Here is a 72089-nt window from a genome sequence, read left to right on the forward strand (position 1 = left end):
CTCCCGCCAAGATTAGATGCTGTTTGGTCGGCATAAAGAATCAGTCAGGGGAAGCCCCGACCAGCAGCCGGCCGGCCGACTGCTGCAATAATATATCAGAACAGACAGCTACACAGGCTAATGTTACACTGAGAGGAGGAGGGGGGGCTTGAAAACTGTAAAGGAGACCAGTTTGTTCTGAAGATTACAGTTCACTCCCCCTCCCCTCCCCTGTAATTTTTCAAATGATGAAATTGTTCAACAGGTTCCTTTCAGCTCTGTGTTTGCCCTAATTTATTCAAACAGCAGAGAGGAACGGTGGCTCGGTGGTTAATGCGGCGTCTCTGACTGCTAACCCTGGGCAGTTTGGGGCCTGGCGTTAGTGGGTGTGGCTTTAGAAACCAGAATAGGAAGTTCTTTGTTTCCTCAAAGAACCACAGCTTGAAATTGAAACCAGTGCAGAAGTCCCTTAAAGTGTAATAGCGCTAAGTGCTAGCTCCAGTAGACTCCCATTTAAAAACTTCTCTCATGAAATATTAAGGCATTCATTCTGTCAATGAGTCATCATGGTCTTAATTGCTAAATTGAGGCCCTGTGATGGTAGAAATTATTGCTCCATTAACAAGATATAAAGAATTATAGTAGCTTTGATGTCTGCTGTGTGGGTGTTGATTGACAGTTTAATGTTACTTGATAGCGATGCCTGCTGTGTTAGTTAGCTAACCGCTCGGTGTTCCCAGTAAGCTAGCGTTAGCTTCGATCCAAGGTGGCTGAGTTTGTTTCCAGAGTGTGAAAAGCTCGCACTCCTTATTTGGAAGGTTCTGGCTCCAAACTGAAAAGATGGCACCAACCGTAAGCAACAACTCTGGGCTTCAGACCAGCTTCAATGAAACCAACGGGTGACGTCACACCTCGCTACGTCCATCTTCATATACAGTCTATGGTTTCCTCAGGTAAAGGGTACAGGAGGAGATAAGTTCAGGAGGTCGAGTAGGTTGAGTGCCTAGTATGGTACCTACTGTGTACTGCCATTGGTGTGTGGAACGGGTGAATAAGAAGAAGAAAAGTACACTCACAGTTTTTAAAAATTCTGTCAAAGTGGAGGGAACGAGGTACGAAAGGAGGGTTTCAGAGAGAAAAAGAAGGGGTAGGGAGGTTAAACAGGTTGTAGGAAAGAAAAAGGAGGAGGAAGTGGGATAAAGATGAAGGTACAGAAGGAAAGGGATGGCGAAAAAGACTAGAAAGACAACGAGAGAGGAAAGAAGGATATGGGGGAAAAAAAGGAAAAGAAGGTTTCAAAGGTTTCAAAGTTCCAAAGTTGTGAGTTCGAGGGGAGTCGGAGGCCTGGAGGAAGTCAGTGAGAGGCCGAGCTGTTCAGTCTCACAGCCTCGGGGAAAAACAAACAAACAAAGTGTTCCTTAGCTCAGTGGTTCTGGTGTTGATGCTGCATAGCTTCTGTCCTGATGGGAGGAGGACAAACTGTCCATTAGCAGGTTGGGTGGAGTCCTTCATAATGCAGGAGGCCATTTTCCTGCACCTGCAACACCACTTATATGCAATACCGCACTTTCGCACCAATGTGCAATATTGTAATGTATATTTGTATATATATATATTTTCCCATCTCTCTTTTCTATCTTTCTATTCTCTTTCTCCTCTCTCTCTCCTCTTTTTTATAATTGTAAATATTCTCTGGAACTAGGCTTCAAGGAAGCCAAATTTCACTGCCTTCAATGTTGCCAACCACTTTGTTGCTGTGCATATGACAATAAAAGTTCTTGAATCTCTTGCTGTTGTAAATGTCACTGATGACTCACTTGTTTATTGGCAGCGGAGCAGTTGCTATACCACACAGGATGCTCTCCACCACCCGCCTGTAGAAGGAAGCGAGGACTGGAGTGCTAGGTCCGGCCTTCTTCAGCCTCCTTCACTGTACTGGCTGTGTTTGTGCTCCGTCGTGAGGTTGTCTGAGATGTGCATCCCCAGGAAGCTACAGGTGCTCCTCTGACGTAGAGAAGAGGAGGGGGAGTGATGTGGATCCTTGAGGTTGTTTTTCTTTTGCACCAGGCTTCCAATCTCCAATCTCCACCTGCTGCCTGTATGCTAGACTGACTGCTGTGAATATCGTCACTGTTGTGTCATCTGCAAACTTCCCAATATGATTGCTCTGATGTTTGGCTGAGCAGTTTTAAATCAGCAGTGTGTACAGTAGACTGAAAGGATAAATCAACATAGGAAAAGAGAGTAAGGAATTTTTAAAAAAAAAAAGGTCTATTGGAAAGGAAATGATGAGGTTAGTAAAGGCTATGGAAGTAAAGGAGGAGCAAAATCTAAAAAGGTGGCGGGAAAGGAAAGAAAGAGGAAGGCAGAGGTAGCGAAGATGATGGTGGGGAAGTAAAGAAAGAGGTAAAAAATAAAAGGATAGAAAGGAGGAGAGAGGGAGAGAAAAATACATCACCAAAAAAATATGGAGGGATGAAGCTATTTTTCCTTCCTCTGAATTAAATTATTGTAATTAAATTTCTTCTTGTGACTGGGGAGAAAACTCCTGAAATGGTGTGTTTAGAAATGACAGATGGTGATCAGATCCACGGTAACCTCCATTATATTAGACTGAGACAGAGTGCTCGAGGGTCATAGAAACTCTGGAGGTTATTTATTTAACTCAGCTTAACTCAACTTATTGTTTTTTAATGACCGTCCGATAGGTAAGAAGAGCAAAATCTGAAAAACATCAGACCAGAGTGGACAAATAAAAGCGAGTTTTGTTGTGTTTTGAAATAGTCCAAATAAAAAGCTGCATCCACAGACTGTTGAAGTGGAGGCGTCTGAGCTGAGATTGGTATCGATGAAAACCGTCATCACAACCTGCAGAGAGACACAGAGAGAGAGAGAGAGCAGGAAATATGAAAGGCAGCTTTTTAAAAAATCTACTTCCTCCTTGTTCCTGTGGTGTGATGGAGAGCTGAAGGCGACAAAGGATGAGATGGATTACACTCTCGGCTCTGATTGGACCGGCGGCTGCATCTTGAAAAACACAACCGCTGCGTGGAAAGAGCTCGGAGAGGAAAAAAGACGAGGGACGTCTTTCGAGATGGAGGGAGGAAGAGAGGAAGCATGAAAGAAAGATGGAGAGAATGTAAGAAATAGTATAAAGGAAAGGAAACAGGTTGGGTTAGGAAAAGAAAAAGAGGAGGCAGACATGACAAGGAATAAAAGAAAAGAAAAAGGTAAGTAGAGTAGTCAGTGGTGGGACATTTGTGAAGATGGAGGAAAGAAAGGAGAAAAGAAAGGAGGAAATAGGAAAGGAAAGAAGGGTAGGAAAGAAAGGAGGAGGTAGGAAAGAAAGGTAGAAAAGAAAGGAGGAGGGAGGAAAGGAAAGAAGGGTAGGAAAGAAAGGGGGAAATAAAGGAAAGAATAGTAAAAAATAAAGGAGGTAGGAAAAGAAAGGCAGAGGAGGTAGGGAAGGAAAGAAAAGTAATAAAGAAAGGAGGAGGTAGGAAAGGAAAGAATAGTAGAAAAGAAAGGAGGTATGAAAGGAAAGAAGGGTAAAAAGAAAGGAGGAGGATGTAGGAAAAGAAAGAAGGGTAGAAAAAAAGGAGGTAGGAGAGGAAAAAGGTAGGAAAGAAAGGAGGAAATAAGAAAGGAAAGAAGGGTAAAAAGAAAGGAGGTAGGAAAGGAGAGAAGGGTAGAAAAGAAAGGAGACAGGAAAACACAAGAAAGAACGAGGGAAGAAAAGGAGGAGGTAGAGGAGTAAATTTCTGTTTTATTGTTTTATGGCACCTTGTGGATGATTTTTAAAGTTATAATTTGTGCGTTCAGTTTGTGAACAGAATATAACTAAAACAATCAAACAATGTTTCTGTTATTTAGCGTCCACGTCTTTTCCTACATAAACTTTCTTCTGTGAGACTCGTCCGCCGAGGAGTAAAGTATCATAAAGTTATATCTGCGGGGTTAAAGAGCTCCTCTGAACTTCTCTACTTCGCTGTAAATTTACTCTTTGTCTGCTGTGAGAACACAAGAGAAGAAGTGAAGGTATGGATAGTTTGTTTGTTTTTTTAGTTTACACCCACTCGTACAGCATGAGATCATCACTGAAAGAAGTTTTTTTCCAACAACTTACAAGTAATAATTCTGCTTCGTCTGATGAGGAAAACTCAAATGAAAGCGGAGCCCTTTGACTTCCTCTTCAAGAGGTCGGGTTCTTAAAATTTGCTGCCCACACAGTCAGGCGTAAACACATTGTTTTTTTGAGATTGTCTAAACTTTTGTATTTGATTTTTGAGTGTATGTATTTGCCTGTGTTGGAGAGTTTTTTAACCGACTCAGAGGTCGATAATGACACATTTCCTACTCTGGACGTCCACCTACGACCGCAAACTAATGCGCCGTTTAATATCCCTACTCAACCGGCTATGATTTGCTAATTAGTAATAATGTACTGGCCCCGCTGACCCGGCAGCAACACCTGGCATCATATCATCATCCAAACACTACAAAACTGTCTTCATGTGCAAATGTAATATATGCATTAATACTTTCAAACCGGATTAGTGTTTTTCCTTCTTCCTCCTGCAGGTTTTAAAACCAGGCAATAAAAAACCTTCGCAATGCATTTAAATTTTAGTCAGTGCAGGACAGAATATCAAATCATGTCCACATAAATTTATCAAGCCACCGTCTCCACTGTGTGCTAGTATGATCAGTATGTCCCAAACACTTTATACTTTGCCAGAATATGACATGAAAACTTTGTATCTGTAAGAATCATGACTGTCGTCTCGACTCGAGGCCACTGAACAGCTTGTGGCAACAAAATAAAACTCCTAAGTTCATGTTAAACACTGGATAGTTTCAAATTATGGAGTTTCTGAGTGGGTCTCTGTTTTGTATGTGCCAATAGTATCACACTATTCCACACATCTACAGAAACACAGCGACGAGCCAGCAAAGGCAGACACTGCAAACTGGTAAATATGGATGCAGCCTAAACAATGTAGGATTTAAAATACTTCCAAAATCAGCTTTGCAAATGTTTTATGAAGAAGGGAAATGCATTCAACTCTTCTGGTTAGACCTCAAGGATGTACACAATGTGTTTTGGCAAGTAACACTCAATGTAAATATAATTTTTTGTTTGTTTTCAACAAAACTCCACAGGGGATGAAAATGTATTGCTGTGCAGTGCAAATCAAGCTAAAGATGCATCCGTTTAAGTTGAAAGTGTTTCAACTTGAGGGCAAAATTTACGCTTAACTTGAGGTTTTATGACTCCATAAACCTACAGAGACAAGAGGGAAAAAGACTAACTAACTCACAGCTTATATCTGTGTTGTCAGTACACACAGACACAGACTGTGCTCAAATCTGCCAATAATGCAAGTCCTGTATGAGCACACATTTAGTGACATGTAAATCTGCTGCTAGGAAACATCTGTAGAACCATCCAATCACAACCCAATCGACAGCGTAAACACATAAATCACTGCAGCATCACAAGCTGAAACACAACTGAAGTGTTTTAAAGGTCAAGTACCAAATATTATTCATATAAGCATACAGTCAGAGAGATTTCAATCAGGAGAGACTCAGTTTTATGTAGTGAATGGTGATGAATGCATGAATAGGAGTCTAGACACTGGTGGCGGTGATGGAGAGGCGTGGATCGAGGTGGTGTGGTATCGGCTGTGGGATGGAGAGGCGAGGAGTGAGCTCCGGTGTTGCGGCTGAGGAGGTGGATGGGGTGGGGGTGGACGCGATTATTGCCTGAAATGACAGCTGACAGCGACAGAGAGGGAAACGGTTTTAAAGTTTGACAGCTAGGCCGTGATTGGCTGTTTAGGGATCGTGGAGGAATCTGATTTGTCAGCTGGAAGTTAAGCGACTAACAGCTGATGTGAAAGCGGGAGGAGCCGAGAGAGAGACAAGTGAAATTATGAATGAATGAATGATTAAGAGTCTTCCTGCCTGAATTTACACTAAGCTTCATATTTGTTTCAGAATCAGTAGCAGATCAGTAGAATCACTACGGGCCTTCTTACTCTACTCCCATTTTTGCAGATACTGGGAGTCAGCTGGCAGGTGGAGCTGGGAAGTTTGGGCCCATCTGGGTTCCCAGAAGGCATAAAAGGACTTCCCTTCTGGGAGTCTCTCTCTCTCTCTCTCAGCCTTCTTCTTTTGTTTGGTTTGTTGCACCATCCAACACTCTTTACACCACATTTTCACTCATCCGTACATTACTAACACAACTGATGTTTCTCCGACTTACACGCCCCACTGGTTAGTTGATATATTATTTCTTTGAGTTAAATAAATTACTTTTTGACTGATATGTCTGTGTGTGGCCTTCCTTCTTGTTGCCAGCCTCGAGCCAGGTGGTAACACAAGTAATAGTTAATAAGAGTAAATACAGGTAAATATAACAACTAAGAATTATTTTTATGGTGCAATTTATCCATTTAGTAAGACTTATGTTATAACTACTGTAGGTTAAGTTTAAACCCAACAGTCTGTATTCTGTTGCCTGGCATTTCACTATCACATCAATAACAGGAGGGTGACAGTTAATGCTTTATGTAAGTACAATTTAAAATAACATATTTTCATTGATTATATGCAAAGTAATTCTCGCCTGAATGCACAGACTGTGGTCATAAACCCGATAATGTACATTTCTTAGTTAAGATTGATTTATTCCTCCGTGGACTCAGTCATCTGATGTTGTTAAAAGCAGGTATTTTAGTCCATTTTAAGGAGTGAATCTAGATATCGACGTGTGTGAGCCGAGGCTCGTAACACATTATGAAATACAGACAGAGGTGGCCTCTTTGACCCGCCCGCTGGGTCTCATCTCACTTTCAACTGGACTGGATTTAAAGGACAGTCTTTGATGTGTCGTGTTAAAGAGCTCAACCCTCTCTGTGACCAATTAGGTTTGAGACTAAAGTGTTTGAAAGCCATGTCCTTTATTTGTGGACGTGTCTCATAGAGAGCTGAGAGACAATACTATCCATTAGCACGAGGAAAAAAATCAATACACTAGAGATTAATGGGCTTTTTAATAGAGCACAATTATATTCCTACATGTTTGGATGTACCCTCCAGCTCTAAAGGAACTATTTCATTTCCTGTGTATATGAGGCCACACACTGATGAATGTAATTATGTTAGGCAGAGGCTTTTCCATCGGTGGCAGTTCTCCCTAACTCTGGATGGATCAATACATTTCCATTCAGGTTATCAGAGAGCGCGGATGCTTTCAACACCGTCCCTTCAGCAAAAAAAAAAAAATGACAGAAGAAAAGAGACGAGACGGGAAAACAAAATAGAAGGTGATTGTAGTGAAAACAGAGCTTTCATTAAAAAAAACTGAGAGAAATAAAAAAAACACAAACTGTCACAAAGAAGAGATGGAAGGAAAAACATGACTAAATAAAAGACCGGAGACAGCTTGGCGCGCTGTGACTCCGGCTAATTAGCGGAGTGGAGGGAAGGAAGTGCTGCTGTATGGAGATTCGGTCCGGACATCCTGCTGCTGGATGAGGCGGCGGTGGCGGCGAGCGGCCGGGTCACCAAAGGCTGCACGTTTCAATTCACATGAGACTCTGGTAATGAGGGAGAATTTCTTCTGCCTTCTGGGACTCTGTCAGAAATCACCGGAGGAGGGAAGTAACTGAGTCCATTTCACTTTAAAGGTTCTTAATTTGAGTATTTTCATTTCTGGAAACTTTTTTTTTTAACTTTTAGTCCACTATTTGACACAGTTTACCGTCGGCCAGTAGTGCAAAGTAACAAGTACAGTTACGAGGTACTTGTGGTTAACTTGAGTATTTCCAATTTAAAGTACTTTATACTACTTTCACAATATGTGTTTTTAATTAGTTTTGATAACATAATGTATAAACAAACGTTGCTTTTCTGTATGTTTTCATTTGTATTGAACCCTGCCTACCCTACACATGTGTTAAACCTGCAATGTGGACTTTTTACATTTCTCTGTCTGTATGGGTGTTTGTCCTTCGCGTATCTCAAGAACCCTTAATCTGATGATCTACTACGTACCTGCCAGGTGGATCGCCGGGGAAACGAGGAAGTGCGATGTTGATGTGTGATGAAGTTTGGATGAGCGGTTCTTGAGAAAAATATAAAAATACCTCATACATAACGCTGATTTGCTTCTTCTTCTGCCCGTGGAGTCGGCAAGCAGAAATACAGACAGCGCCACTCTGCAAACATGGTGGTCAGAGGGGGAATTACACCTGTAGCGTTAATGACTTGAAAAAGTTTAAGAGACTTAAGCTCTACTGTTGAACTGTGTGATGTTACTGTGGACAAAGCTTGGCATGAATATTTGAGTTATGTACAGTAACAAGAGGGATTTAAATCAAATCCTTCACATTTGATTAGACTGCTAAAAAAGTAGGCGGGGCTTAGAGTTAAGCGCCATACAGAGCTGCAGAGGCCTGTTGGCTCCTCACACACACCTCCCTCACCTGTTGTTAGATCAGAAGGACGAGGGAGAGATGAATGAATTAGACCTCAGCAGCCACATTGTTTTGGAAATGAAAAAAAAGTTTTTGCCCACTGATCCCATCACACAACTCCTCCTATCTGTCTCCATATTGCTCTGTTAGCTACTACGACCCACAAACGGTGAAGTTAACTTTTGTTAATGTCCCTGAGTGCAGGATGAGTCATCAAACATTTGAAACCATTTTACAGAAAGAGAAAAGACAGGCATTTTGATGTAAAAATACTCTGATACTGATTTTTTGACATATATTTGGTATATAATGAGATGAACTAACACAAGAACATGGGATTAAAACTCAGAAAATGTATTTTTCATTTCATGGAGCCTTTAAATTATCCACAGTGCTTGTTAGCTAACCAGCTAACGTTAGCCCTGAGTTTAAAGTCTTCTCACTAACATTTTATTCTTCAGTATTGCTGTTTAATGCATCATAGTGTTAATAAGTGTCATTCAAATATAGTTGGAGATAATTACCGATGGGGAGGTGGTTTGATCATAAACATAGAAGCCAAACCAGATAATTACTGTCAAAAACATTGTATTACATTCATTTAACTGCTATACTTTGATTTTTTACATTTGATTTGATAAACTGAAATAATCTTTTGTCATTAACCCAACATAAACATTTCTTAATTTTTATATACATTTTATTAAGTTTAATTAAAGTTTTATTAATTGCAATTTCATTTCAAGTCAATTTAACTGGAAATTTCTGTTTTGTTTTTCAGATAATTTCAGATCTTATAAAAAATTACTACTTTTTACTTAAAATGATGAGTTGAGTGAGTGAACTGCTGACTCAATTCACTCGATTCAAATTAAGTTTTTAAAGAATCATCGTCAGCATGTCAGCAGATTTCCCAGCATGCATTGTTTGACTCTTCGATTTTGTACTTTGATGAAGAAAGACAACTTGATGTATCTTTAGTACATGTCAAAATAAGTCATGGTTGTTTTTTTTTATAATAATAAAAACAACACAAACCTCAACTGAAAATTTTTACTAAAGGATAGGCTTGCGTTTTCTCAAGTCTGTCTTAATACAACACCGACGTGCCATCATGTACGTGGAAATGGATGCCGGTCGCTGCTCTACTCTCCATATTGGCCTTGAAGCTATTCTCACATTGAGCTCATTTGTTGTAAAGTTGTGTTCCAGTGTTTGAAATGTCAGGAAAAAGTGAAAAACGATGATCATTACTCCCTGAAGCCCAAGTTAACATAATGTTTTGTCTGACCTACAGTCAAAAACACAAAAATGTTTACAATCATGGAAAACTAGCAAATATTCACATTTGAGAAGCTGCTACCAGAGAATATTTAGCATTTGTGCTTCAAAATCAATTATCAGTATTGATAGAGTCGAGAGTTCTACCATCTTTAACGGGGGTCATAAGGGTCCCAGTGACAAACTTTTGCCCCTTGGCCCCATACAAGGTTAATCCAGCGCTGCTGAAGAGTTAGAGAGGGTGAGGTGGACTCCTTTGAGCGAGCCACAGAATAACAAACACCATGACAGCACCTCTTCTTCTACTCAACAAGGAAAAATAATATCTTTTCACACACACACACACACAAACACTGAGGACTTCCCCTTCCTCACCACACACTGACTGTCTTGTTATTGGTGGCTGTGTGCTCCAGCAGAGGGCCAGTTATCTCAGAAATTAATGGCAGCAATAAGCAGCAGCAGGAAGACGCAGGATGATTAGCAAAAGCAATCAGGCTCTTTATTAGATTTATAGGAACAAAGACGCAATTCAGTCTGCAGCAAAAACCTACAGGAAGACTAATGACTCATCCGTCCCTGAGCTTCAGTGACGAACAGACACAAAACTCCATGGAGACGCCCAGCTCATAGAACAATGCTGAGGAGAAAATTGATAGCGGGAACTGGAAAAGACAAAAGGCTGTTTTCTGAAGAAAACGTGTGAAAGCTGAGTCAGCTATCGAAGTAAGAGCAGCAGGAGAAGAGAAGGAAGGAGGAGAGGAGGAGAGGGGTAACGAACAAGTGAATAGATAAAGAAAAATAAGAAGGAATCCTCATCTCCTCCTTCTCTTGTTGTCTTGTTGTCCTCGCATCCCCTCTCGCTGCACACCCACGGATGTAAAGGTGGAAAACAAGTATGTTACATAAGACTATAATAATGTGTAGAATTTTATTATGGTAAAAAAAAGAGAAAACATTGCAAACAAAGCGTTCAGGGCTTCCTGAAACCTGCGAGTATTTCTGTATTTGTTTTGGGACTTTGTTTAATATCCAACATCATAACAGTGTATAAATGACAGGAAACCAGAAAAAACACAATATGTTCCCTTTAATTTATTGGTACTTTTGGCTATAATCCCTATTTTCTGTAATATCAGTGTATGAAATCTGTAATGTGTTGGTTGTGGCTCGTAGTGATGAACCTACAGAGAATTATCAGAGACTCTGCAGCTCCTCTCGGCTTTACGGAGCTTCAGCTCATTGTTTATCTGTCCGGCTGCAACTTTACTGTTTTAGTTCACTCTCAGCGCTCTCATAGCGTCGTTTTTCGGCTGCAGCTGGCAGCTGTTTACAGAGGAAAAGCTCTAAAAAGCCACTGTACTCTACCTGCTACCAGCACCAAACGGCAACCAGACACAGTTAGCTGTAGACTAGCTGGTGAACATAGAGAACCGAAGTCATGATGTCACTTCCTGTCAAGCCTCTATTCCACTAGCTTCTCAATGCAAACTCTCATTCAGTGTTGCTTTCATCTTTCTAAAATAATGAACCATGTTCCTGGAGTTCACTTTTCATACTATAAGACGACTTAGCTCCACTACAGCAGCCACTCTAGAAAAAACTACAAGCATGGCAGCATGGGTACTCTAGTCATAGCAACTTGTTTTTGTCCATATCCATTAAACTCATAAGCTTTTTCTTCTTTTTTTTAACTTTAATTTTTATTTCTGCTGTTTTATGACGCTCTTCGCTCCCCTCCTGTCTCAACATGCCGCGACCCCTCCGCTTGCACATGAACTTGCCTCCTCTCCTCATCTAGGAGTCATGGGAAATGGTGTTCATTATAGGCTGCTAGAAACATAAATATTGAGTAAACAACCATATTACATGTTTGTTTTTTAGAACTGTCTTGTCCATATCTGTACATATGAAGCAAGTCACACAACATGTTGTTGAGAAAGGCTCCGTTCCAAGGCTGGATTTTTAGATTTTAGCAGATTTTGAACGAGGTTTTCTTACTTCTTTCAGAATCCGGAAGTACTGGTTTCACTGCAGCTCTCTATAGTGGAGCATTTATCAGCTAAAGAGCCAGATATTTCCCTCAGGAGTTGGTAGAGAGCAAAAATAGAGCTAAAAGAGAGTGAATATTGGACTTACATTCACCAGGACTTACCATTCAACAAGTTCAACATATCAACTTAAAAGCTGATGATATGTCAGTGTTACTTGTTTCTGCTTCTCCCAGAAGACCAAAAAAATGCTATCGCAGGTTCAAGTACAGGATTTGAGACTAAAAGTTGTAAAATTCATGTATGTAACGGAGTCATATTAATTTCTACTCCATGTTCAAGTGTTGTTTAGCACTAATCTTCATCCATTGTGTTCTTACTGAAAGTGTCCGGTCACTTTGTGCTCTGACCCCTCTGATCAGTGCTGGCAACTAGACGTTGAGGTTTAATTGATTACTAATAGATTTTAATAGATAGAACAGGCAGCCTTCTTGCTCGCGGACTTTTCAATCAGTAAGTTAATGAGCCATCAGACCTTGTGTGTGCGCTGACTCCTGTTGCTTCAGAGAAACTTGTTTGATTTCCTCTCAGAGAGTTTGTGTCTGCAGTCAGGCTGTTTGAGGAGTGAATATTCATTAAAGCCTCAGTGGAGAGCAGGCGAAGGCCCGCTGATACTCGCCTTAAATCAGCTGCTGTCTGCTTTACAAATTGCCGGCCTTCTTTTGCACATAATTGGCCAGTTTCAATTAGCGGCTGTCAGAGGAGACGACTCTGCGGCCAAGCATTACACAAAATACTACAGCAGGAGTTTTAATGATCAAAATGTGTTACTGCGGCGTCATGCCACGGTAATGCTGTTTGCTCACCACTGTCACCTCCTCAAGAAAGCAATTATACAGGAGGGTGTGTATGCGTGTGTATGCGTGTGTGTGTGTGTGTGTGTGTGTGTATTGGCCTTGACTGCCAGTGGATCAACTCTCACAGCAGCCTCATAAATCCACTCGGAGTCATGTGAACTGCTGGAGTGCAAAAAATGAACTGTACTTCTCATTAAAATTATAATACGTTATAAAACTGTTTGACCACTAGGGGTCATTTTTATCAAGTTGTTATAGCTAACATGTTAGCAAAAAAGCTGCCTTCTTACACATCCAGCAGACCAGTAGCAACATGATCATCCCACTGGAGTTGTGTTTGTGTCCACCTGTTGAATGTAAGTCAGGGAGTGTATAGTGAGTTTACACAGTCTAATGGTGAAACAATGGCTGATTCATCAATTATTTGACAGATTAAATAGCCTAAATTACAGCAATTTTTATAAAAGATTGTTAGTTTCATTATAAAATTCATTTTCGATTACACTCATTTAATAACAACTCAGTTTTTAGTGCTGTAGAAATCCTTGACCTCATATTTTTACATAAAATTGTGATTCCAATGAGCTCCACATTGTGAGAAATACTAAATTCAAATTTGTGAAAAAAGAGAGTACTCGTATCAGATCGGTAAACCGTAAAAACGCTGCCGAGTTTTCTTGCAAACAATTAAAGTGTACAGTAGGGGTGTGCCCGAATACATATACATTGTTCAGCAAAGCACAAATAGAGGGTTTTTTAAGAATATTTGTTTCATACAAATATTTCAAAAATCATTTGTTTTCAGGAAGAAAAATAAACCGTGTCAAATACCAGCGTGCAGGTCGGTTACATCGTTATCTCAATGTCTCTCCTCTGCTCCGCTGTGACGTCTATCAGCAGGACTCAGTGAGGGGAGTCACATCCACCTGCTACGTTTCCAGAGTTGGGGGTGTTCCCCAAAGATAAAGCTGAACTACTGACACACACTTCATGAACACTTATTGTAACACTTTAATTTTCTAAAATTAAAAGCGTAATAAAAACAAAAACAGGATTTTTAAGCCTCTTTCCACTTTTATTCAAATACAAATACAAATAATTTTGCTGCCTTAACAAATACAGATACAAATACAAATACTGGGCTCTCTGCACATCCCTAGTGTACAATATGTATTTAGTGTTTCTCACCAAAATGCACTCTGTAAACAGAACATGAACATGTTGAATGTGCTTCCTAATACAACATTTAGCAAAACATATATTTTTAAGTCCTGCATTGTTTACATACATTTTTGCTAATTAGTCTTCTTCTTTGTTGATGTTGGTGAATTGCTAGGCTTCTTGGCACGCTAAATCAGTGGACTAGCATGAAACTTGAAGCAGGAACATACAGTATATATTTAATCAAAAGGCTAAATATTCTATAATTGTAGCTTTTAAAATCTGAAGGGTTTCTCTGTTTTATATCAATGTAAACAAAGAAGCAATTTGAAGATGTGATCTCTGGGAAACTGTGATGGGCATCAACTATTTTCTGACATTTCAAAGGCAAATAATATAAACTGAAATTATTCTGAGATGAAATGATAATGAAAATAATCACTAGTTGCAGCCCTAATTTATATAGTATGAAGTACAACTAAATCAATGAGCTGAAAGAGGCTCAATGCTGAACTGTGATGCAGAGATGATGATGATTGATGATGATGATCTCAGTGGGTTCAGCACTATGAGACACTTTCACATTTCATATAATTTAGCCTTGATGTAAGAAATATTGGGTTACACTGTATTTTACACGTAATTTCCTTAATTTGTATCCTGTAAAGAGCTATAATTTGGCACTAAGTTTTACTAAAACAGAGACAGTGTTTACGCTACACTAATGAATTCTTATTAAATGCTAAGCTAACATAACCAAGAGTCTTGAAGTTGGTGCACAGCAAGTCAGTTAAACATGCAAAAATATTACATTCGTCAAGTGTACCATTCAATACATGTGAAGAGTATAATTTGCAGTAAAATAAATGATTAATAAATGTGTACTTGGGTTTGTATGGAGCAGCTCCTTACCTAGAGCAGCTGGGTACCAAATTACATAGTTCTTTATTATTAGGAAATAATGGACCTGTAAATAACTGCTGTGCCAGAATGGATGTTGATTATTAGAGCTTTAGCAAAGGTTAAACTGTGAATATTTTGTTATCATTGAGCAATTACAGCTCCCATAAGTCTAACCTCACAGGAGCTGTAGAAGGATGAGGTCCTCAGATTTTAAGATACTCATTTATTTTAGAATTTGAAGACAAACTTGATGTTTAACCTTTTCATAAAGACAATGAAACAAACTTATCAATGAGAAAATACACTGCAGGGCCTCAGTGCTTTGCTCAGCCACACTTGAGTGCTTTATTTCGCTTCTGATGGACACAAAAAGGCTGCAGCAGGGTTCCAACCATCCACTTATCTGTTACAGGATGGCCCATTCTTCAGGCTCAAACTCTCAGCATCCAAAACGCTGTTTCTCCTCTTTTGTGTTTTCATTCTGGGGCTGAAAGGAGGTTGTTGAAAGGCTCAGCGCCTGGCTCTAATCCCTGATAGCAGGTTTGTTTTCGTCCCTCGTTGTGAGTTTGTCTCTGTCTCTTTTTGCTGGCACACGTTAGCTGTGTACATCATTTTTTAGCAGCTGACTTAAATTCTATCTCTCCGTCCCAGGTGGCTTTGATCCGCCGCACACGCTCCCTCATCTTCCCTCTTCTCTCCACGCTCTTATTTTTTTTTTTTTTTTGTCTCTTTCTTATTCTTCCACCTCGTGTTGAAAGTTGCCAAACTCCTGTCCTGCAGGGCTTTAAAAGGAGAAGAGAAGGTGACAGGCGGCCAGGCATGAAAAGAGAGGGAATTCAAAAGCGGTCCCTCCCACAGCGATCCGCAGCGTCGTCATTTACTGCTGGAGACGAGCGCTTGCCCACATTCACATTTTAGAGCCGCGGGGAAGGAAGTGCTGATGTGCAGAAGAATCCGCTTCCAGCTCAACATCAGCAGCATAACAAGAAGGCAGGAGGTCAAAGGTCAGAGGGTGAGACTCCTGACAATACAGCAGCAAAACTGGATGTGTGATGTCGTGTTTTAGTGATATGAATATATATTTAAGGCTTACTTTGCAATTTTGTTTTAAAAGGTTTTTTGGTGTAATTTTATTTATACATTTTTGTCTTAATTTAGTCTTTCTTGTTTCTGAACATTAAGTAAACACATTACTATTTATTACTATTATTTATTTTTTAACATTTTTATATTTAAATTATTAATGTTATTTTTTTATTGTTTTCTATTAATTTATTATATTTAATTTTCTTTTAATTTTTAATATTTAATGGATTAACTTTTTTCTTTTTTATAAATGTATTTTTTTACTTTTTTCTTTAGGTTTTTTATTATTATTATTGATTGTATTTATTGTTTGTATTGATTATATATTATTGTCATTATTGTATGTATGTACTTTGTACTTTGAATCAATTCTATAAAGTCTATATTTTATTTTGGCGATCTTGTCTGTTTTGCATTCCAGTTGTTGACACCTGTGATTGACGATCACTGCATTGTCCTCTCATGACATGCTTACTGTATGGTTGCCTGCGGTTACAACCAATCACTTTCCAGTTTGATCACCTGTAGAAGTGTTGCCATCATTTGAAACATGTATACATACTGTGAAGTTTGTTAAGTGCTGTTTGTTCCTGAAAAATATCCCACTGATTGAATCATTGTGGGACATTGTGGGAGCAGAGACTAGTGAACATTATATAATATTGATCAGAGACCAGGGTCCATTAGAAATAAGTAGGAGTTGTTTTATACTGTATGTAAGTAACAAAGGAAACAAAAGAAGAAACCATGATAAATACAGACACAGACACACATCTACACACAGCCTAACAGATGTAGAATTTCCTCATTTTCTGTATTTTCACAAACAAAATAGAAAGAAAAAATAAAAAGACATTTGTAAAATCATTCAGGGCCCAATGTGTTGCGTAGATCCCTGAATAAATCAAATCAATAAACAGTAACTGAAATGGCTCGTAGGAGGAGGAGTGTAAGAGAGAAAGAAAGTAAAGAAAACGGAGGAAGAAGAAAAGAAGGAAAGACAGACAAATTGATTTTAAAGTCTGCAGAGTGTTTTACAATGATAAAAACAGACGTGATGCTGACTGTGATGGATTATCTGCAGCGAGTTTCAAGTCTTTACTATGTTTTTCTAAAACAAAAAATAACATTCTCGACTGTAAAAAGACAAAGTTATGATTTAGAGAAGGGGAAGAAAATCCAGGAAAGTCTGTTAAAGTTTGAGACCTGAAGCTTCCATCTGGCTGTTTGGAATATTTCACTCAAAGTCTTTAAATTCAGGAGTTTTCATCCGGTGGATTTGAAGAGGAAGATCCTCTCTATCGGAAAGACAAACACACTGAGGTACTACACACACACACACACACACACACACACACACACACACACTCAGCGTTTGTGCAGGAAGATTACAGAGCATCGTAATCTCTCCTGGATAAACAGCATTAGTTAAATGATTTGGACAGTAAATATGAAGAAAGGAGAGACAGAGATTAAGAAGTCTGACTCCGCCTTCTGTCTGCCATCCTGACCAATCACAGCAGCCACAGAGCTTTACTGAACATGTTGATGTTGATGACAGTTTGGAGCTTTATTGTCCACGTTATGGAAAAATGATCTTTGGTTTCACTACGTAGCATTAGAAACAATAGAAAAAACATTGATTTAATACAAGACAATGTTGAGGACACAGCATCAGCAGGCAACATGATTTAAAATACATAAATACATTAAAATAAAGTACGATAAAGTAAAATAGGAGAAGGGCTAGGTTTTTGTGAAATTCAAATTAGGCTGTGCTTAGTGGCTCTAACCGTTTATAGCGCCCCCCTGAGGCTAAGAGTTCAAAGTGCAGATGTAAAGAGTCTGAAGGATCACTTATAACCTGGGAGGCTTTACTTTTTATATTTAAAGCCTCTGGAAACGTGGCTTGAAATCATAAAAATGCATATATGATATCAAAGTTGAGTGTCTCATTAAGCATCCACAAAAATCTGAATGAAAATTAACATTCATAACTATTAGAAAACTTAGTTTTAATTCATATTTCTCACTTGGTCACATCTGGGGTTTCCCTATAATTTTGCTAGACATATTTACTTTTCTCTTTTGCATATATATATATATATATATATATATATATGATATATATATATGTATATGTTCCAGTCCCCCCAATGTGGTCAATGTGGCTCTTTAGCTGCTAAATGTTCCACCACATATGTTAGTGCAAATGTGCTGTAAGGCTCGATTTATGGACGATCAGAACTGGTTCTTATGACTTGTTGTCCGACCACGTTGCAAATCAAGTGTGTTCATAGCAGTTATGAACTGCCACATTCAAAGATGGAGTGTAAAGCTGACCGTCATAGCGAGGGGAGGGGCAGCAGGGGAGACATAATGTTTCACTCCGTTGTTCACATAAAAAGTGACAGAAATACAGTATTGGCCTTAATATAATAAGATGTTTCATTCTGGGAACTATGTTTGAAAAAGTGAGAGTTGTCTTATATTCAAGGACCAGACAATTAAATGTTTACAAGATCGAATATTCTTTTTGAGAGAGAGAGTAAAACCGACTTCTATAGAGTGTTGCATTATGGTTTATTTGTAGCATTAATGTTGTTAGGCTAGCAAGTTTCTTCCAGTCTGTTTATGGTGAGTCAGTCAGCAATTAAAAGTGTTTCGTTAGTCCAGTTTAACCTGCAGGAGTTTCTGAACACTCGTGTGACATGTTTTTAATTCATGATGTCCAAAGTCTGGCGTCTTCACCGCAGAAATGGACCCAAGACTGAATCTGCCAAGCTGACAGGAGAGAGTGTGATTATATGACTACACTAACTGACTAACAGGTGTTGGAAAAGGCAAGGCAAGTTTATTTGTAAAGCACATTTCAACATCAAGGCAATTCAAAGTGCTTTACATAGAACATAAAAGGCATCAAGAAAGAATATTAGTATTAGATTAGTAAAAGTATTAGATTAGAAATAGAAAATAAGCTAAAATAGAAAAAGACAGATAAAACAGGAGAATAAAAGTTACAGTGCAGTGTAAGATATTAACCCTCAAATTTGGTTTAATAAAAGGCAAACAGAAAAGTCTTTAGCAGCGATTTAAAAGAACTCAGAGTTGTAGCAGACCTGCAGTTTTCTGGGAGTTTTTTCCCAGATATGTGGAGCTGAAAGTTGAAAGTCTGAAAAAACTGAAAGTTGCTTCTCCATATTTAGTTTTGACTGTGGGGACAGAAAGCAGACCTATCCCAGACCACCTGAGAAGTCTGGACGGTTCATAATGTAGCAGCAGATCAGAAATGTATTTTGGCCCTAAACCATTCAGTGCTTTATAAACCAACAGCAGTATTTTAAAATCAACTCTTTGACAGACAGGAAGCCAGTGGAAAGATCTGAGAACTGGAGTGATATGATCCACTTTCTTGGTCTTAGTGAGGACTCAAGCAGTAGCATTATGAATCAGCTGCAGCTGTCTGATCGATTTTTTAGGGAGACGTGGAAAGACATCGTGGACAAGTTTTTCCAAATCCTGCTGAGACATAAGTCCTTTAATCCTTGATATATTCTTCAGGTGATAGTAGGCTGACTTTGTAATTGTCTTAATGTGGCTGTTGAAATTCAGGTCTGAGTCCATGACTACAACAAGATTTCTGGCTCGGTTTGTGGTTTTTAACATTATCGATTGAAGCTGAGCACTGACTTTTAATCGCTCTTCCTTGGCTCCAAAAACAGTTACTTCAGTTTTGTCTTTGTTTAACTGAAGAAAATTCTGGCACATTTAACTGTTGATTTGTTCAATACACTTGCTAAGTGCTTGTATTGGACCATAGGCCCCTGGTGATATGGTTATGTAAATTTGTGTGTCGTCTGCATAACTGTGTATTTTGTTGTTTTCCATAATCTGAGCTAGTGGAAGCATGTAGATGTTGAACAGAGGAGGCCCCAGAATGGAGCCTTGGGGAACTCCGCATGTCATTTTTATCCGCTCAGATGTGTAATCTCCTAGACACAAAGTAGTCCCTGTCCTTTAAGTAGGATTCAAACCAGTTTCGTACTGTGCCAGAAAGTCCCACCCAGTTTTCCAGTCGGTCTAGTGATATGTTGTGGTCGACCGTGTCAAATGCGGCTCTGAGATCCAGTCATACTGATACTGAAATTCTGCCACTGTCTGTGTTTAAGTGGATGTCATTGAAGGCCTTAACAAGAGCAGTCTCGGTGCTGTGGTGTGGTCGAAATCCTGACTGGAAGACATCAAAACAGTTGTTTAGTGCCACGAACTTGTTCAGCTGTCGAATAACAGCTTTTTCAATCATTTTACTACCTCACATTTAAAAATGTGAGGTTTGATATGGGCCTATAATTGCTCATTAGTGAGGTGTCTAGATTGCTGTTTCTTAAGAGTGGTTTTTCAGGGCCTGTGGAAGACACCTGAGAGAAGAGACATGTTTACAATTTGCAGAATATCTGAGGCCATGCAATTTGAAACAGTTTTGAAGAAGCCTGCTGGCAGAATATCAAGGCAGCAGAAGGATAATTTCAGATCTTGTGTAATGTTGTTTTGGTTGATAGGATAAAATTGTGCCACACTACTTGAATTTTCTCTTGCACTGGAGGGAATCATTAAACAAATTAAACAAAATGGCAACTCCACCTCCTTTCTCATGCATTCTAGCTTCACTTATAAAACTGTAGTTGGGATGGGTTGACTCGATAAACACAGCTACACTGTTATCTCGGTCTAAACAAGTTTCAGTTGAAAACATAAAATCAAGATTCTGCTTGACAATAAAATCATTGATTAAGAATATTGTTTCCTGCCATAGACGTTACGTTTAATATAGCTAGATTTAGTGTGTTACAAGCATTATCCGCCCAATTTTTTGCGACAGGCTGTGGCTGACGAGGAATGCATGCAATGTCGGAAAAAGTGTGGGGGGGAAGGGGGTTTCCAGAGCTATATGACCAAACAAAAGGCACATCTAAAGGAGTATAACAGCCCCTTTAGACCAAAACTGGGTGCTAAAGAGGCTAAAAATCTCTAACATGGGTGAAATGTCATTACTATGAGCGAGGCCTTTCACATGTTTTACACTTTTGATCTGTCATATATATATAAACAATGATTAGAGCAGCTTTAAGTCAAAAACCCGACCTTCCACAAACACTGCTTAATTAATTAATGATTGAGGCGACAACATCTGTCTTGAGTGAAGTGAAATGTGAATGAAGTCTGGAACCAGGACCTGACTGATGGTGAAGGTACTTAATAAGGCAAAAAAAGAATCAATATTATTCACGCAACAGCTAATCAATAAAGGAAATGCCAAAATAATCAATTGTCATATTGAGCTAATCAAAGACCTTCTTATCGAACAAGACGGTAATCAATATTAACGCTGTGAGCTTTAAAGAAGCACAACTCAAAGGCTGAAATATTCTTCACACAGTAAGTATTTATGTGAAAAATATGTCTCTAATAGTGTTGAATCCTCTTCATTTTATATTCTTGTGAAGAACAACCTGTGAAGGTCAGAGGTCACGCAGCCTTTTAAAACCACTTTCCTCTGAATGAGGAAAAGCACTCCAAACTTTTGAGTTCCTCTTTGTGCTTTTTCCTGGAATCAGACTCGGCAGAGATCGTCCTTGGATGTGAGACAAAGCGGTTCATCAGCGTCTTTGTTGTCAAACCAATTGACGCGCTTGACATCAGAGTGAAACACGGTGTCATGGCATATAGGAGACATGTATTCAGAAACCAAAACACTTTATACTTCTTTGAAAAGGGTCTTTAATTTGACATTTTTATCTTCGTCACCTATAACCAAACGTGTACTCTCAATTTCTTCAGAGATTCTGGAGAAAAAATCCTTTTATATTAGAAATTCAAAACCACTTTAAATTACATTTATTAAGACAATTAAGATGAATTGTTCTTGGAATAAATGAAAAATAAATAAAATAAGTGGAATAACCAATAATAAAATTAGTCTTTAATGAAAAAATTCAGGGTATTAAATGTTGTTTAATCATGACGGATTTAATTATTATCAGTTGATGAAATGATTAAATGTCTTCAATTTGCTTGTTTTGTCTGACTAACAATTTATTTTAACAATTAACTGTTGAATATGACAAAGATAAACAGCAAATCCTCAAATTTGAGAAGCTGGAATCAAAGAATGGTTGGCATTTTGTTTGAAAAATGACAAGCAATGATCAAAATGGTTGCTGATTCATTTCCTTTCAATCAACGAATCAATTATTTGACTAATTGTTGCAGCTCTACTGTAAATTAACTGACTGTATTTATTTTAATATTAATATTAATAGCAGAAAGACAGGCACCTAGCAAAATATACACTTATTCCCTGTAAATAGTCAAAATAAAGTTTATTTTCTTAAACAAACAAGTGAAAATGCACAGAATAAGCTTTTTTTAGTACATGCTGTTCTTTGCTTTCTGTTCAGATTATCCAAAAGCGAGTGTAGTATCTGAATTTTTTGTATTATGTTTGTTCTACAGCAATTAAAGGGCAGGTTTACAATTTTTTGAGTATGTCTTAAAACAACAGTCAGGTGTCCATATGAACAGTGAAAGAGGTTTTCCTCGCTGTAAACATTCCTCCTGTTCATACTGGATATTAAAAGATCCCCTTTAAATGTGTTTTCAATGTAAGTGATGGAGGCCAAAATCCACAGTGTGTCCACACAGTCATTTAAAAGTTGATGTGAAGCTTATATTCAGCTTCAGCAGTCTGAGTTAGTCATATCAAGTGGATATCTGACACATTTACAGTCTTTTTAGCATCAAATTCCCTCTTTGTGTTTCCTCGGACAGTGTTTCCCTGTTGAGCTTCAGATCAACTTTTAAATACAATTTTGCACAAGAGGAGGACTGTGGATTTTGGCCCCCATCACTACCATTGTAAGTGCATTATGAAGGGATCTTCTAATGGTCAGTATGAACAGGAGGAATGATAACGGTGAGAAAAACCTCTTTCAGTGTTCATATGGGCACCCAACTATTGCTTTAAGACAAATTTGAAAACTTGTGAACCTGTCCTTCAATGTTTGGGGTGAAATAATCAGCTTAAAAAGGCATAATACCAATGCATTCCAACTTTTGTATTTGTCACTCCGTCGCTTGCCAGGTAGACCGAGAACTTTAATCTCTTTTATTCTCAAATTCAATGCTTCCGTAGTTACTGCCTTTGTCGGGCAGTATGGCCATGAGTTTTGGGTTATGACCAAAAGGATGAAATCATGGAAATGAGCAGCTAAAGTTAGTTTCCTTTGCAGAGGACATGTCTTAGTAATTAGGACACCTGCACTATCTTGCTTAGCCTGCTGGATAAATGGGGGAAAAATGGATGGATGGAAAGACAGCCATTTTTAAGGCATGGTTGTTATTGGTTTTAATTTTTATATAAAGAAAACAACATCACAGACACTCCATTTCAAGGAGAGAAGAAGCTGTTGGGATCCTGATGGGTTTTATCTTAACTGGTAAAACATAGACCGTGCAGTTCATAAAGAATATTCTTGTAATGTAGTCACATGTCAGCTGTATGAGCTTTTAATCTTCAGACTCAACAGTTAAAAGCAGCTCAGAGCGTGGAGCAGAAGCTGCAGTTTAACGTCGGCGGCTGACTTGGACAGAAACTCGACATGAAAAGAAAGCATTATGAAAGCACCGAGAGGAGCTTAATTCATCAGAACTGGATTTTCTTCAGCCGCTGCACATTCAGCCTGTCAACCTGCCGTCATTAGACGTCAGCCCTGATTGGAAGGCTCTTTTGAAAATCAGGAAGCTGTGATTATTCACTATCATTTAGAGGGAAAGACAAAGGCCTCCAGGCTGTTTTATTTCAAGATTGCGACAAGGTAAATTGTAGTTCAGAGCTCCTCAGAGAAACGTCTCAGCGGGTTTGAACATTTTAACACAACGCAGGAAAAGAGAAAAAAAGGTGGAGAGAGTAAGAGTGACAGCAGTCTTTAAACCTGCAGTGCGGAACTTTTACATATAAATGAATGTCCCTTACATTCAAGCCCTTGCAAAAGCCTATCACCACCAGACAAATCTCTCTGCATTTCACAGTATAGGGAGTTTTTAAATCTCACGTCAGACTGGACATTCCCACTCTGGCTGTGTGAATGAGAGACTTCTGCCAGCTAAGCTAGCTAACTTCCAGTTAGCCCTCTGCTAACTTGAATGGAGATAAAATTATTTAACAGTGCAGCTCTTCCAGACTTTCCAAATGTTATCGGACCAAATGGATCAAATTCTAATAGTGAAACGAGTCATTCAGGGGGGTTGTGTGACACTTAAAGCAATTTATCCACTGTTTTACAGCCCCAACAGTAGCAGCACAGTAGGCTACGACGAAGGCTATGACGTAAGCACGTGTCGACAGTGTTTTTGTAATAACTCTCACTGCCAGAAGGGGGAGACAAAAGTCCAAGCTTTAAATACTGACAGGTGAAATAACTGCAAGAACTATGATCCAATAATAACAGTGATAACAGTATAATGGTAGGATTTGACAATAAGGTGCGAATGACAAAAAGAGAGATGCTAAGGCCATAACGTCTCTTTTGCTTCAGCTTAATAGAAGTTTAAGCTCTGTATTGGAACTGATGATAACAATAAATAATAAAACTTTATTTGTATGGCACTTTTTAAAATAAAGTTACAAAGTGATTCATAGATAGTGATTCAACAATAAAAGGGAAATGCAAATAAAAACACAATGAGATAAAAGTTAAAAGGAAGGGAAAAATACAATTTAAACTGTATTACAGTTTTTATGATATATGCACGGTTCAATACTGAGTACACATCTTCAAAACTCTTCACACAGCCAAACACTGAGCTTACTGGGAACACCTAACCAGTGTTCCCAAGTTACTTACACCAGCCTGCCCAGATGCCAGCGTGTCTGTCCCTTCACCCGCCTTTTACGTTGTCTTCTTTTATTTTGTCGTTTTGTTTGTTGCCTTCTTTTGTTTTAACACTGACAACACTCTCATACACCACTGATCCCTACTTTCACACCTCACTTTAATTATCATTGTATTTTACGTGATCAGAAGATCAAAATTAACCAAAATTAAATTTTGATCTTCACCTAAGATGTTCCTGCGACCAGCCAGCACCTGTTTGCAAATATTGGCTGTGCATGGGGAGTTCTGTTCACTCATCGTCATTGTAATTTAATTTAATAAATTTCAGTTTGTTACTGCTCAGTTTGGCGTGCATCTCCCTCCTTTGTTGTAACCTTTCTTTTTCTCCGAGTGAATTAGTCTTTGTTAGTTTCTATTGATAAGTGTGAAGTTATGTGTAAGAAATGTGTTTATTGTGTAAAACTTTTCATTACAAAATACAGTATAATTACATAGAGAACATACTACAGCGTATTCTACAGAAACGAGTCATAGAAATGCAGCAAGAAACGTTTCAGCGGGCTTTAATTTTGACAAATTTCCTTGTTTTTTGGTTGAATATAGATGGATTTCAATGTGGTTATGATTTGGCTGTCTGTATGTTATTTTACATGTTAAATGTTGAGTTTTGGAGTGAGGATGTAAATATAAAATGTGCTGCAGATCCACAGAGTTTTGTTGGTTGTGTTTGAGTGAGAAAAGTATTCAGGAAATGTGAAGGCTGTAGTCGCTCACTCCAAACCAGATAAGAGGAAGTAAAAAACTACTTTATTCACATGATTATCAGTGAGTTAGAGTTGCAAATTAACAAGTTTAGAAGAGAATAAATGAGTTAATGTTTGTGAATGAGGCTTTGTTTGACCTCTATTCATCATCACCTGTGTTCAGCTCAACTGGTCGACTTCCACTAAAATAAAATACTCCATCTTCTGTTTTCAGCTATGTGCTGCCGTGTAAGAAAAAAATATAAATTATCATTACAGGGAACGCCTCAGGAAAAAAAAAAAAGTGCCACAGAGTGATGAAGCAGCAGCAGCAGCAGCAGTTGATTAAAAATTAATGGCAAACAATTGTCAGTAATAAACTAGAAATTGCTCGTCATTAAAAACAGCGAGGTGTATATTTTATTATTTACTATCAAGGCGTCAGCAGTCTACCGTCTTCAGACACACTGCGACATCGCCTCCACCTTCTGACAGATTAATTTGCATTAATGCTTTCTGAAAACCTTGCCGTTTAATTTTGCGCAGAGTAATTGGAATGAGCGTTAGTGTTTGGTCGCAGCAGATCCATTAAACAGCAGTCATTTCTACAGGTAGCAGCATATGAATTATAGATAGTTATCCCACCGCTGCTACATCTGTGGACTTGCACTGTCATTGTCTGTCTGTGTGAGAGGAACAAGAGACAAGAGGTTAAAGGTTGTTTCATTTTTTTCATTTATTTCAGAGTTTGGTGATTGTGATACTGTGAGAAATAGATCACCTAAATTAAGAAAAAATATAAAATACACACTTCCTTACCTAACCCAAGTGATGTGATATCGTCCTGATCATTTCAGTTTCATTAAAGTCCCCTTTTGCAGTCAAAAATAATGTAAAAATGTTTTTAAATGTATTCATAATAGTTTTGTTTTATTGAATGAAGCAAAAAGGTCTTTGGGTAAATATCGGAAATGCTCCTTTTTGTCTCAGCCGGCTGGACACTGGGCGTGTCAGTGTTTGTGTGTGATTGACATTAGCTTGCAGGCTATCGGTGTAAACAAACTGCTGTAGCTACAAGTCATGGAAAGACAGTGTGTTGTTAGTAGTATTATTGAAGAGCAATGACCAAACCAGCATCTAACGGGTCCGTATGACATTTGCAGGTATGTTTACATGCTGTTTAATGTGCTGCAGCTGAGCAGCTAATTAGCTATGTAGCTGCTAACTGACGTTAGCGGTGCACTTTTCCCCTGTGAATGTTTGTTTGGAGGCTCGTTCAACAAGCTAAGCTGCAGGACAAATTGCTTGTTCATGTTTGTAAGTGAGATAAGAAGGAGACTTTAGCAGGGAATCTAATGTGGGTTGTTGCTTAGAGTCTGTTGCTCTTGTGTTGTGTAGCAGGATGCAATCAGGCTCAGTGTGACCATCTGCTCTGCCTGTGATGGGACGACACATTATCACTTTGTGCAAAGATATGATTTGCTGTACAGAAATAAAGACTATAGACGGTATTTCATTGAATTAATGTTAAACAAGGGGGCACAATTATGAAATCAAAATAATTTAAAATACAGATTTCTCCCTTTTGGTTTTAGATTTTTTTCTCAAAGAACACAGGACACATGCTTTACAGAGCAGAAATGTTGCTGTAGTAGGCAAAGAAATGTAATTTAATTTCAGTTAGACTTTGACTAAGCTGCAATGATGTTACCTTACCAAAGTCAAGTGAACATAAGCTTTTATTGATATAGAATATATGATAGAGGATGTTGTATTGCTGTATAGAGTGTATGAGGCAAAATTGTGATTTGTGATATTGGGCTATACAAATAAAAAATGATTTAATTCAGGCAAGTACTGGAGTTATAGCATGCGTCTTTTTCTGTAATTTAAAAAAAAAAAGCAATTTAATTTCGGTTGAACTTCAAGGTTGCACCTGTCAAGAGTTGAGAGAGGCCAGATTAAGCTATTTAAGAGAACAATTTTGCAAGCTTGAATTATTCAATTAAAGAAAAGTAATAAGTATATTTATATTTAAAATTAGTCATTTTAGGTAATAATTTATCATTTCTGCTATGTTTTACTCATTTGATGGAAATATTTATCAGAAAATGACCCTCAGACAGTAACTGGTCTCTGCAGATGTTTACTTTTAATCATAAATGAAGTAACATGACCGTTTATTTATTTATCACACTTAAAACACACACAGATGTGCATCCTGTTATTTTTTAAGCTGCGACATCTGGAGTGTCAGTGGTCATTTAACCCAAATAAAGGATAATCTGCTGCTGCTTTCTGTGTTTAAGGTGCTTAAATGGACATTATGATGTTGGTTTTACTATTAGGAAGCTCAGTCATGAACACAGATGAAGCAGATTTAAAAAATTAAGATATAAAGTGGAAATTATTGGGTTAAGTAGGGGTCAGGAGGGACACATTTTCCGTTGATTCATTTGTCTATTTATGTTTATAGTTTATTCTGTTTTTCTCTGAATGTGAATTTCTCAGACTTCAGGTTTACATCATTTTCAGCATTTATTGAGTTCTTGAGTAATATGTTCTAGGAAAGAAGAAAGGGAAACATCAAAATGCATAGTTATATCGTATCAATGACAAACATGATAAAGAACAAGTCAAGTGAGAATAAAACAACAGGGGAGACTATAAAAAGGGATAAACCAAGTTTTCTTATGTTTCAAAGAAGTCAGCAGGGGAAATAATCAGTCGATTCTGATAAAAACAGATTTTTATAAACACACGATTATTTCACACTCACAGCGTCACAGCATGTGTGTGATTTTAATTACTTTTTTGCTATTTTTATTCTCTGTCTCTGCGGGTTTGGGTTGTTCTACTGGTTTTGCGTTTCATGTTCCAGTCCTTTCGTCTTCCATCAGTAATGGAAATTAAAGTTTCAACTGACGCTGCTGTTGTGCTTCCCTCAAATCAAATCAAATTTATATCAAATCAAGTCACTAACCCGCACCCGTTAAACAGTTTGAGACAACACTGGAAAAGCAGCCCTTTGATTTCCAGAAAACTAAACAACATTAATACTCAGCAAACACTCATCTTCTTCAGACTGAGAGGATTGCATCTTTCTCAATGGAGAACTTGGAAAACTGGGTGTGTGTTTGAAATTTTTACGATCCCTTTAGTGACTTTTTGGGAAGACCTTAAAGGATAAGACTGTCAACAATTAACTGAAGTACTGTGTGTTTTTCCAAAGCCTGATACATCTTATTCCTCTCTTATTCCAAACACTATTAAAAATGAAGACAAGAGTAGTCGTAGGAGTAGAGTAGTTCTCCTCTTGAGTTTGTACTAGCATTGTAAATTTCTCCAAGAAGTTCAAAGTCAAGAGGTTGTGATAAACAGAACCGCGTTCCACAGAACTACTCTCCAGAGACTGAAGACATCATTGCTTTTGTTAGTCTTTGCAGCTGTTTCTAAACAGTCTAACATGACTGTAATCTTCGTGGTGAAGGAACATGTCACCCAGTGCAACGGTGTGACTCACTGACGTGTTTTTAGCAGTTTTTGGACAACAACGGAGGTCTACAGTACAGAGGATACCTGTTAGCGGATCAGTTCATTGTTAGCTTGGCTCTGCACATGTGATTTGTTGACAATAAGAAAAAATATAAAAAAATATAGAAAAAACGCCAGCCTGGAAAGAAGCGAAAGCCTTCTCAAGATGTTGCTAGATGTCAGTTACAACATCACACAACTAAATACAAGATAAAAAATAAAGACAATTAAGTCAAACTAAACTTAACTGACTCTAAGTAGCTACATTATTAGCTATTATTATTTAATCTCTATGCATCTAAATCTACCTCTAATGTCTTTGTTTTTATTCAGGGTGTTGTACAAACTGTGAAGTATCTGAATAGAGAAATGATCCAGACACTGGAATAAACTAATAATAATACATTTTGTTTGTTGAGACAAAGTCCACAGGCCGGTTGTCAAAGAATTTGCTGTCACAGTCTACAAGTATTTAGCACCTGATTTACTCAAGGAGCAGTTTGTTACACAATTAACTCCTGAACCTGTCTGTTACTGCCAAAAACTAGACCCAAACACTCAAAGCTATGTTTTTTTTATCCATTGTTACCTGTAATCGAGGAAGAATTACTTTAAAAATAAGTAAACTTATAACTGATTCAAACTTTGTTGGAGCCTTCAGATCAACAGATAACCAACTTCAGAATTTTCTTGTCCATTTTTCTTTATTAATTAATAAGAGTCATTAGAGAAACGTCAGAGGAAATGAAAAGAAAATGGTTTGATGGAGCAGCAGCTTATGATTCCTGCTTTTCATGTGTGTTACTTCCCTGCTCTGCACAGTTGGACAAGCTCTACCATCACTGTCAGAATACTAAGAAAGAAATCTACTACTTCTGAGATAAGTGCAGCTCTGAACATGCCGCTGTCAGCTTTTGTTGCAAGTTTGAGATTTGAAGATTGATTTTACTTAAAAGTCCTGATTCAGCAAGAGGGGTGTCTGTCCCGTCAAAGGCCCACTAATGATCGGGTAGAAGAAAAGAAAGACGAAGGGGAAAAGAGGATGAGACTACAGATTTTTTTATTTTATTTTTTTTGCATGCATTTTCCCCTCCTTTGAACACACTCTGAGCCGTGCCACTCGGTGAGAGCGATGAAAAAGCGATGGCGTGTCTGATAGCTCCATCGCCGCGAGCCAACTTAATAAGAGGCTCCAGTGTGGTTCGACACTGCTGGAGCTTCTGGACCGATAAGAACCGCAGATCTGAGGAGACAGGGAGAGGCAGAGGGCGAGAGAGTTAGACAATGAGAGAGAGGAGAGAGAGAAGGGGGGGGGGGGTTTAGACAAGCGTTTTAATGCTTATGCCAGCAGGTTGAAAAATGATTATCTTGCTGTATGGTCGTGACGGTGTGTATGGAGGCCTGACAGCAGCCAGCGGCTCCACTCATTAATAAGGAGGAAAAAACCGAGTGTGTGTGTGTGAGACGGTGTTAAGACTGTAATGTTGTCAACTAAATTCTGACATGCCCTTTACCATCTGACTGCAGGCAGAGCAGCAAACTCAAGAACTTGTCATATTTTAATATTTCATCACATTTTGCTGTTCTGCATCAGATTTTAGTTTATACTTTTTTTTTTTACACGGCAGCTGAGTCACAAACCAGATTATGCTTTATATACTGAACATTGCATCCACTTTCAAGCCACATGTTCCTTAAAATAATGTTATATTTAGAAGAACTCTGTCTTAAATAAATGAAAAACCTGCTTGAGATTAGCTAAGGGAGTTATGCATGGAGTTTAATTTTGCATAATGTTTGAGACCATCTTAAAAATTTGCAAAACCTTTCCTTTGGCTGCAGAAAAAACAAGACCTTTATATGAGAGAGAGGCTTTTATTAGAGACATATTTTATAGTATTCCATTTAATTCATCTGTTGCCTTTATTAAATCAGAACATTGTACATTTCCACAGCATTTTATGTTGTGTAATATTTACCACTCTGCTATCTGAGATTGTCTTTTTAAGCCAACTACTGTTCTCACTCACAAATTGCCTCTACTTTGCAGTTTTTTCTAACACATTTAAGCTACTGTCATTTAACTCGATTATCCCTGCCTTTCCTGGAAGTCTCTCAATCTGAAACATCTCCGGGAAGGGCTGAGTTTCACTGACAGCAACAGCAATTTAAATTAAAAAAAAAAAAAAAACCTGCAAAGTTGGAGCTACTGGAAAGACTGAAAGTGAATGGGAGCAGTCTTTTGTTAAAAGAGGAACCCAGACCTGCAGAGTGTTAATATATAACATGATTCTGCTGTTTGGATAGAATTTGTGCTGTGGAAATGTGCCACATGAGTCATTTTTGTACAGGTTTTTCCACCCTGTTTAATGTTTTTCATTTGGCTTCAACTGTCACATTTAAATTCCATCATCATAGATTACTCTGCCAATTTAGCACAACACTCCTATAATGTTGTTGGACAGTTTTTAAAAAGGATCTAAACTGATGCAGCAGAGCCAGATATATTCATCTTTTTTATTCCACCAATTCTTCTTCCTGGTCAAAACCTGCTGCCCACATTACCCACAATGCAACTCGATCGCAGTTAAGTCTGAAGCTGCGTCTCAAATCACATACTTCTGTTAGTAGCCTACACTTTTATGTAGTACACTGTGTACACTATGTACCTACTGGCTTAGTGTGCAAATTTCTACAGGGTAGTGTTGTCTCAAATCAAACACAGCCATTGTGCACTTACCAGAAATGATGATCGCAAATTAGCATTGGCTAGTGTTAACATTAGTGTTAGCATTCGCGCTACCAAATCATTACAGACTGCTAAATTAACCCAAAAAACATACTGATGGCTTATATCCGACAACAGTATAGTGGTGCTTAGTGCTAAAAAACACATGTATAACTTACATTTGTATAATGTGGCGATGTTCACTGTAGTTACAACGTACCCGGCCACCATTTCCAGTTTGAAAAATGGTCCCTCACCTTCCGCTACGTAGCCAAGATGGCGACCATTGAGGGCGAGAAGCGTCCATAGTTCCACACTCAACTTTTTGACTGCACTGCATTTTTCCATACTTCTCAGTGTGAACGCACTTATGCAGTATGTGATTTGAGACACAGCATGAGATTTGGAGTGTTATGCTTGTAGTAGCTAATGTAGCCTGGAGCTGCTAGCCTCCTGCAGAGATTAGTCAAGAAAGCAGGTTAAGGTTAGACTTAAGATTACAGATGCAAGCAGAACTTCTGGGGTCCAAGCTCATAGTGCATCAAGCGAATGCATGTACACTAAGGACTTTTGTCAGATCAATTTAACAATTTATTCATTCAACAAACAGGAGCCTCAGTAGCGTGTGGAAGAACCATACACAGCCACAGCAGCCTGGCACCTCCTCCTCCTGCTGGTCACCAGCCTGGTCACACACTGCTGTGGGATGGCATCCCATTCTTCAACCAGCATTTGGCGAAAGTCAGCCAATGTGGTTGTGTTGGTCACTCTGGCACTAACAGCACGCCCAAGCTGATCCCACAAGTGTTCAATGGGGTTGAGGTCAGGACTGCTGGCAGGCCGTTCCATCCTCTCCACTCCCAAATTCTGGAGGTAGTCTCTGATAAACCCCACAAACCGACAATGCTGACACAAAAATAAGAGTCACTTGAACTGACCGGTATTCATGTTGGCTGCTTAAAAAGTGCAACTGCAAGATTGTAACCTGGGTTGTTGGTGTTAAAAAGTACAAATATACATGTAAACTATTGAGGCAACTATAAATTGTACTTATTTGTGATTGCACAATCTTTTATTAGACCATTTCCACCTGTACTCAGAGCAGAGCAAACTCATGAAAATATTTCATTAAAATGTGTCATTACTTACTTCGTTTTGAGGTGCTGTAGCTCATCTTCCATTTCCTTTGTCTTTCTCTGGGAACGGCTGTAATTTTTCTTTTTTTTTGCAGTTCCTTATAAATGGCTTGAGGCACTACACCACCATCATCCTCATCTTCAGAGTCAGTGAAGTCTTCCCTTCTGATTTTCTTTGTTGTCGGGACAGGAGATGTGCATAATGGTGTCCTTTTCTTTGCTGCCTTTTTTTTCTTGAAGTAGTGCTGCTAGGCCTTTTTTTTCCCGCCATTGCGGCAGATGACTTCTGACTGTTCTACAAAGTAATAGATAGAATTGTTGTGTAATTGTGTAATAACACACACACACACACACACACACACACACCCTCAACACACTTCATCTGACAGCACATAAAATAAAGTAATAAATACTAAAAAACATAATTACATAATCAAATAATTAGCTACATAAATGAAAGCACATTTATTTCCACATTTAATTATATATGCTCACATTGCCATTATTATGGAGAGTTATATTGCCCTCTCCCTCTTGTGGTAGCTAGTAATTATTAAATGTTTTGTGTTGAACTGGGCACGCAGGTGCTACATTCTTTATCCGTCATTGTGAGGTAGCAGTGAAAAAGAGTGTCAGACTGTCTGGAGGTCTGGGAAGTCATCATGCAGACAGGATATTGTGTCTGTAATCTTTCAGGTGCTACTCAGGCTACTCCTTTCTTCAGTTACTGCTCATGTAGGGGTGGAAGTTTGGTAACTAGGGGCGTAATATCCAAGCGGCAACCTCCAGGGCTGAAAATGAAGCCAATGTGGAAGTGCCCAAAACCTGCATTCTCTCTAACGGCCATCAGGGGGCGACTCCACTGGCTGCAAAAAGAAGTTTGACTGTATGGAAGTCTATGAGAAAATGACCCTACTTCTCTCTTGATTTATTACTTCAGTAAACTGTTTCCTAATGAGTTTATGGTCTCAATTGCTTATTTCAAGTCTTCTTCAAAACAGCATGATGTTCATTTTGTAATTTATGGTCCCATTTAGAGTAAAATAGACGATAAAGCAGTGTATGCTTTAGGACATGGTTACGTTGTGATTGACAAGTGGCCACCACGGCGACAACGTTGCTTACGTAACGTAACCATTGCGTGTAGGCGTAGCTGCTGCTATTTCACAGTGTGTTTTCAATTTACTAAAGTTAATTGTAACATTGTGGTCGCCTAAAAACAGTCTTGTTCAGCGTTTGGTTGTAATAAAAGACTCATCAATGAGTCAGGTGATCAGTTTTTCCTGTGAGTACATTCTGTTTTAAAGGTTTTAGGCCTGTTTTTCGCTAGCGAAAATTAGCATTAGCATTATCACTGTTAACCATAGATTGTAAATGCACCGTGCTAACCAAGCTAGCAGCTAGCACTATGGTCAGCTCAACCCTCTCGTCCAAATACGGTCACTTCTGGCTCCAAAAATCAAACATGGCGATGGCCAAATCCAAGATGGCGAGGGTCAAAGCGCTGCACCCGAGGCTTCAAAACGGCAATGTTTCTCTAATCGTTTCCCATTCACTCATTCAGTTTATTTAGCTATACATTTCCAGGACAGGAAATTGAGAGTAGAGTGCTATTCCTCTCTAAATTTTGCACTGGCCTTACTGGTAAATGATGATGTGGTCCATGGTGATATACTTTGATGTGTTGTTGTTACAGACCATGCCTAAGAGGATGTATGCAGAGTCACAGAGTGATGTAGATGATACAAATACATCAAATACGATATGTCATATTTTCCATAACAGTATTCAAACATTGTTTTTCATAGCTTCAGACTGTGTTGTAGTAATTGAGCTGTCATTGCTCTTAGTTTTACTAGGCTTACAAACCTGTGTATAATATTTGTTTTCATGTTGTGCTCAACATTAGGATGATGCCCCAGTTGATGATGAAGCTGACAACAACAGAGCTCAAGACAATTCTCCAGTCTCCTCAGTATAGCACTTTTTTTCCTAAAATACATGTATTATTTGCCATAGTTTGCCAAGGTATAAGCTATACTTGGAGCCACAGAGCAGTTCAGGGCTTCAGGGTTCGGCAGATTCAGTATTCTCATGATGTTTTTTTCCCCAAAGTCCAACCTCTCATGCTTGTGTTCTGTGTGTCTATGCTTACTAAGGCGGCTCTTTAGGTTAAAAACCCAGCTGCCTCAAGCAATGATGCGGCTCGTTCAGGTGACAATGCAGCTGCCTCAGGTGATGACACGGCGGCTGTCTCAGAGGACAATGTGGCTGCCTCAAAGAGCACCTAAAGCATTAGCAGGCATTTGGTAGTTCAGGTAAGTTGTGCTTATCTGTTCTTTTCTTATCCCTTTGGATGAATGAATTTCCTTGAAATATATATATATATATGTGTGTACAATGCAGCTGCCTTAGGCAATGTCGCAGCTGCCTCAGACAGCACCCAAAAGCATTATCAGGCAACATTTGGTCGTTCAGGTTAGGTGTTCTCATGCTGTTCTTTTATTATCCCCGATGAATGAATTTCAGTTTCTTTTTTATAAAAAATATGTGAATGTTTTATGTGTCTTGACCCACTTAGTGCACTGCTCTCTCAGGTTAGTTGTGCTTGGCTGTTCTTTTCTTATCCTCTAGGATGAATGAATTTCTTTTTTTTTTTTTATACATGTATTTTTTCTGTGTCCTCACCCACTTAGTTGGCTGCCTCAGGTGACGACGCAGCTCTCCCAGATGATGACGCGGCTCTCTGAGATGACAATGTTGCTGCCTCAGACAGCGCCCAAAGCATTGGCAGACAACACAGTCGGTAGCTTAGGTGAAGTGTGCTCATTGTTGCTGTCCTCTAGGATCAATGAAGTTCAGTTTTTGGCAGCATCTTAGTTTGTGGTACTTTAATTAGATGTAATTTGGCATACTTTATATCAAAATAAAAGGTCTATTGGGCAAAAAGACAGACATAGCTAATGTTAATGTTATAGCATGCATTGTACATTGTTTTCCAATTAAAATTTTTTTGTGAGATTTCAGACACACTGATTGCACCCAAAAAGACGAGCATACACTGTTCGGTTTTAGAAATCTTGTTGAATTCCGACTCATACTGCACAAGTACGGTCCAACCGTCAAGCCACAACCTGAGTGCTTACACTATATGTGAAGAACAGAAACTAAAAACAGCCCGTCAGCCCCCGCAGACCATTCAAAGACAGTTCAATTCAAGTTTTGATCTCTTTCTCTCTCTCACAAACACTCACACAAACACACACACACACATAGTGTTGTGTTGTCAGCATCAGCAGGTGAAGAGCAGTGTCTCTTTCCTGCCAACCTTTCGTGATAGTCGTGACAGAACATGAAAGAGGTAGGTATGTTGTTACTACAGCTCCATTGACCCAGCCTCCATGTTTTCGGTCTACATGATTGTGTTGTGTTGTCATGGTGCTTTGAAACACTCTTGTTTGCTTCTTCGCGCAGGTGCAGTGAGGAAAAAAGGCACTGGAGACTTTGGAAAATCGATTTGTGAGTTCGCTTCAACCTTGCACGGGGCTGACGACGGCTGACCAAAGATTCTGACACGCCAGAAATTCATCCGAAAGCTGCACAGAAGCACAGCTGACAAAGCTGAAATTCAGCCTGACTGGAGTAGTGCGACTCAAAAATCTGGTCAAAAACTAGCTGAAACCATGCAGTGTATGCTCGGCTTTACAGCCAAACTTATAATGAGGCATTTTTGATACATTATGAATTTTTTATGGAAAATGTATCATTAGAAACATTACACTAAGTAAAACTATAGTACTTTGACTTACAATATAAAACACTCTTTGCTGCTACCCACAAATTGCACAGCACCTGCTGAAGAGGATCGAAGGATATCTTGACTAGCAGAGATGTAGTTTCACTTTAGTTTACAGCTCAGTTTGGTTTTCACATGTAGCCAAATATCCTCTAAGAATGGGAAACAATGGAAAATAATGTATAGTCTTGGAAGCACTCTGACTATTTCAGTTCTGATAAGTCATATGGCATTAAATGGGATGTATAACTTGTATGATTTGGTAGTACAGTGTCTATAGAAAGCACATATTTAGTCTTTATAACTGCCTACAAACTGCAGAGATGGTTTCACTTTAGTTAACGATATAGTTCCGTTCTACAGTCAGTTCATCAGTTTAATTACTTTCGCTAAGAATCCATCAAGTCATTTGACTTGGTTTTAATTAAAACCTCCCAAATGTTCCTGGTTCTAATCTTCCCCAGCTGATCTAAAATATATTATTTTGTAAAGGGGGAGGGGGAGGAGGAATTAGATTTTAAGGGTTTTTTGATCGGGTAGAGAGCGACATTGGGTAACCAAGGAGCCGGACACTAAAAAGGTTGTCCTGGAGAAACAGACGCCACCGGTATCCTGCAGATAAACCAGCTCAGATCTGCCACCCCTTGCTCGGCCCCGAAGCCAGCCTTCCCGGTGTCTGCTGCGAAACAAATGACCATAGATACTCACGGTTTTCCTGGAAGGTAACGAGATGCTACCAGTATTCACGCTAAACGGACACGAGCTCCTGTGGTGTCTTGTTGCACCCTCATGTCCAATTGGTTAAAAGCCATGTCTATCAAACGGTAAGAGCTCAACCGGAAGCTAGAAGGTATTTAGTGGTAATCCGGTCACATGCCCAGTGGCAGGAAGTTAAACATGCATTAAAACAATATTAACCAATAAGTACATTTCAAGCTGAAAGCATGCAAATAAAACCAAGCACAGCAATAAAAGCAAATTAAAACAATACATAAAATCATCCAATATAAAATAGCCACAGCAAAACATTAAAATGTAAGGAAACATAAAACCGATACTTCTACCGTGTGACAGTGTCATTTCTGAGTGACTGTTTGTAAAGGTTTCTGCTTTCTCTGCTGTTTTCTGGGCAGACAGCAGTCATGGCTTCAAGTGAACAGCTAATCCACCAACTATAAAGGTCTGTGTAACCTCTCTAACACAATTTCACAAAAGACTGCTCTGTTTGTTCTGCTCGCAGAAATAAAGCTAATTACAAAAACCCGCCCAAACGTCTTGACCTTTCCCTCTGGGTAATTACAGCTTCTCATTTTTATTCTTTATTTTGTTCTCTCCCTCCTTTCTTTCCCTGGTGTGTTTGCCTTCAGAGCTCAGCCTCATCCTGCTCCGCTCTCCTCCTCCATCAGCTGGACAGTCGAATGAGAAAAAATACAAAAAAAAAACAGATCTTGAGTTTAATTTCAGCCTCACCTGAATGCAAACACAGCCTGTCCTCAGGTGTCCTCGGTGCATATTTATTCAGTGAAGGTCAAACACAGCTCGGTTATGAAGCGGAGTGAATCTGGCCCTGTGACCCAGTTGTACACTGTACAGTAGCTAGTAGCTCTGTGGTTTGAGTCTGTAATATCCTCAGTGGAAAAGCTATAAATTAAAGTTGAAAATACCAGCATGCAGCGTACATTCAACACATTTACTGTGTATTATCCCACAATGTGATGCACAGAATGTGATCCAATTCCATATACGAGATAAGTACGAGGAGATAAATAAGGCATGAACCGGTATTTGTGTCAAAATTTGCATAAAAAGACCAAAAAAAGTCACTTTTTTGAACAATTATATCCAATTTTAAGCAGGTTGTAGTAGGGCTGGATAATATGGCCAAAAATATTAACATAATAAACGTCAAATCATTATTTCTTCCAGATTTAAAGGCTGATTTTTGCTCCTGAGTGAAAGTTGAAGAAACCAGATGGTTAACTGTGGTTTTAAACTATCTAACCAGCTAAAATTACCATTTGCTCCACTCCCAGAGTCAGCAACGCATTACACATTCACTTTTTTCTGTTCTTACTCTTCAAAAAAAAAAAAAAAAAAGCCCCAATTCTAATATATTCTTACCACAATTTTGGCATTGTGTGCCCGCCACAGTTTACTTTGGTTTCCACAGCAGCTAGCTTGTCCTCCATGGATAGCGATTTGATGTTTACTGTGGTAAATTGCTTCAACAGAAAACTGTGTCATCTGGCAAGACATCCCACTGATAGCATTCAGCAGTTTCTTGTCTGTGTCTGTCTGTGGGACTGGCTGAAAGGGGGTCGATCACGAGGCAGATCCATGTCTGTGCAGAGGTGTTTCTAGGGTGTTGAAGGTGAGATTCAAGCAGCAAAGACACTGTTTAAAATGGAGAACAATGCAGAACATGCTGCGTTTATATGCTCTTGTGTTGCGAAGCCCTCAGTGACCATGTCCTCAGATGTGATTGGACAAGCCCTCTAACACGATGACGTTAGTGATGTAGCATTTCCAGGAAGTAAATATTAAGATGCAAGCACAGCAGTCATATTCACTTCCTTTAGAAGATGGAAGTCCCCAAAGAAAAAAAAAGAAGAAAAAACCTGGACATCTTAATGAACACTGTGACAATTAACTAAAGAACGTTATTTCAGCAATAGAGTTTGGGACAGGAAATCCAAACGAGCTAAATCAGATGCTGCACAGAACCTACTGTCATCCAGTAAAGACCATACCGGTGGGTGTTATGGACCTTCAATGTTTGAAGATACACTCACCAAACTGATAATTCACGGTAAGCAGCACAATTTAAGGTAATATTAAATTATATATTGGCTAGTTGAGAATTTGGCTGCTTCTCACTGTTATGATTACTGTAATAATTTGTTTTAAGCTTTGATTGATCATTCACCGATCTTGTGAAATATTTAATGCATCACTATGCAGGAGTTTGCATGTTTTCCAGATGAAACAGCAGATAACCAAATCTGATTCATCTATGTCATTGTTGTCATGGATCCGATGCACAACCTTCTTGGTACGGCAAGACCTGTTGTCCAACTGTGGACAGAACAAGCAATTTTAACAACAAAGAGTTTTGATGAACTTCAAACTAGAGTGGAAAACATCAAAGAACCTTATGAGGTTGGAAGAATTCCCTCAGGAATTTCATATGGCTTTACAGGATTTACAGCAGATCAGTGTTTTGTATGAAGAGCCTTGTCAACAACAGACACTATGACATGTGGTTTGACTTTGTGCAGGCTTGTATCATACTCTGCTCCACAGTCATATCCATCAATAAACTGGAAGTAGTGGATAGAAACCTGCTGACATTTCTCTCAAGATTTGTCAAACTGTTTGGGCCATTGCACTGCTGCAACCCAAATACGCATTTACATCTTTATTTGAAAGAGTGCGTGTTGGACTGAGGACCAGTTTATTCTTTCTGGTGTTCATCATTTGAGCGTTTTAATGGAGTACTGGGAGAGTTTAATAACAACAAAAGGACGACTGAAATCCAGATTATGAGCCAATTTCAGCAGAGTCAACAGTTTTAGCATGCCATGGACATGTGATGTGATTTACCAGTATTTTTTGAAGGACAAATGTTTGGGACTTTGTCACGCAATGACACAGCTGATATGCTTTATGTGAAGTGTTTTTATGTCAGCAGAAAAGACTTTTCTTAGAAAACTGTACAGTGGTGCTGTTGTCTCCGTTCCACCAGATTATCTTGGATGAGCTTAACAGACATGCAATGTTGACAATGTATTATCAGATGTACACTGAAGTTGTATCACTGAAAATGCCATGGAATGCAAAAGGATAACATATCTGAATGCAACTTACTCCACAGATGGATTTAGAGCAGAGAGGTCAGCTTGATATGCTAAGTGGTGTGAGGAACCCATCCCTGACCCTCTAACAGAACCGAGACCAGCCATTATAAAGCAGCTTGCAGTTGTTAATGCTGTGTCAAAAAGTACTGCGTTCAGACATGTCATTGCAAAAGTTTCCTGGCCTTCATCCTCATCTGGACAGATGTTTTTATTGAAAGCCAGTAGAAGTTTGGAGCTTGCAGGGAACAGACACCTCATACCCAGTATCATTTCTCCCTGTTGTGCCCAGTGCTGGAAAATGAGTAGTAAACAATATCCACTTGTAGTTCAGCAACACAAGAGAAAAAGTGATTGTAGTCATGCCACTCAACCCCTGTATGTAATGAACAAAAGTATAAAAAAAAAAAAAAGATTTTGAACAAAATAAAGACAAAAACATACAGTGGGAGAGGTCATGGATCTTGAACGTCTTGAAAGTTTGGAAATTGCTTAATCTTAACTGTTATATTTTCAAGGTTAACAATTTACAATTTCATTTAGCAGAAGCTTTTATCCACAGTGATGTACATCTTAGAGCTGATACAACACAAGCGAGGATATATTCAGGAGACAACAACACGAGTAAGTGCCTTTTTTCTTTTGTTTGTTTGTTTTTTCTCTACTTCCAGTCCATAAAGTGCAGATTGAAGTGTTTTGTGTATCTTTTTTTATAATATCATTGACCATTGCTAGTGGCATACAAGGTAATTCATCATAGCATACTTACTTACATAAGGCAAATCTATTCAAGCTGCAGTTTATGAGTCTGTAACTGAGCCTGATGTATTTACACAAGATGTTTTCTTAAATTAGAGTTAATACCTTTTAGAAAAAGATGTAACCTCTGGACCATTAGTGAGTCAAACCCCCCCTACTATCCTGATTTGCATTTGTATAGCTCGCAGCATTTACATGTGAAAGCCTCCCTCAGTGTTTGGGGCTGGGGGTTCAACTGCCAAGCTTCTCTCAGCTTGTAAAACTGCTCGAAAACGTCAATTCCTGGCAGTTTTCTGTGCTGCCTACAAATTCCCATGAACAGTCTTTAACCTGAACTTCCACGGCGATTTGCAGTGCCGCTTACGGATGAAAATCCCACTCTTCGTGCAGTGAGGGGGTCACACATGACAAGATCTTTTCACCAGGAGGAATCCCCAACGAGTCTGTCGGGTCATGACAACATACACGAGAAATGACACAGGAAATGACGCGGTACCACGTGCAAGACAGGATTTCTTCCAAAAATGGATGTCTGCAAGAAAGCGGCGATCCAAGATGTTTGTGCGCTGAATTGCAGCGAATAATTACAAGGAAGAGGAAGAAGAGAATATGGGTAAACGAATGGATTGGGTTACGATTGTCCGTTGGAGGTAAATAAACTTTTTTGCAATGAAATCTTAGGCATTGTGGTTCAGCACAGACAACAAGGTTACAGATACTGAAACACCTGTATGCCAATGTATTCAAATAAAATCCTATATTTTTGTGCCCTATAACTATATTACTGTACTGCAACTATTGATATTTTTTTATGTAATTGAATTATAATGTAAGAGTCACAGTCTTAAGTCATGAATTCATATTCACAGTACTGCAGACAGTTATTATTTTTTAATCATCTCTGGCAAATGCAAGAATCAATGTACCAAATGAAGTTTAATTCCTAGCCTTGACTGTTCTTTTCTTCTATTGCTAGACACCATCAACAGAGGCAGAATGGTGCATAATAGCCCGAGACTTTGAATTGAAATGGCAATTTGCACATCGCCTCGGTGCGCTTGATGGAAAACACATCAACATACAACCTCAAGCAAAAAGTGGCAGCTTGTGGCACCGTAATTATAAGGACAGGTTCTCTGTGATAATGATGGCTGCTGTGGATGCAAATTATAAATTCATCTACACAAGTGAGGGTACCAGAGGTCAGGGTCTCAAGTGCTGGACTGTTCGCTCACTCTGACCTGCACAAAGCAGTGGACCGGAGTCTGCTGAACTTTCCTCCACCTGAGCGTTTGCCCAACTCCGACATAATGATGCTGTACATGCTTGTGGGCGGTGGTGATGCATTCCCTTCAAATATACATACATTTCCTTTGAAGCCGTATCCATTCAGGCAGATGGACCACAGTCAAAGCAGACTAAGCTACCATATAATCCACCACATGCTCGGAGCCAGACAACATGGTAAAGATAACTATGGTCTCCCTATGCGTCCATAGCTTCCTCCACGTGTACCAAATGAAGTTTAATTCCTAGCCTTGAGTTTGCAGACTGGGAGAATGCTGACCACAACATAGTTAATGGAGCCTGGAGGAATCAAGGGATGGGGGGGCTTTACAGCTGGTGGAGCATAGAAGGGAGCGCAACCCAACAGTCACTGCACAGATGCAACAAAACCTGCTATTTTAGGAACACGTTTTGTATTGTAGGGATGTCACAGCAGTTATTTTTGTAAATTAAGCATTTTTTTCTTGTTAAATATGTGTTTGTTTATATATGTTTTCACGTCTTTACCAAATTACCTTTTAAGGACTTTGTGGTTTGAAATGTGCTGTACAAATAAAGATTATTATTATTGTGGTTATTGTGGTCTGTTATTGATTCAACACTTTGGGTACAAAATGTCTTTTATAGTTTCAAGATACTGTATTTACAAGTCGCATATACTTTGTGATGTAAATGTTTCAACTGCATGTTCAGACAGTTTCTATGTTTGAGACATTTATTGAAAAGGTATATTAAATAGCATTACAAAGTGCATAAAATAATATCCTGCATATTACTGTACAGATTCCAACCAGTGTTCTTTTTTTTTTTTTAACACTGCAATGTCAACATTGCTTTTATTTCTTTTATGCAGAGGTGTAGCAATTTCACTACAATGGAAAAAAAACTGAAGAAGCAAAGGTTTTTACAGGCTTTCATTTGGATCGTAGTTTTGCAGTGTTTGCAAACAGCTTTGAGATCAAGAGCCCTCATGTGACATGCGGGTGGACTGATGTACAGTGCTGGCAGTGTTCCTTTTCAAACTAGTGACATTGGCTGGGTCTTGTATTTGTCATAATTCAGATGCTACCTGGTCTCTAAATGTAGTGAATGCATCAGGATTTGGGTCAGCATCAATAACGAGCTTCTGCAGCTCCATGTCAGATTCTGACTTCCCCTTGCACTTGACTCTCCTTGCACCTTCCTTCTGGCATTTGAATTTGGTTGCAGGTGAAGAAGCTTCCTCAACAGCTGCTGGAGAAGCTCTTTCATCTAAGCGTTCAAGGGGAAAGCCCGTACGTAATGTACTAGCTGATGGTGCGCCAGCTCTCGACAGCCGTGTCCGCGACACTGTTGGAGTGATCCTGAAAGATCACCCTGCTCACCGAATGGCACATCAAGCTGGAAGAGAGGTGAAACAGAAATGGTACCAGTGGACATCACAGCTCTATAGAAACAGCAAATCATTATTCTCAACTTTGACATTAACAGTGTAATAAATTTTACTTTACTCATGAAAACATACCTTAATATTACACTTGTATTTGATACGTTGTATAGCTCATACTAATGTATTTCAGTAGTTCTTTGCATAAAAGCAATATGAAAATCAGGGATGCACTTCACCATTACATGTTCAGTATGTATTTTATAGTATTTATAGTATAGTACTGTATAGTTGTACTGTAGATGATGCACAGTGAATGAGTTTATTAGATTCTTGCTCGCTCTAAAAAAAAAAAAAAAAAAGCAGAATTTAAATAAGAAATATATTAAAAAGAAGAAGACAAGAAATGAGAATATGATATAGGCTGTATAATTTACAGTGGTCTCACATGCACAGTGAACAGTATATTGTTTTATAAAGCCATGACCCCGAGGAGCCACCTTTGCCTGTTTGTCAAGGGTTTGTTCCCACTCCCACTCAGTTTCAAATTTTATTAACCTCGAGTACTGCGTTCTCAGGAGTAACGCCCTGATCTTAACCTCCTAAAGGCATCATGAAGTCTATCTCTCGTCATTACAATATGATAAACTAGCTCCTACTGGACTAATGAAAAATCAATCTATTTTGCTCGCCTGGTTGTTGAAGAGAAATGGCAGTTTCTCTCCGACTCTTCTCTCTCTCGACCCAGTTGTGGTGCAGCTCATTGGAAACATCGGAAAGGCATCGGTGCTCCCGCCAAAGTTCAACTAAATTTTCCTCCATTTCTTGGGTCCAAGCAGAACTTTTCTTATAGCCATGCTTGTTGATGTTGTCGTGTTGCAGGTGTTACGACCCCTTCCCTAGGTTTCCACTCAACCCGTGTCTTGTGCTCTTATTGGCTGTAGCTTGTTGCCGCCAGTATTACCATTCACACAACACTTTTCACACTACAGGATTTGGATTCCCTGACAGGTCCAGATATTTATCTGTTTCTATTTTGGACGTTTGCGATGCATCAGTGAGTCTCATGGATCGAGTCTTTGATCTGGGGCTTTTGTCAACAATCTCCAAAAACTGGCTACAATCGTGTAGTATGAACTTGGCATTAACTGTTCTTGTTTGAGAAAAAAAATCTGAAACCAAAAGGGAGAAATTTGTATTTTAAATTCTTTGATTTCGCGATGGCACCCCCTAGATTTACATTACTTCAATGAAATACCATTCCATCATCCTCTTACAAAGCAGGAGACCTTATTTCCATACAACAAATCAAATCTTGCATTAAGCGATAACGTGTTGTTCTGTTATCGGCAGAACAGACGGTCACACTGAGCCTGATTGCATCCTGCTACACAACACAAGAGCCACAGACTCTGAACAACAACCCACATTAGCTTTCCTGCTAAAGTCTCCTTCTTATCTCACTTACAAACATTAACACACGTCTTGTCCTGCACCTTAGCTTGTTGAACGAGCCACCAAACAAACATTCACCAGAGGAAAGTGCACCGCTAACGGTTAGCAGCTAGATAGCTAATTAGCTGCTCAGCTGCAGCACATTAAACAGCATGTAAACATACCTGCAAATGTCCTGTTAGATGTTGGTTTGGTCATCTCTCTTCAAAATCCCTGTTAGCGATTTGTAGTTAGATGACTTGTCGCTACAGCGGTTTGTTTACTTTGTCTCTGTTCTGTACGGTGTAGCACCGGTAGCCTGCCAGCTGCTGTCAATCAAACACAGACTATGACACGCCGCCCAAAAAGCATCTCAGATATTTTTCCATTTTTTCTTTATTGTAATACAAAACTATTAACAATAAATTCAAGAAAAACATATCGACATTATATTTGAATGCAAAGAGGGACGATTAAATGTGATTTCAGTTGGACTTTAAACAGCAACTAAAAACTATAAAACACAAAATGCAGTCCTGTAGGCGCCAACATAAACAAAACAAACATTACAGATACCGACAAAAGACAAGCTGTATGTTGTAGAGTCACTAAGATTATACAGTTTATACATGCTATATGTAACCATAATACAGACTACATCCAACAGTATCATCATGTATCCTGTATTTTCTGTAAAATTCACTTTAACAGACAAACAAACCAGCAGACAAACCGTCTAGTTGCTGTCGGCCAATTCTCACAGTCAACATAATTTACTTCATCTGCATCACTGCAGAGGGTTTAATATCTGGCAGAGATCCAGAGTTTTTGTGTGTGTGTGTGTTTGGTAAAAAACCAAAATATCTGCTGGAACAGGCGTCTCACAGAGGAGAGCTGAACCCTGCAGCATACTGGTGAGGCAAGGTCAAAGGTCAAACTCAAGAGGGCTTGAAGAGTGTTGAATATTTGGAGTCTTACTCCCCCCCTTTATTCCCCTCCTCTTTCCTTTCCTTCTCGTGTCCATGGATAGATCTCAAGTCTTTTATTTGAATTTTCCTCACTCGTCGACTGGAGGTTGTTCTGGTCCGCCATTTTGAAGGCCTTCTCAAAGCTCTTATTTCTGCACTGAGGAGCAAGGAGGGATCTCTGAGGATACACAAGAGCAGCCTTCACAAGTCTTTTACTGGCTAACGCACCCACATATTGGATATCAGTCACAGACACATTAAACTCAAGTCTATCACTCCTAAATTTTGTGTTTTATTTGTTTGGTGATTCACCATCAACTTAAAAATCTGTTAATTGTCATTCGGAGCGACAAAAGAACCATAAACAACTTTCTTCATTTATTCTTTTCATGATCTGTCCTTGTTTCCTCGTTAACTTTTATTATGGATCAAATTAAAGTCAGGGAGAGTCTGTCAGTCAGCAAGAAACACAATTTAAACACATCTATATTTTACATTATTTATCAATATGTCCATTTCCCTGAAACATTTAGCCTGATGATAATTTCCAGTGTTCAAAACACACCCTAATCATATCCTGGGTTGTTAAACAATTAATTCACAATCAGAATATCAATAAGTACAAATGCAAATAATACAAACACAGTCTGCCCATAGAAATGGTTCCTGGCAGTAATAACTGTGCATTTTTATTAGTATAAGCACATAGCACACATGTGCAGACACTCCATCAAAAGTCTCTACAGCTGTTGAAGCCGTCTGACAGCTGATCCAGCTGTGATCAGCAGCCGCCATCATCAGTAATGGACGTTGCTTCACTTGACGCGTCAGAGGAGAGCACGTCTCATTTCTCTAAAAACATATTTCATCGTTTCCTCTCTCCTCGCATGTTTTTCTCACGTCTGTCTACGTATCCTCGGTGGGAGGGACTAAGATGGAAGGAAACATGGATGCAGTTAATAGACTTGAGATGTACCCGTTTTCTCCTTTATTCCTTTGCTTTGCTCTTTTCTCTCTTCCCGAGCATCTCTGTTTCTCCTTTTCCCTTTCCTTTATTTTTCGTCTCCTTTTCTTTTGTCCTCTTTTTTCTTTTGTCCTCTCATCTCTGCACCCCCCCCCCCCCAACCCTTACTTTTCTCGCCACGTCTACTTTTCTTATTACCTTCCTTTTTTCTCCCTTTTCCTCATCCCCTTTCTTCCCGTCAGTAATCTTGTCTCCTCTCTTATTTCTACATCATTTTGTCTCCTTTTCTTATTTTCTTTGCATGCTTTTAAAAAAAAATCCTTTCTGCAAATCTAACATTCCTTTTCTTCCCTCCTCTTATTCTTTATTTCCCATCCTCTTCATCAACTGTCATCTATTTCCTCCCTGTTCATCTTTTTTGTTTCTTATTTTGATTTTTCTCTCTTTAGTCCCTTTCTCATCTCTTCTGTTATCCATAATTTTCTCTCCTCTGTTCTTTCTGCAAATTGTTCTCATCTTTTTCCTTATTTCTCCTTCTCTCGTCACACTTTTTCATTCTCCTTTCCTCTATTATCTTCTTCACCACTTGCACCTGCACCTGTTCACACTTAACCCTCCTTTTCTCTCACCTTTCCTCTTTGCTTTTCTATTCTTCTCTCTGCCTTGTTTCCTCTCTCTCTCTCTGCCTCCTTTCATATCCTTTTTATTATCTCCTTGTTTCCTTTTTGTTTTCTGCTTTTCCTTTTTTCCCCTTTTCTTCCTCTCTTTTTGCCTCACCTCCTTTTTTTCTAGGCCCACTCATCTCCTTTCCGTCTTTATTTTGCCCTCCTTCTCCTCTTTCCATGGTTTAAGCAGGACTGAGGATTATTTGTGTGTGTGTGTGTGTGTGTGTGTGTGTGTGTGTGTGTGTGTGTGTTGTACAGCAGTTAGCTTGCACTCCATGTTCTATTATTATCATCACCTCAGTGTGTAGGCGTCCATTAGGCAAACTCATATGCAACAATATGCAGATTCCTCCATTTGCACGGATCATAAACTCCTGCAGGCCTTCTGCTACATCATCATTGCCACCATCATCATCACCAACATCATCTCCATCAGCAGCTGCCAGCGGCAGCGGGCGGTGAGCCGAACATCACAGGAAGTAAATTTGTGCCCCCATTCACTCAGCAAGGCTTTCATTAGTTTTCACCCGCGGTGCGAGAGTCAGTGAAGGCATCATGTGAACATTTGCATCTCTCTGACAGGAAGAAGCGTGATGTCGTCAGCTGCAGGACGCCGACGTCACACAGTTAATTAAAAAAAAAATGATCTCATTATTTTAAGAAGCTCTTTCTGTTTTGTTAATTGAAATAAACGGATTCAACGATGCATTTTACCACTAAACCGTTTATTTGTCTCTGAAACATTTTCCAGAACAGCATGAACCTGGAAATCTGTTCTGAAAAATATTTTATAAAATCAAAACAGCTGCAGACTTTTAAAATAAAGCAGAAACAAAAACAAACCCGCATTAAGGAAAGATAACATGACAAGCTCACCCTCCTGGCTTCAAGCGCTCCGGGGCCCGTTTCACCAAATTTGCAACATGCGAGCTGCAGCTTGCAAGATGAGATCATTTCCTCTCAAGTTCATTTTAACTCATTAATCTAAACAAAAGAAACAACATGCTTGCGACACATGCATGGGCATGAGAGAGGACTGTAGGACTCCCAAATTTATCTGATCCGATCTGCGTGTAACCAGTTCTCGCCAATCCCTTTCATGAAATAGCCCCTGCTCTGTTTCCGGGTCGCCATAGTAACTGGCTGCACCTGACAGATGGGAGTGGTCAAAGGTTACAAAAGGCCACACTTTCTCTTTTTCTGGGCAGCCTCATACTCATAAATGGTCTCCATAATGCTGCATTTTCTTTAGGTTTGCACTTTATACCACAGTACACACAAACCTCCACTCATCCAGACATGCTTTACACCACTGACTCCTTCCACATACCCACAACTTATCCTATCTTTCCTTGTTAGTTACATAAACTTACTTTGCAATTGAACCGAAGTTGTTGTTGATTTATCCTCTGGGGAACATGAACGTCTGTACAAACCTGAATTCCAATCAGTGTTGCTAAATAAGACAAAAATCCCAAAACCTGTTACAGCAATTAAACAACAGGTTCAGTTTTCCAAGTTTGTCTCAACAGGTGTCCATATGAACAGTGAAAGAGGTTTTCCTCGCTGTAATCATTCCTCCTCTTCATACTAGATAATAAAAGATCCTTCAAATGCTCTTACAATGGAAGTGATGGAGGCCAAAATCCACAGTGTGTCCACACAGCTTATATGAGTCTTCAGCAGTCTGAGTTAGTCATATCAAGTGGATATCTGACACATTTACAGTCTTTTTAGCATCAAATTCCCTCTTTGTGTTTCCCTGTTGAGCTGCAGGTGGAAGTATAGTAACAAAAAGAGGGACTTTGGCACTAAAAAGACTGTAATGTTGAAAGATATCTACTTGATTTGACTCATTTGGACGCTGAAGCTTCATATTAGCTTCAGATAAACTTTTAAATACATTTTTGCATAGTCTGTCCTCCATCACTTCCATTGTAAGGTCATTATGAAGGGATCTTCTAATGGTCAGTATGAACAGGAGGAATGGTTACAACAAGAAAAACAGGTTTTAATGTTCATTTCGGCTCCTGACTTGAAAAACTGTGAACTCATTTTAACTCTAAGTTTTAACTCATAAGAACATAACAACTTGTGAAGTATTTTATCACGTAACTGATGAGAGAATAATTGGAATAGGAAATAAATAATTTAGTTGTGATCAACTGAAATGACATTTGGTTTTTGGCTGTCATCAGCTATCAGTCAAAATTAAATTAAAAAGTCTCAAACATGACAGCATGCTTCGGAATATATTAGCTGTAATGTAACGAGTTCTCGTTAATGAACTCAAACATGCTCAAACGCAGCTTTGGTCCTTTAATTTCCGCCTTAATTTCTCGGGGAGTTCCTTGAGGAAGAACGTAGCAAATCTGTTCCTGATTCTGGCTTCAAATTAAATCCTTCCTATTTAACCCCAAACAAGCCTTTACTTGTTTTCAATAAACAAATGTAATTTAACATTTCAACAGGCTGTTGGATCTTTAACCAGGCAGTGATGTTGGCTTAAATGGTTGGATGAGTGTTCGAATGAACGTAGGCGCTGCTGGATGCTGCCTGTTGATTTCAAATGCCTTCTTGTTCTACTCGCGGCTGTGGGTGGACGACAGCACCGCTAATTAATGCAACCATCAACACCAAGTACAACTGTGTGAAATGATTATCCAAATAGATTCTAAAAAGTGTAGAGACCGGTCCTTCTCAGGGGATAAAATCTATTTAAAATATTGAATCACTCCTCTGATTTAGTAAATAATGTGTGTTCTCACATTATAAATCATGTGAGGACATGAAAAAACTTTCCTCTTCCACTCTCAAAAACATGTTTCTCTTCTTGTTCCTTCAGTTGGATGTTGTTCTGTTCTCTATGCAGGCTGATGTGGTGTCTACAAGCAAGATTTGGGACAATACGAGTGTGATGTAGGAGCTTGAAGCCTCCGGTGCACATACAGTTGTTACATCCCAGTCGAGGGGAAACCTGGACATAACATGTTTAGAGCCCCCGCTCTTCCCAGGCCCAAGAACGGTCAGTCCGACAACCATCAAAGTTCACTGTAGCAGTTTATTTTGTAGATCTTCGGAGTTGAGCAATGCCCAAAACCCCCACCCTAAACTTCCCTATGGAAAAACAAAATAGAAACAAAAGACAAAGCATCACCTAACTCCTAATCAAGAAAAACAGGGAAAAAAAGGTTCTTACTCCTATAAATTAAACTGCTACCAAAGTTTGTGCAAATATTTACAATGCACATAAGGGAGAAGAGCCTGCCTAGCAGACCTGGCTGACATTAAATCTGCAGCGCTTTACCACTCATATACATGACTAACACACACACACACACACACACACACTACGACTAACAGGATGGGCCTCTGTTGTTGGACGTGGGAGAGAGAGAGAGAGAGAGAGGGCGGGAGCCGGCATCAGCTGGTGTTTAAATCATCCGTTCTGGCCAATCAGCTGTCCCGGCACCCGGGCCAATCAGGGAGCATCACCTGCACGCAATCAGACACGCGCACACTAGAGGGGTGAGGACGAGAGAGAGAGAGAGAGCGGTTATTGTAAAAATAGAAATACAGATGACCAGCAGGAGCAAAAAACACAATAATGAGCGAGGGTCATAACACAGTGTGAACGGACTTTCAGTGAATGAAAGATATCTCATGTCCAGTAGTTAAAACTGTGAAATGAAAAATATTTGCATATTCATAGATTGCTTTGAGTAATTCATGTCTAATGTTTTTTTTTCCCTCAAAAGAATTTAAATTATCTCATTAAAATCCTTAAAATTAAATATCCTCCTTCTCCCCTACTGAAAAATCCAGACAGTATTTTGTCTTAGAGCACGTCTGGAGAGGATCTTTAGTAAGTAAGTAAAGTAAAAATCACGTTCATTTTCCCCAACGTTATGTGACTCACAGTTTGAGCTCTTTTACAGCTTCGATCAACGTGAAACTCTCATCAGAATCATGAGAAGAAAAGACGAACTGTGTTAGAAAATATCTGTTTTTTTGGTAAAAAGTTGACGGTACAAGACGAGACATTTCAGCAGGAAACAGTCGACAACTGAGCTTAAAATTCAGCCGCGTTCACCAACAACAGCAGGAGGAAGCTAAAAATTATGATGTTACAATCTACAGAGTCACTTTTAAATGACTTTAAATTTAAATGAGTTTAGTTTAAAACTTAAGCGACGAAGCGTTTGGAATTCATTACGCTCTGTTTCGTGCCCATAGCAACAGCAGCCAAGGCTTATGGGTATTGCAGTATTCTTATATGTCTGCCACAATAACGTTAAAGTAATTGAAACTGGTGGTCATAATATAAAGTTTAAAGCTATAGGATCTCTAACATTATCCAGGAGATTCCTGAGTCTCTATGATCAGTAACATTGAGGAGATTGAAATGAAGATACAGAATAACACTCTCTGATATAACAGAGTAGGCAGATATAGTACATTTTAGATTAAAGGAGACACATTATGCACATTTTCCAGTCTGGGCTCTACTGGAATATCTCTGCATGATTAAAATCCTTATTTTACTGATCCTTTTATGCAGCTCCTCAGTTCAGCCTCTGTATGAAACAGGCCGTTTTAGCTCCTGTCTCTTTAAGGCCCGCCCCCCAAGGAGCCCACTCTGTTCTGATTGGCCGGCTCTTGGAAGCTGTTCCAGAGTTTATGTAAACAAACTATATAGTGGCAGGATTTCACTTATTTTTTCTTTTTCTCCTTCTTTACTCCAAATGTCAACTTCCCAAATACACCCGTACATGTTCAAATGGACAGTATTAAATAATGCATGGAAAGACCTTAGCAACGACCTTAGCAACCAAGGCTACTGAACGGTCAGTCATTTGTGGACATGCTCAGCTTGTCAGCAAGGGTAGAAAAAACGTTGCAAATGCAAGTTTTGTAACTTCTAAAACTTAACATCCAACATCCTAACAGGATATAAATGTCAGAAAGTCACAAAAAGCATAATATGTCCCCTTTTAACCTTCTTATAGTGACAGCAGTGTTATGTGTGTTATGTGTTACAGCATAGCACATACTCTACAGTATTGTATCAGAGACATGGACACCATTAGAAGCAATCATTCTTTCCCAGTGACGGTTGTTTTCTCTTCCCTCCAGCAGCAGCAGCAGCATCATCATCTGGCGAGCCCGTGGTGGTCTCTCTATCCCAACCTCCCCCCTCCTCAACCCTTCCCATTCTTCATCGATTTTCACGGAGCAGATTCCTCCCATGCCGAACAGTTCCCTCCTTGTACAACGAGAGCGCATCTCTGACAGCTGAGGCCAACTCATAGCCCGTGGCGATCGTCTGGAGTGGACGGACGCACCGAGCAGACAATGACTCGCCTCAAAGCAGCGGCAGATGTCCAAGTGATTGCTGCAGACGCTGTCTTTCATTAGAGAGCCTACAGCCCAGCTCATAGCCGCTTCCACTGATTGGAAGAGAAATATATTTAAAAAAAAAAAAAAAGAAAAAAAAAAGAAAAGCACTCTTCTTGGAGTTCAAGTGGCCATTTGCACAATATGTGCTATTGTAGATGAGTGTATTTTTGTACCAAACAGGAGCTTTATTATTGAAGAAAAAAGCAAGAAGAGGCCTTTTATGTGGCCATCAGGGACCTTGAGAGTAAACTGCTGCTCAGAGCTGAACGAAGTGATTTGTATTTGTAACAGAAAGATATTCATCATATCAGCTTTTGGAATAACAACCCCTCAGATTGATAAATTGAAATACAGCGTCACCCTTGTTCTTACATTATCTCTGCCAGCATGAAAAAAATTCTGTGATCACTATTGCGTAACCTTATTCATAATTACTTTAAAAAAAAAAAAAAAAAGCCTCTCAGGGTTTCATGTCAAAGTGTACATGTAAGCTAATGAAGAAATATCCATTACTAAAAGAGAAAACTCCCTTTTTATGTGTACTTTTTTTTGTTCTTCCTGTCTACCAGCAGTGATTAAAAGTGAACTGTTGACATCATGGTGGTCGACCGCTCACAGAAAAAGGAAAAATTTTCCCCAACAATGTGTTTCATTGTTATTAAGCCAAGTGGGTGTCCAGGAAAATTCATGACCAATCAATCACTTGAACTTGTGATTAATGATCCGGAACACGACAACAACTGCCGCCCTTTAGCGTCTAGCATATGCTAGCAGTTATGCTAGTTGTCAAGCTAGGAATGTCAATTTACACGTTGGTATAGTGAATGTCCTGACGTTACTTTTCCACTATTTAACAATGGCAGATGAGGGTGTTTAACTCCTGAAATAGATGTAGAAAAAGTTCAACTAGCTTTCATTTAGGGTTCTAGAAAATCTGGCTTTTTTGCTAAATAAGAGTACTTAATTAATCCCAGTTGGAAATTGTACTGTTACAGCAGCTTACAGCAAAAAAAAAGACAAAGATAATGAGCAAAAAAACTATACGATACTTTTAAACAACAGCTTAAAATAAGTGGTACTGTACATATATACATGTGTAATTACCTACATGTGCAAATAGTGAAAGGTGTAGGAGTCCAGGGTGTTTGTATCACATCTTAGAATAAATATTATTTACCAAATTAACAACTATGAGCTGACAATATAAGATCTGATAAGATTTGTGTTGTCGTTTTCAAGTGTAACTTATTAACATAAAATATTTATTTATTTAATTAGGTGTACTTGATGAGGCACTGGAAAAAATACAGGGGTTGGGAGAACTGGTGTGACGCCTTACTCTCTCTGGACCCTTAGTGGATAGATGGTGTGCGTCTGATGAGAAGGTATAAGGTTCTAATTCAAACATGTCTTCTTCTTTTTGTTTGTTTTCTGGAGATTATTTGAACCGTCTGCATCCAGGATTGTGTGCCGGTCCAAAGCAAGGAGGATTAGAATCGCCGTGGTAAAGAAAGAGGTCATTAGGCCAAGTCCCAGATGAAAGCTTAAAGCTTATTGATGAGCTTTTTTTTTTTCATGTTTTGCCGGCGTGTTGCTGCTTCGCCTTAGGGAGACGGTTCTGGCAGAGATTTTTGGAGCGAGCGTTTCTACAGTGAGTCGGGTTTTGATCACATGGTTCAATTACTTTCACCTTGTACTGGGATCCGTTGAAATCTGGATGACGCGGGAGCAGATGAGACAAACAATGCCTGTGAAATTCCAGCAGTTTAGCCCGAATCTGACGGTCACTGGTGACTGCACAGAGATCAGAGCCCAGAGGATCCACCAGTTACCCCCAGACTGGCAGCCCAGTAGACCAGTACAGCTGCTGCAGGGTGGAGAGTCACCAGAGTCCTCCAGATGCTGGAGGTCAGGTCACATATCTGTTAAAGTGAGCACAGCTGGCCTGCTGTTCTCACTGCAGCCATTCAGTCAGATCAGACACCTCCTCCAGACACCTCCTCCTCATCATATCAGACACCTCCTCCTCATCACATCAGACACCTCCTCCAGACACCTCCTCATCACATCAGACACCTCCTCATCACATCAGACACCTCCTCCTCATCACATCAGACACCTCCTCCTCATCATATCAGACACCTCCTCATCACATCAGACACCTCCTCCAGACACCTCCTCATCACATCAGACACCTCCTCCTCATCACATCAGACACCTCCTCCAGACACCTCCTCATCACATCAGACACCTCCTCATCACATCAGACACCTCCTCCAGACACCTCCTCCTCATCACATCAGACACCTCCTCCTCATCACATCAGACACCTCCTCCAGACACCTCCTCATCACATCAGACACCTCCTCATCACATCAGACACCTCCTCCAGACACCTCCTCTCCTCATCACATCAGACACCTCCTCCTCATCATATCAGACACCTCCTCCAGACACCTCCTCCTCATCATATTAGACACCTCCTCATCACATCAGACACCTCCTCTCCTCGCCAGTCAGTCAAATCAGACACCTCCTCTCCTCACCAGTCAGTCACATCAGACACCTCCTCCCCTCACCAATCACATCAGACACCTCCTCTCCTTGCCAGTCAGTCAAATCAGACACCTCCTCTCCTCACCAGTCAAATCAGACACCTCCTCTCCTCACCAGTCACATCAGACACCTCCTCTCCTCACCAGTCACATCAGACACCTCCTCTCCTCCTCAATTAGTGACATCAGACACCTCCTCTCATCAATCAGTCACATCAGACACCTCCTCTCATCAGTCAGTCACATCAGACACCTCCTCTCCTCGCCAGTCAGTAACAGCAGGTGGAGCCTCCCGAAGAAGTTAGTAGCCAGGAGCGTAACCAGGAGCCCCATGTTATATTACGTCACTGTTTTATTACCTTTAACTCTAACCCTCCAAGTACATTTAGCTAAAAATATTTCTGTACTTTTACATTTTTGGATTGTGAACAAAGAACTTATACTTGTAGTGGAGAACTTTTAGAACATTGTATTTATAGTTTTACTAAAATAAAAGATCTTACCTCTTCCACCACTGTCATATCTATTTTCTCCCCAGCAAAACATGAATGTATGTGCCAAAGTAGTGGCCTTGATGAGCTCTTCATCTCTCCACATCCTCTCCGCTGTGAAACAACTCCCAGTATCTGTAACCAGATCACACCGAGCTACGCCACTGACCATCAGCTGACCCTGGACTCAGCCAGCGGTAGGTGTGTGTTTATTTTACCCTCACCAAACTCTGTGTGCGGTGCATCTCCGTTGTCTTTCACATCAGGGCACATGACCTCAACCGAGCCACAGGATGAGTCCTCGCTTGTGTCGACCATTTTGCAATCCGGACTGACGCATCAGGTCGGATGATGAGACCACATGGGAGAACATTAACATCGAAGGTCTCTGCATACTGTTGAATAACCTATGGCTCCGGTTTCAAACCTGTCTTGATGGTTTTGGTCTGCGAGGCACCTTTAATGACGCTTGCAGAGAGAGCGGATTCTGATCTCACGTCAGCCGCTTCATAGAACTTGCTTGCAGTGAGCTGAGGGCGACGCATGCTAATCAAGAGGGTGCTTTTTTGGATTGATCCTGTGTTCCCTCTCTCCTCAGTGATCCTTGACATTTCAGGTGACACCTCCAGACTGCATATGCAGGAGTTCAGCACAGCTACCAGGAACAAAACGGTAGGGTGGAAGTGTGTGCACTGTGGGACATCTCCTAACCGTACTGCTGTTTGGTGTGTTTAATGTGTGTTGTGTGTACGCTTCATGCTTCTATTCTTATGTTACTTATGTTCAGTGTAAAGCACATTGAGCTTACTTGTAATTAAATGTGGTATATAAATAAAAATACTTACAGCAGACGTTTCATCAACAATCTTTGCACTAGCGGTAAGTGGTTGCGGTCAAAGGGAAATGAGGGACGCTGCTCCAGCAATGACATCACTGTCAGAGAAAGCTCTGAAAATAACCGTATGTGAGGACGTGTTTTTATTAGTATTTTACGATTAAAAAGACTTCTGTATGCTTTACACAGAGTAAACTGCACACAAATCCTACAAGAGGCTTTAGGCGTACGCACTAAAAGCTCATCCACTGATTCTGAAGTGATGCTCTGACAATATGAATACATTAATATATATAAAAGAAACATTTATTATAAAAGCTGTTACGTGTCAGTTTCATGAAAGGCACAGTAAAGTGTGTAGTATCCCCTTAAACTGACATCTATAAATGAATTTATGGATGTAATGAATTATTTTTTTTTTATCAAACATTAATAATATGTGTGCTGTGATTATTATCCAACTGTATAGCTACCGTTGCCATGGACACTGAGACAATACTTTTGAGCACAGGTAGGAAATGAGAACCATCTGTTTAACAGGAACGATGTACCGTTTAACAAAAGCTATTTACATGAATTAACCTCAAGCTGATGTGGTTCCTCACACCTTCATAATGATCTATAGCATCTGGCCTTATTTATCACTTTCACTGCTTCATATATCTGAGACTGGAAATGTGTACAAACACATAGTTGCCAAGAAAAGTTGTTTTTTTTTTTTTTTAATTAAAGCATACTTTTAAGATCACCTAACTCTTAACAGGTAAAGGCTGAACTGGAAATTAGTTTACATGTTATCTAGCTAGCATATAGCATACCTCGATAATCAAAAACTAATTGCTCAAAAGATAATGTGTAACCCTCGTCCACAAGCTGGACAACACCTGCAATTATGAACGTGTGATTTTTGGCAGAGAAAGGGAGAGATTGTGAGAAAATACACTGTTCACCGTCCATAGTAGCGGTTGTAGCAGTGACGAAACATCACAGCGCCGTCACGTTTCCCTACTTCCTGTTTCGGTTGTTTCACACTGTGAAATAGGAAGAATCTCAGTGAGGAAAGTGAAAAAGCAGCACTTGCTCCCCTTCCCTAATTACCATCAAAGCCCCCTTTAACCTCAACTGCTCCAGTGGATCTTGCTCAGTAGCCAGCAGGTCAGGACTGGTTGTACTGGGCAGCTTCCAGGTTGTTGTAACTGTGAGTGTGATTAAGACGTTCCTGTAAAAGAGAGTGAAACTCACCTGAATAAATAAAAGTTAAAAAAAACTGCAAATAAGACCATTCTCCTACAGCCAATAAAGTTTATAAAGTTTATATTTGTCTAGTTTCGTGAATGAATAAATAAAACGTGGATATACTAATTAGAAAGAGTAATAAAATACAATTAATTAAGAAAAATGTAAAAAATAGCAAACTATTTGTCACTTATATCGAACACCACTTGTGTTTACACACTATTGCACACATACCACAGTAGTAATAACCTACAGACCAACTGTTGACCTCAGGATGAAGTTTTTGTGATATCAAAGTGATGAAAAATGTTCCAAACCAGCTGAAAACAGCAGAACTTCCCTTTAATAAGTGACAGGACGGAGGCGGCGGCGCAGTCTCATATAAACACGTGTCTGCTCGGAGAAACACACTCAGCATCTTCAGATTAAACCAAAGTGATTGCAGGCCCACTGAGGTTATTTGAACCTTTATTACTTTTCCCCGTGTGAGTTTCTTGTCAGAGCTGGTTAGCTTCCACTCCCACCTACATGGTTGCTGGAGGATTTGAATAATTCATGCTATCTGCGTTATTTATGTATTCGCTTATTCATGAAGGCACAAATGTGTGTGCACCGTGTCGCCGCTGCTGGGAGGTAAATGAAGACATCCGCTGAGTTCATGGCGGCGGAGGAGAAGCTTTGTCTTTGTTTTTTTTTTTTTTTTTTTGATTGTAATAGTGTCAGGAAATTGGATTCTGCACCAGTCGTCATTGCACAAAAAGAGAGAGCGTGACCGATCGTTGTACGGCGACTAGTCGGACAGAGGAAGGCTTGTTCTGCCTTTTTGTCTTCCTCTCTGACTGACTGAATGTCACCCTCGCTTTGTCACTTCATCCGAAAAACAACAAAAAAAAAAAAAAACGTCGAGCCTCAGGCCAGGGCTTCCCTCAGCCACCATCACTAATCTCATTTACTGCCTCGTCCTCTGACAGCAGGCAGAAACAGACGGGAGAGTAAGTAATCTGGAAAAAATGAGGGAGTGGAGGACTTGGAAAAGAAGAAGAAAAAAAAAAAAAGGCAGGGAGGGAGAGCGAGGAGATAAGGGTAAAGTCAGGAAGCCCACAGCAGATATAGCGGCGGCTCAGATAACAGCGACGTCACAGAGCTGATCAGCAACTGCACTGTTAGCACTGATGTAGTGATCTGAGAGCGTTAACATGACAGAGAAAATCCCCGAGTACAACCGCAGTAACCCACTTTAACTCTGTAATCCTCACATGCAAACTGTTGCTCGCACAATTCAATATTTCAATACAATTAAAATATCAGTTGTGACCAGTAAAAAAATAGATAATTAATCATTAAAATCATATATTCTGCCCACAGTTTAATTCACTTCAACTGGATTTTAATACTTAAAGAAATTACAAATGTACAATAAGACATTTTTGTGTATTATTCGCTTCTAAAAATCTGATTTTGTCATTTATATTACAAAGTGGCATTTTCTCACTTACCTTCATTGATATTCCTCTTTTTGTGCCCTGCTATTATCAAGGTGAATTTCATTTGTGGTGCCCAAAAACTGGAAAAAAAACAAACACATCTATAAAACAAACAAAGCAACAAGTATTTTGAGAAAAATTACTAAGTTATTCAGGATAATTCACAAACTTTGTACTTTCTTTGTCCTCACTATTTATATAAATGCAAACAAGCAAAACACACTTCACTTAAAGAAATAAAACAAACATTGTATAAAACATAACAAATTCAATTATAAAATATTATTGTCCAGCTCATAAAAACAAAGTTTGAAGGTAATAATAGCCATTCTCTATACTTTATAGGCATAAACAATGTAGGAAATAACACTTAATAACTACCCAGGAACAAATAACAAGTAAAGATTTGTGACACTGTGTTCGTTGTTTGGTCTAAAAAATGTCAGAAAACCATCAAAAATGTCAATCACTGTTTCCCAAAACCCAATCTGACGTCATCAAATGTCTTGTTTTGTCCACAACTCAAAGATATTCAACGTACCGTCATAGAGGACAAATGACTCCAAATGATTCATCGATTAATAGTTGACAACTAATCGACTAATTGTTGCAGCTCTGTTTGTTCGGTCTTGTTTTAAGACCTGTGGAGGTAGATGACGTGTTTTGAGTCTTATCATATGAAATGTACTTAGTGAACTGGAAACCAAATGTACACATTTTGACTGTAGCAATGAGTATCAGCTCTCACAATATGGCTCAGGTCTGAATGAATCTACAAGCTCTTTCCTCTTTAGCAATGACTTGTCGGGTGCACAAGGAGGGACTGACTCTGCTGTTTTGTATTTAATTACCCTTTAAGTGACTCGTGATGATGCTAAACCTATAAAACGTGAGGAGAGAGAGAAGCTGCTCCATTCGGCCTAAAATATTCCAATATTCAGTTTGTGGTTTTAAGGTTTAGCGGTCACAGCAGAGCGTCTGAGTCGTTTCCCCCAGAGATGGAATCTGATCGCTGCTGCCTTAATATTTCGGCTCCTCCAAAGCGAAAAGAGAGCTGCGGGGAAATCTAACGGTGTGACTGATGGAATTAACCACAGGGAATCTCCCCGGAAAACGCTCGGCTAAATGACGCCTCAGTCATCAGTGACAGAGGATGATTATACCGAGGACTGAGGGGAGTCTGTCAGCTGAGAGAGACAGGAAGGAGGGAAAGAGAGAAGAAGATGCTCCGTTGATCCATCAACAAAAATGTACGCTGCAGAAAACATTTTTGTTTGGGTTTTTTTTTTTTTGAAGCCATTAAAGAGAGATCATTCCACATGTTACAAGAAAGCTAGTGGTTTAGCCTCGCTGCGTCACAATACAGAGGCAATATTAGAAAGAGAGACATTCACAATCCTGTAGCTCCAGCTGCTCAATTTAGTTTGACATTTTGGGAAATATGCTTACTTAGTTTCCAAGAGTTAAATAAGAAAGATTGATACCATTCTTATGTCTAAAGTAGCAGGCTAGATGAGAAGCGACTAGCCTAGCTTAGCATAAGACTGGAAGAAAGGTGAAACAGCCACCCTGGCTTAAAAGATGGGTTCATCATTTTTCAAGTGTGTCTTAAACCAACAGTCAGGAGCCAAAATGAACATTAAACATGTTTTTCTTGCTGTAATCATTCCTCCTGTTCATACTGACCATTAGAAGATCCCTTCATAATGACCTTACAATGTAAGTGATGAGGGACAAAATCCACAGTCCTCCTTCTGTGCAAAAAATGTATTTAATGAGTCCAATCAAGTAGATATCTTTCAACGTTACAGTCTTTTTAGTGCCAAAGTCCCTCTTTTTGTTACTATACTTCCACTTGCAGCTCAACAGGGAAACACAAAGAGGGAATCTGATGCTAAAAAGACTGTAAATGTGTCAGATATCCACTTGATATGGTTTAGTAGCAGTAAACACACTGTAGTCAACTACCATCATGTAACTGCAGCATCGACTTTGCCTTTTCTGAATATGAGCCAGATGAACATCGCTGTTGGTTCCCGGTTGAAATCAACAGTCCAAAGAGTTATAATTCAGAGCAGAACTCGGTATGTAACATTAAGACTTAAAGCTGACTCAAAGGTTTGTTAAAATTAAGTATTTTGGCTCTTTATAAACAGTATAAACTCTGATGAAGATGTTGTGTCAAATATTCTGCCCCCTCATGTACAGTAAATAAATGTGGATGCACAGAATCAATATAAGAACACAACTACACACTTCAGAGTGTATTTATAATATTCTAGACATCTGTAGTCCTGCGAATTCTTGAAGAACTTATGTAACAGATTTTAATATAATGTATAATTTTCTGCCATATTTTAGGGTCTGAATTTGTATTTGTGTCCCTTAATATTCTGTCTATACTCTGATTCAAATGATAACTTTATGTTCTGTGTTTTTTTACTGTTTCTGTACTAAACCTCTCCGTTCCTGCTCGGTGAGTCCATCATTACACTTTCAAATACTAGAAACTTTGTGTCCTCCACTTGAATTTAAAGTGAAAATTGATTTCAAATTCTACTGGAGGTCAAGAAGTATCCAAAGACACCAAATATGTCAGGCTGAATTTTTTTGGGGGGGAAAAATATGTGTAAGATGATGCACAAGACGTCTAGAATACAGTGTGTTGATGTGATGGAATAGTGCAGCCGTTAAAAAAATATGAGGTTTGAATATTTCATTTTGTGAACATTATAAAGTTTCTATAAAGAGCTGGATCGAGCATGTATAGCGTACTGTGTATGATACATAGTGTCATGTAGAGTGTATGAAACATGCTTAAAACTCCACCATAACACAGTTTTGTGAATAAGAATCAAATTCGATGCAGCAGAACCAGAGATACAATATTTTTTATTCCACAAACTTCTTCTTTCAAAACTTGAAGCCTACATTACCCACAATGCAACATGAAAGCAGACGAGTTCAGTCGGGAGCATAGACTGTATAAAAAATATGGACGTAGTTACCGTGACGTCACCCGTTGGTTTCTGAAAAGCGGTTTTGAAGCTCAAAGTGAGCCGCTCCGGCCGTCGCCATCCTGGCAGTACGTGACGCTGTCTAACTCCCAGCCAATCAAAAATGGGCAAAGAGGCGGGTCGAACGGCTGAAACAAGCCACCTAGCGGCTGGCGGACCTGTCACTCAAAGCAGCCATGTCCTTCATTATGCATAACTTTACGGCTTAATAAAATTTAAACGGGTGCGTTATAAAAAAATTCACCCCCCGTACAGTTGTCATGAAAGAGGAAATTAGCTACAGAGACCAAAACCGTTGTTTGTACCAGGCTGTAAACATGTTTATTTCTGCTGTAAAGTTGGGTATTTTAACATGGGGGTCTATGGAGATTGACTCACTTTTGGAGCCTCAAGTGGTCATTCAAGGAACTGCAGTTTTTGGCACTTCTGCATCGGCTTCATTTTACAGCCCCAGAGGTTGCCGCTTGGTTGGGAGATTTGGAGCGTTATGCTAGTAGCAGCTAATGTAGCCTGGAGCTGTTAGCCTCCAGCAGAGACGAGGAGCTACAGAGGTCTGCTAAGCTCACTTCTTCCTCCACATCCACAGATTTGTTCTCATTTTTAAATTTGTGGTCTTCAGCCTCATCTGACACCAACTCAAATTACATCACTTGAGGCAATCTCGGATTTCAAACAGCTCCCTCTGGAAACACAAAAGGCTTTATTACTTTTTATACTTATGGTTTATAATAAAGTCACTATGCATGTAGGCCAGGCAACTTTTCAGAAATACCATCGTTTTGCATGTGAGTAGTACTATAAATGCTCTCAGAGACTTTTTATTGAGAAAAAAAACCCTGAAAATGTAAACTGAAGTTTTCAAACCAGCACAAATCTCCACATATGAATGTATAGAGGAGACGGTCAGAGTTCAAGGGATATAAGAACCATGTTGATGAGACACTCTGAGCTTTAGTAACACCAAAACATGTATAAATACATACTGATTTGTTCTTTATCAGCCAGCAAGGATCCATATGTTTAGTGTGACATCATTCTGATTGATAACAAGTTGTGATGTCATGTTTTGTTTGTTCACATGACAGAGTTACACGCTGCAGTTGCTTCTCAACGCTTCCTGGTTCACACACAGGCCTGGATGTAGCTGTAAAAACAACTTTTACTGGAGAAAAAGTCCAGAAATTTGACAATTATGAGCCAAGATCTCAAATTATTTTTTCTGTGATTTCAAAGTGGATTTACCGATGCTGATCCTGTACAAAGCAACCGTCTTTGTAAAGTGTAGGAGCTACTGATTTTGAGATGAAAGGGGTGAGAATTTTTTACACAAATCGCATCAAAAAAATAGAAATTTAAAAATCTATAGTTCCATGACAACCGTGCAAACTCCATCTGCTGAGGAAGCTCATGTGATACGATTAAAAGTATATAAAACTGCTTCTGAATTAAACTTGTAGTGAGTTTGTGAAGTTAAGTGAGAGTTTAAGAAACACTCGTAATGTTTGTTTTAATGCAAAAACTACTGAAGTTGATAGTTATTGTGGCAGGAAACACGGCGAGGTACAGGGAGAGAGAGAGAGAGAGAAAGATGATGTAATAAAAGTCGGTATCTAATGTGAGATGTTACGGTCCCATGATGTGTGTCTTTGACTGCAGGCCTGTGTTTGTGTGCAGGTCCCTCATCACTCAACCCATGAATAAATTAATACGGAAAGTTTCGAGGCGAGAGTTGCAGTCGGGGAGTCCTGATCCTCACGGAGACGCTGGGGATGTCTCCAGTTTTATTTTTTCCAGTCCGACCGGCTCGACTTCTTGGTCAGCGAGCAGTTGACCCCGTCTTCGCAGAGACCGACTGCTCCTGTATCGGGGGGGGGGAAGCTGCCCACGGCTGACCTAAATCTTTGATGGCACCCCGAGGCCCCATAAGCAGAGCCAATAACCGAGAGACGGCCGTTTGCTGCTTCTGTCCATGAAAAAAACATTGAGCTGGAACAGCCGTTGTGGGCGATTCGTCCATATGTATGAATGTGTTTATGACACTGCTGAATTATTGGGTGGGTTGTTTTCTTTCCTTGAAAAGTGAATTTATATGTGTGGACTGCCGTCTGCGCGCTTCACTGCGCCTGGTTGTGATATGAAATCTGAGCAGCCTGAAGGCAGCATGATGGTGCGTTTGGGTCTCTGCAGACACCAGAGTTCAGAGCTTTTTTTTTTTAGGACCAAATGTGAAGAAATTTAAAACCAGATTTCAATCAAATGATGTAGGATAAATTTCAGCCGACAGGGGGGACAAACTGAAGCGACCGCAGGATGATTTTGTTTTAGAAATAAACTGTAATTTATTGAGAGAGGCTGACTTAAAGGATTCAAGTTTTCTTGTGTGACTTATTTTTGAAAATCAACATGCAAACAAAGCTTTTTCATGAAAAAAAAAAGTCAAATTCAGAGAAATGCAGCCAGTTGTTTAACACACTTTACAGCTTCAATCACAGAATATTAAAGTCATGAGTCAAAAGTCCCCCAAAAATCAAAAAGGAAGATATTTTATATTATATTATATATATGTTATACTGTTCTGAATGAAGTCTTTGATGGAAATTCCTTTAGAAATAAATCCAATTATAAACTCAACTAAACTTTAAAGGTGCAATGTGTAAGATTTGGCCAGAATTTTAGTTTACTGGAAACCCAAACCCCACAATAACCCTCTAACTATGTAATTTAGGGTCTTATGTACATAATAATAAACATCTAAAAAAGTATTAGATACTAGTTTCAATCCACATTTGAAATATTGTTTTAAGTTTTTGTAAACTCTCCTGATATGAGGTTTGAATTGGACGAGGTTATGCTTGGACATTTTTTTTTATAAAAATTGCACAATAAATTCTGCAAACCAATCATAAACGATGTGATGAGCCCTGGTTGCCGGGGCAACGCTACTTCTTCTTCCTGTCATTTTGGACTGAGGGCAGACCGGACGCTACAATGACTCACTATCGCCTCTCGAGGTACAAAGCGGTATTACGAGACGAGACAAGCTCGAGCTAGCAGGCTAGCATGCTAACCTCGGTAGATATCTCTGCAACGCAACACAAATAAAATGAGTGTTAGTATTATTCAGACAAAACAAAAAACGGCATTCATCCGACTTAGAAATGCCCCAAATCTTTGGCATTTTATTATAAAGTATCTTTAATTGCAAAGGTTTCATAAATGTGTCCACTGTTGTTTTATGTATCAACCCAAAGACTTCCACAGTATATATCTATCTACACATATGTAGATAGATATATAGATCTTTAAAAGATCTAGTAGATAAGCAAAAACTGTAAGTAATTTTATTCATTTTCTGTTTTTTCAACCACTTTGTGTTTCTTGTAGTGGCCTGGCATACTAACATCTGTTTTGTAGAGCTGAAATAATATGATTAAAATAATCCAGCTATTTGTATTGCATTTCAAAAATGTTATTTTTTATTAATAATAATAATAATAATCAGTTTAATCATAATTTGTCCTCAGTTGTGGCTACGGCCCGTGACTCCTGCTACCAAAAAGAATAATAAAATAAAATATCTCTCAATCTGCAGTGAAGTAGAAATGAGAAAATAGATGATTGTACTTCACATGATATTTTCTCTCCAGGACCACTCATGTTTTCATGGACATTTTGGTCAAAATGTTCATTTTTACAGGACTTTTTTAAGGACACTTATGAACCCAGTCTGTTCATGTAGTTCAGTGTAGAGCTGTATGTGACTGGTTGGTGATTCTGACTGTTTAAATGATCAACTTTTCCTAGGAAACAAGCATTTATGATGAAGACATCATAAATCTAAAATGTAATGACTTTTATGTGCTGGTATTTGTGAAGTTGAATATCAGACACCCTGTGAAGCACACAGAGAGACGGACAAAAAAAAAAAAAAAAGAGGAATATTAGGAGATGAGAGGCAGAGAGAGGAGCTTTGTTTTGTCTCATTATTCGTAGGCGTATCAGCTTCCTAACACAGCGGCTCCACGCTGCCAAGCCTTTTCTGGAGGCAGAGGCTAAGTAAGCATGCCGCCGCTGCCAGCAGTTTGTTGGCAAACGCTAACCGCCACCTGCTGCTGCTGTCGAGGTGGCGTTGCCGCGACCTGGCAGAGCATCTGGCAACCAATGTCCCCCGAGGGCCCGGCTCAGTCACCGCCAGCCAGCTCCTGTCTCTGACTGTGGAGGATTTCAAGGGTGTAACATACAATGTAAACTAGATTTTTTTGTCTTATTTTTTTCCCCCTCGCTGCAGATCACAACTCGAATGTACTGAAGGCTTGAGAGGAGGATAAAAAAAGAAATCATAGAGACAACAAACACAAAAATCATTGACAGTTAAGTCCTCAATAAGAGTACATTTACATTTTTATTAATTTTACATTTGAGAGACTTCATTTTCTAATTTATTGTCTTGATTAATCGATTAAAAAGATCAAATAAAATCTGATGAATCCTACATAAATGTTACTTTTTATTTATTATATTATTTTATATTATTATTTGTTATACTTTATTTTATTTTATTGCAGTTTTGGAACCTTTTTGATTTTTTATCACTTTCTTTGAGGGACTGGGGGGGACAATGATGAGGAGACATTAAGTCTGAACTTTTATCCTCTGAAAGCCTCATCATTGACCTTCTCCAGCAACAGTCTGAAGTTTCAAGAGCAGCCAGCTGCTTTGGAGCCACCTGGCCCAGTCTCAGTTCACAGGGACGCCTTCTCCTGGGCTTCAGTAGTAAAAGGAAACAAGAAGAGGGTTTTTCTCCTCTCTCCAATCCAAACACGGATGAGGATGCTCTGCCATTCCCATCGTGGCCTGCACATGAATATAGAGCTGTGCCCACAGGTCAAGAAATGCTTGGCTCCAAGTCCTAACTCTCTGACTCACTTGCCCATATCTCCGGAGGGCAAGCCCCAGCCACCAAACTGTCTGCCACGATGCAGACCATGTCTTAGATGCTAGTGTGGCTGCACCAGTGGTCATCAACACGGATGGGATGGTGTCACAGTCAATACAGCCCTCAACTTCAGTCCGGTCAGTCGCTCCATCTACAGCGGTGGCTGTGCAGATGGAGAGCCTGAGGTCTGCCTGGTTGGTGATTCCATACTTAGATTTGTGAAGTCCCAAATGAAATTTCCTACTGTTTACCAGGTGTGAAAAACTTGGACATTGGATACTGAACTTGCCCACTGACTGCCTTCACTATTATTGTGCACGTCGACATGAATGCCACTAGGCTCCGACAGTCTGTTAAACTACTTTTAGACACTGGCAGAAATGATTGAGAGCCTCAGAAAAAATATGCATTTTTTCTGGACCCATTCCTACACAGAGGAAATCCAGTGAGAATTTTCAACATGCATCATTGACTTCTCAATTTCTGTGTTGCTGCTGGTCTTTGTTTTATATATTTCTGGACTAGGGAGGATCTCTACAAGCCAGATAATCTCCACCTTAACCGTAAGGGAACAAGACTGTTAAACACAAATATCACTTACAGTTAGCAAGCCCCCTGACCGGTGGGGAGGACAGGGCACAATAGTTACTCACACCCTCCTCCAGATATATATATATTGATCCACTATCCCACCCTTTTCTAACCTCGGCTTTCACTACACCGGCTCTCACAAGTATGAGACCCTCTGTCAATAACTCTAACCGAAAGGTTAATCAGAAAGATCTGAGGGATCCGTTATCTCCAGCCAGTCACATCTACTCCTCAACCTATGAGTCTCACCACGCCTGTTAATATAGCCCTGATAAATGCAAGATCTTTAGCAAGTAAAACCTTTATTTAAAATGATTTTATTACAACCTACAATTTGGATTTTCTATTTTTAACAGAGACCTGGTTTAGGTCCGGTGACACTATGTTTTTTTTAATTCTCCCAGACTCACTAGCTGTAGCCTCTTCTCAGTGGAGAAACATCCTAGCTTTGAGGTCAATTGTGTCACCCCTGTCTGCTGTATTGTTATTTATCGTCCTCCTAAACCCAATCATAGACTCTCATCTGATTTCTCAGATTTTATTTCCTCCGTTCTTCTTAGCTATGACAAAATGTTATTGGTTGGAGATTTTAATATTTGTGTGGGCGTCCCCACTAATAGCTTTGCTTCTGAATTTTTTAAGTGTTTGTAAATCTTTTAACCTGAAACAGTATGTATCACATCCCACGCATGAACAAAGCTCTCACACTCTTTATTTAGTTTTTACTGTGGGTTTATCTGTTAACTCCTTCACCTTGAAAGATTTTGTCTCTAGTTACAAAACTGTCATATTCGATATTGCCCTTCAAGTAGCTGTTTCTTCCTCAAAATGTACAGTTCACTCTTGCACCCTTAATGAGAGATCTGCTGATCATTTTTTTCCCTCTATTTCATGATGTAAATGACCTGGTTGATCAGTTTAATGTTTCATGTTCATCACTTTTAGATTACATTGCTCCCATTAGGGCAAGGTCAAGGCTCCAGTCAAATCCATCACCTCGGGTAAAAGATGATACTCACCAACCAAAAAGAGCAGAACAAAGATGGAAGAACGTACAAGTCTACCTCCTTAATATGAGATAGTTATTGTCTGCTCATAATTTAATCAAGACAGAGAGACTTAAATATTTAACAAACCTTGTAGCTGCAAAAAAGCACCATTGATCAACTTGTAAATCCTGCTCCTTCAACTGTTTTGGCCTCCTCTATTGAAGATTGTGGTGAGTTTTTATTTTGTTGAGAGGGTTAAAGCCTTTATAAAACCCCCTACCTCATGTATAACTTCTCCAGATGCCTCCCCTACATTACTGAGTGAATTTGCCTCCATTTACTTGAATAATCGCTTTGGTATTGTGTCACACATACACTTATCCTCCTGCAGCCTTGACACTCTACCCCCCCATATTTTTCAAAGAGGTATTACAAGTCATTGTCCCTCATCTTCTCTCTATTGTAAATGAGTCTCTGTCCTCCAGTTTGTTCCAAGACTATTACAAAAACGCCTGTATTCAGCCCCTTTTAAAGAAACCTGGCCTTGATGCAACACTCTCTCATAATTATAGACCAAATTCTAAATTACCTTTTGTCTCAAAAAATCACTGAAAAGGCTGCTGCTAAACAACTACTGGAAATAATGGAAACTAATAACATTCTCAACCCATTTCAAACTGAAAACTGCTCTGCTGAAAGTCACTAATATGCACATGAGTGCACATTGTGGTCGTCACTCCATTTTAGTATTGTTAGACTTGCCTGACATCTTTTTTTTTTCCACCATTGATCAAACCATCTCGCTGGAAAGCACAGGGTCGGTTTTCGTCCTATCGTACAGAGAGATCTTTCAGGGTGACTATTGATGATTTTGTCTCAATGTCGGCTCATATGTCGTGTGGGGTCCCACAGAGTTCAATCCTTGGTCCAATCTTGTTCAGCTTGTATATGCTCCCCTTTGGTCATATTATTCATATGTTTAAGATTGGTGCCCACTACCCTGTTATGCAGATGACACCCAGCTTTATGTATCATTTAAATCTGACAAGCCTAAAGATCTGGAAACTCTACGCTGTTGCCTTACTGCTATCAAAGATTGGATTTCACTGATTTTTTTTTTACAGCTAAATACGGACAAAACAGAAATCTTGAGTATTAGTCCATACTTCAGGAGTTCAGCAGGGAATATTCACTAACAACATGCATATGAATGCACATTCTGGTCATCACTCCATTTCAGTATTATTAGACTTGCCTGACGTCTTTTTTTCACCATTGATCATAACATCTCGCTGGAAAGACGAAAGCACTGGGTCGGCATAGATGGACCTGCCCTCAGTTGGTTTTCTTTATGTCTTACAGAGAGATCTTTCAGGGTGACTATTGATGATTTTCTCATATGTCATGTGGGGTCCCACAGAGTTCAATCCTTGGTCCAATCCTGTTCAGCTTGTACATGCTCCCCCTTGGTCATATTATTCGTACGTTTAAGATCGGTGCCCTCTACACTGTTATGCAGATGACACCCAGCTTTATGTATCATTTAAATCTGACAAGCCTAAAGATCTGGAAACTCTACGCTGTTGCCTTACTGCTATCAAAGATTGGATTTCACTGATTTTTTTACAGCTAAATATGGACACAGAGCAGAAATCTTGAGTGTTAGTCCATACCTCAGGCATTTAGCAAGAAATATAAAACCATCTGCAATAAATCTTGGTGTTGTGTTTGATCAGAATCTGAATTTTGACCACAACATTAAGACATTGGTTCACTCTTGTTTTTTTTACAACTCAGAAATATTGACAAAATCAGTTCAGCACTGCCTAAGAACATCATAGAGCAAATCATCCGTGCTTTTATCTCTTCCCGCCTGGATTACTGTAGCTTCATATTTTCTTTTTTAATCGAGTCTGCAATCGCTCGACTTCAACTGGTTCAGAACATGGCAGCCAGGCTTTTGATAAACACTGAACGAAGAGAACATATTACTCCGATTCTGGTCCATTTATAACCCAGTACTCTGCACCAAGATTACTCAGATCCTCCGACCAACTGCTTTTAAGTGTCACACAGTCCAGGTTCAAAACAAAGAGGGACTGTGCTTTTACTATTTCATTGCCAACATCATGGAATCGCTTCTCCCTCACTGTCAGGACAGCTGAGTCTGTAACACATTTTAAAAAAAACTTTATAAAACCCACTTGTATAGGCTGGCGTTTTTTTATAAGTTTGTTTCTTTGTTTTATTTGTCTTTTAATTTTGTTTTGTTTGTTTATATTGCTTTTATGGTTGAATGTCTGTTTCCATTTTATAAATTGTATTCCTGTTCTGTTTTCATGCTGTGTATTATTATCAACTGTGAAACTCTTTGTTACTGTTGTTTAAAAAAAAAGGGCTATATAAATACAGTTTACTTACTTTTGTTTCTGTCGTGATGTTTTTGTAATTGTCTACCTTTTCAGTTAGTTCATGTATTTTCTGATCTCTATATTTGGCTTGTTTTGCTTTTTCTTGTTTTATTGTTGCTGTTGCTGTGTTGTTGAAGACCAGTGAATACTTTGTAGAAGCCACAGTGATCCAAAAAGAAGAATAAAAGAATAATAATCTGTCAATAAAATGTCAGTAAATAGTAAAAATAAATAGCAGTTGTAATTTCAGAGTCAAAGGTGATGTCTTCAAA

The 72089-nt window shown here is 39.3% G+C and overlaps 5 long non-coding RNA genes across 5 annotated transcripts; 3 read left to right on the top strand and 2 right to left on the bottom strand.

Moving 5' to 3' along the window:
* Positions 1-29478: 29478 nt before the first annotated feature.
* Positions 29479-35555, bottom strand: LOC121902460. The gene is made up of 3 exons (XR_006097552.1): positions 35468-35555; positions 32793-33074; positions 29479-30158 (listed from the first exon to the last, which is right to left on the bottom strand). It is a non-coding gene; the product is annotated as an uncharacterized LOC121902460 (long non-coding RNA).
* On the top strand, positions 34223-36348 carry LOC121902459. Its single transcript, XR_006097551.1, has 4 exons — positions 34223-34754; positions 34939-35097; positions 35476-36140; positions 36254-36348. It is a non-coding gene; the product is annotated as an uncharacterized LOC121902459 (long non-coding RNA).
* Positions 36349-40881: 4533 nt separating this feature from the next.
* LOC121902470 lies at positions 40882-43016 on the top strand. The gene is made up of 3 exons (XR_006097563.1): positions 40882-41053; positions 41543-41838; positions 42165-43016. It is a non-coding gene; the product is annotated as an uncharacterized LOC121902470 (long non-coding RNA).
* A 358-nt stretch (positions 43017-43374) lies between these two features.
* On the bottom strand, positions 43375-46566 carry LOC121902469. Its single transcript, XR_006097562.1, has 2 exons — positions 45461-46566; positions 43375-43855 (listed from the first exon to the last, which is right to left on the bottom strand). It is a non-coding gene; the product is annotated as an uncharacterized LOC121902469 (long non-coding RNA).
* A 4182-nt stretch (positions 46567-50748) lies between these two features.
* On the top strand, positions 50749-53834 carry LOC121902467. The gene is made up of 2 exons (XR_006097561.1): positions 50749-50897; positions 53009-53834. It is a non-coding gene; the product is annotated as an uncharacterized LOC121902467 (long non-coding RNA).
* Positions 53835-72089: the final 18255 nt, after the last annotated feature.

Source organism: Thunnus maccoyii, chromosome 8, assembly GCF_910596095.1.
Source record: "Thunnus maccoyii chromosome 8, fThuMac1.1, whole genome shotgun sequence".
Lineage (NCBI taxonomy): Eukaryota > Metazoa > Chordata > Actinopteri > Scombriformes > Scombridae > Thunnus > Thunnus maccoyii.